Source organism: the organism of the source record quoted next, unplaced genomic scaffold (assembly GCF_019419815.1).
Source record: "Pyrus x bretschneideri cultivar Hongxiangsu unplaced genomic scaffold, Pyrus_bretschneideri_v1 Contig21, whole genome shotgun sequence".
Classification (NCBI taxonomy): domain Eukaryota; kingdom Viridiplantae; phylum Streptophyta; class Magnoliopsida; order Rosales; family Rosaceae; genus Pyrus; species Pyrus x bretschneideri.
The window spans coordinates 3,473,718-3,545,133 of record NW_025999513.1 but is presented as its reverse complement, the minus strand read 5'-3'; the positions used below and the strand labels follow the sequence as shown (position 1 = coordinate 3,545,133).

The following is a 71,416-nucleotide window of genomic DNA, read 5'->3' as shown; positions in this document are numbered from 1 at the left end:
GAGGTTCGACATCTATTTTGTGGGCGCTCAAAACTTCTGGGCAACTGATAAATACCAAATGCAAATTGTTTTTCAAAATGACACATAAAAGTGTAATCGAAGTCTTAAAACAGGTAAAAGATCCCTAAACTTAAGATAAAACTATTGAAGTTGAATGCATGCATTCTTCTTCAGGAAAGATGCAACTAAATTAACTAATGAAGAGAAAGTAGGGTAAGCATGATCACAATTACTGACCAACAGACTGCTGTAGCTATCAATTTAATTACTTCTTGGTTGATGAAGAGTACTTAATTAAAGTCGACAAAGTTTTTAGTGCAGTGAAATTGATTTATATTTCATGATTTTTAAATACGAAATAAATAACAAATATGCATGTTATAATATAATTCGTAAATGAATAAGCACCGTAAATTTTAAACTCTAAACTCTCATATGACCTTGTGATGATTACAATACCTAATAATGAATACTTGAAAGCTTTTTTGACACTCGTTCATGGAAATTTTTTTGTTAGAAATTTGTAAGATTAGAAAGGTCTATAGGCCATTGCCCTTATGTTGTGGGACCATGATTCAAGCATATATAAAGATAGGATTAATTATGGTTTAATGCTCATCGTGTTAAGCATGTACAAGTAATCGCCACTTGCCATTTGTTTGTAAATTCAGCTTTCAGTGAAACAAAAATGTAAAAGATGGAAAACGACCATACTAATAAACAAAACCAATCATGTAGTTCATCTTTTTCTTTTCTTGTAGTGAATTGGCAGACTTTTCTTTTTCTTTCCTAAGAAAATATCATTGAGATGTTATATTCTCTGCTAGTATTTGATTTGATTTATTCCTCTTGCATATATGGTTTTAGCTAACGCTACTTTGGCATCCTCTCGTTTCAAGTTTGTGTAAAAGTCTTCTACATTAGCTGTCCAAACAGGACAAGGAAGACACGAGCACAAACATGGCCACAAATTAAATTCCACGATCAAGATCAAGACCACGCGGTCTAACGACTCGTAGGTCATTGATCAAAAAATGTAACTCGTCAATGATCAAACCAGTTTGGTTCACATATAATATGACATATGATGGCAAATCACATTCCATATAAAGTTATTAAAGTCATAAAATAATTAGACAACTTTTTTCTTGTTAATCATTCACATTGATTAATAAAGTAATCTAGAACCATCTTGCATGTACATGACCGCTAAAAAGCGTCCATTAACCGACAAATCACATCAAACTAAAAAATGTTTTAACAAATTTACTATTTTAACCACCTTCAAGGGAATGTCACACGTAAATCAACGACTAGTGTGGAAGGTGTAGTTGAACTAAACGAACATACAATTAATTAGACCTGATAATTTTTTATTTGATTCGTTAATTTGACACAAAATGATACTAAACTAATAGATTTCAATATGTTAACAAATCGGATCATTATTGGGTAATTGTTAAACACATGTTAAGATAACAAGTTAAGAAATAGTTAAGAAGTTAAGAAATAGTTAATGTGGTAATTTCAAACTACTAAAAAAACTACTATAGTCACTTAGTACTATAATTTACTAGTATTCCTCTTTACTTGTAAGTGAAATATCTTAAGTTCAATTCTCATCAAAGATGAATTTGAACCATTTTATTAATAACGTAGTGTGAGGCTAAACCATCACTCTCATTTAGTGTAGATAATATCCTTTGTTAAAAAAAAAAAAAAAACTACTATAATAGCAATAGGATTTAATCCCCTTTTGTAAGATTAAATCCCTACTGTTAACTTCTATATTTATTATTTTATATGTGTTATGTGCGCGAATATGGATGGCGCCTGGAATGACAGATGAACCAAAACGTTTGTCTCTCTAAGAAAGTTTGCTTGAATAAAGGCTTTTTATATTATTAAGGATGAATTGTCAATTTAGCTTATGAATTATCACTTCGGTAAAAATTAGGTCCCTAAACTATTTTTTTTAGAAAAACCAATCGTTAAATTATAAAAATTTACCAATGACATCCCTAAGATTATATTCAAAGCAATTTTCCAGTCAATTTAAGTCACATTACTTGCATGTGATACACATTGGAGGGTAGATTATTAGTTTTTCATCAAGAAATAATGTATGGAGTTAATTTTATAGTGTAAGCTAACTTTGGAGGGTAAATTAGATATTAGTTTCACAACCTCAATGAAATATTAAGGGTTTATAAGCAATAAAATAATGGTATTATACTCTAAGAGCAAATCCGCCCCTAAAAAAATGCACCATCACCTAGCCTATTTAATCCACACAGTGAACAGTGATAGTGTCACATCTCGGCCCGAGGCGAATCACTTCTTGGGCCCGCTCCACCACCATAGCACGATATTGTCTGCTTTGGGCTCTGACCACGCCCTCACGGTTTTGTTTCTGGGAACATTGTCACATCACAGCCCGGGCGGGACCACTTCCTGGGCCCAATTCCACTTTAGCACGATATTGTCTGCTTTAGGCCCCAGCACACCCTCATGGCTTTGTTTTTGGGAACTCACACGAGAACTTCCCAGTGGGTCACCCATCATAGGAATGCTCTCGCGTGTTACTCGCTTAACTTCTGAGTTCCGATAGAACCCGAAGCCAGTAAGCTCCCAAAAAGCCTCGTGCTAGGTAGAGATGGGAATATACATATAAGAATCACTCCCCTAGACGATGTAGGATGTCACAGATAGATCCCAATAAACAGTAATAAGTCAAATGCATCTCCACCCCCAACAAAAAATAATCTAGTCAATTTTATTATTATTTATTATAAAATAATAAAAATAATAATAATTTTATTTTTAATTTTTGACTTTATAAAAAATATTATTAATTTTTTATATTTTTATAAAATATTATTATAAATTACACCGCAACGCCAAGCCCACTACCCTTGTCTAAGAGAAACTCGAAGAACCCGGAATCAACCTCCTCAAGTAGTTCATTAATGTTGACTGCTCCTCCAATCTCAGCCTCGAGGACCTCTACACCAAGATCTCCCTTTGTGACACATTGATCAAGCATAGTGGGACCAAGGTAACCCACGAGGTGTTCGAGTCCTTCGGCGGGAGGTTGAAGGTTATGGGAAAAGCTGGCATCGACATCGACAACGTGGATCTGGTTGCGATGATTGAGTTTGAGTGCTTGGTGGTGAATGCCCCCATGGCCAACACCGTTGCAACCGCTGAGCACGGGATTGCTCACGTCAAATGCCCCGGCTATTGGGTCTATCGATTCTAGGCCAGTCTCTTGTCTGGCTTGGGCTGAGTGCCAGCCTATTAGGTTGGGGGCCGGCCTGGTTTGGGTGCTGGGTGCCGGGCAATCCACTGCCGGTGGACTTGCTCTAAAGTGTATCAAGTGACTTAAGTTAACTAAAAATTGGATAAAATAACTTTGAATATAATAGTAGGGATGAAATTAGCAAATTTTAATAAATTTAGGGACATATTTTACCAAAAATAATAACTCAGTGACCTAATTTTCATTGATGTGATAGTTCAAAGACTAAATCGACACTTCATCCTATTATTATTAATATATAATTTATACTAATAAAGTTTAAATTATATATATATATTATATATTATATTTATATATATATATATTTATATATATTAATATATAAACATGTGCAAATTCCTAAGTTGAATTATATATTATTAATATATAAGTATAACATGCCCTTTAGGGATTCTTATTTTTTTTTCAAAAAAATGGGGATTAGATGTAGGGCCCACTTCACATCGAATTTCAACGATTCGAACCGTCTATTTTGTAAGTATCGATTCATAGATCATCCTTGCAAAAATTCATTTCAATCCGAAATCATTTGCCTATTTAATTATCAAGAATAAATTTCATTGTTTCATATATAACAAAGTATTCGTTAATTTTTTTAACCCAATTAGATGTCTTAAATATTTCTGATTTGACTAATATTTTGTAAGTATGATCTATGAGGTGCAACTTGAAAAATAGATGGTTTTGATCGTTAAAGTGCGATGTGGTGTGAACCCCACAACTAATCCCTATTTTTATAAATAAAAAAATGGAGATCGTTTCCCTTAAAGGTTTCCTATAAATAAATAAATGTATATATATATATATATATATATATAGGGAAGTGTTATTGGCACTACAAAAATCTCATTTTACACTCCACACAAGTGTATTTTTCTTTCCAAATATAGAAAATTTGAAGTGTAGAATGAGATTTTTAGAGTGCCAATAACAATTCTATATATATATATATATATATACACACACACACGAGATTAAATCTCATTTTGAAGTAATATAGTGGTATGTCCAAATTTTATAAAATGCGTTAACGGGTCTTCAATTTTTACACATGATAAAATGACCTGAGTTATTAAAAATTTGTTAAGATAACATATATTACACACACAAAAATACGAACACGACAAACACAATCCATTTACCAAGCCTACACTTAAATGCACATAATTGGTATAATATATTCTGAGTTTCGGACCATGAGGGGAATAGATAAATTATATTATTGCCAAAATGACTTCAACTAAAATATTATTTATGTATTGTAATAAACAAGGATAATAAAAGATTACTCCTTCCATGAGAACGTGACTGTAAGAACGCCATCATTTTTATTTTCTTTATCATTAAGCTGAAGCTCCTATAATCATTTAATTTAGAGATCATAAGTTATCTATATGTACAAGTAAATTTGATTATAGTAAGAAATATTATCATCATAATTAACCTTTTACATTTTTATGCTGTGAATAATTAAACAATCTTTAAATCTAATGAATTTTTAAAAAATATGATCTTCAAATAAGATAAAAAGAAAATGGACAGTTCGAATTATGACATGTGAACGATGACACACTATCTTGTCGTCATGTAACATATACAATTATATGTACCTTACTACATTAAAAAATAGCGATTGAGTTTGCCAAGATGGAATCCAGTCCTTTTTTTATCCACTAATAAAGAGGGAACACTAACTTAGGACCACATGAGTTGTCGTAAAAGTTAAAAAAAAAAAAAAAAACAAACAAACAAATTGATCTGATAAATCATTAATAAACCCTCCTCCATCAGGAGGAAAGAACCACCACTACAAAATTACATGATTTACATCTTACTCCAACACAGAGCTAGAACCTTTTCCACATTCTCTCATCCATCTTCCTGAGATTTTTGACCTTTTTTTCTAACGGGTGGGTTGTGCCAAGTTCAATAACAATGGTGAGTAGACTGATGGAAGCATGTTGTTTGAAGGACAAGGAGAAGGGAGATGACGATGAGAAGCCAGATTACATGGTGAGTGGGGGCAACAGAATCAGAGGAAAACTCGTGTTGATGAAGAAGAATGTGTTGGACTTCAACGACCTCAAAGCTTCGGTCGTTGATAGAATCCATGAGCTCTTGGGCAAAGGTGTTTCCATGCAGCTCATCAGTGCCACTCATCCTGAACCAGCAGGTCGGTCTCTCTTTCTCTTGCTAGGTTTCTTCAGTTGAATCGAATTAACAATCCACTAAAATTCTTTGAGCTTTTCACACGTAAGCTCTAGGTAACATTACATTTTCGAGAAAAATACATCAACCCCAATACGTCGGGGCAAAAAACCCAACTGACTTGGTAATGGAATAGATATGAGGCCTTTTTCTCTAATTGATCTGTTGATGTGTGTTTTTTTTTTGGGAATACTTATAGTTGTCGGAGTGTTTTTTCTAGTTTACTAAAATTCTTTTGTTAGGTGTTTGCAATTCATGAATTTAATCTTGGAACCTACATAACTGGACGCAAAAGCTATGTTGAAGAAGAGAAGTGTATTAGGATTTTGACAAAGCTGAAGATGACTCAAAATTCTTATTCATGTGCAGCAAATGGATTGAAATCGAGAGGGAAGCTTGGAGAGGTAGCTTACTTGGAGAAATGGGTTACAACGACTACGTCTTTGTCGGCAGGAGAAGCTAGTTTCTCCATTTCCTTGGATTGGGATGAGTCTCATGGTGTTCCTGGGGCATTGTTGATCAGAAACCACCACCATAGCCAATTCTACCTCAAGACAATAACATTAGAAGACGTTCCTGGGCACGGTCAACTCCATTTTGTCTGCAATTCTTGGGTATACCCAGCACATCGTTACAAGTACAACAGAATATTTTTCCCCAACAAGGTACTGGTTAATTAACATAATGCCAAGTATAACATCCATTAGGGAGAGACACTTTTCACTAATTTTTTTTTTCTTTTTATAATTTTTTATTTAAGAAGGAAGAAATCTGGAATCTTGTAGCTCATGCAGCATGCTTTGTTATTCTTTGATTAAAATAACAAGTAAATAAAGGTTTAGTGACTTGATTAATTGGTTTTAGCATCTGATCTTATCCGGACCATGTGGTCAGATTCTGTAAGGATCGATCCTTTTAATCTCAATAGTATGGAAAAATTATAATCCATTACTTTTCCAGCTGGATTAGCACAGTAGCACTCGCACAAAAAAATCATTTTATATTATGTTTGATTTAATTTTTTCTAGTTTCATTAAATCTTTTGGTGTTTTGACAAATATAAGATACAACATTAGTTACATTCAGTGGCTTTTTGTGGAACACAATTCAACAATTTTCAAAAGTTTCAATAAATTGGGTTTTCTCTAATTTATTGAAGGAGAGATGATTTTCGCATATTTTATTTATTTTTGTTCATTTTTCTCCTATGATTCACCAATCAAATAAGAGTGCACAAGAAAAAGAAAAAAGACGCTTGGCGGAATCACTTCCCCTACTGAAATGCTAGAATTTTTGTTAAGGTACTTACGAGACTGCACTGCCCTGACTGAAAACTTCATGTTTTTGTTTAGGCCTACCTGCCATCTAAAACACCTGAGCTACTACACCCTTACAGGGAAGATGAACTCGTTAATCTCCGAGGGAGTGGATCGGGCGAACTAAAGGAGTGGGACAGAGTCTATGACTATGCTTATTACAATGATTTAGGTAGTCCAGACAAGGGTCCAGAATATGTCCGCCCTGTACTTGGTGGGTCGAACGAGTATCCATATCCAAGAAGAGGAAGAACTGGTCGAGAACCAACTAAAACCGGTACGTAACCTAAATGGCTCATTTTGCTAATCAAGTCCTGACTAAGTTAAAATAGGGCGACAACACGTACAGCATGAAGCATTCCTTACGGTTCTATCTCTGACCAATTTTCTCTTATGCTTTGTACAGACCCCAATTTCGAGAGCAGACTGCCGCTTCTAAGTCTAGACATTTACGTTCCGAGAGATGAGCGGTTTGGCCACGTGAAGTTTTCAGATTTTCTTGCCTATGGCCTGAAATCCCTGGTTCAAATATTGCTTCCAGAACTAAAGTCTTTGTGCGATAAAACTATCAACGAGTTTGACACCTTTGAGGATGTACTTAATCTCTATGACGGAGGTATCAAGCTACCAAATGGACCTACTCTCAAGAAAATACGGGAGTGCATCCCTTGGGAGCTGCTTAAGGAACTGATTCGCTCAGATGGCGAGCGATTTCTCAAGTTTCCAATGCCTGATGTGATTAAAAGTACATAAAGATATTTTTTTCCCCTGTGACATGGTTTTAGATATGCTACATTCCTATATTGTTGAACATAAATCGTATTCAACTATGAATTTTTCCTGATATAATTGCAGAAGATAGGTCTGCATGGAGGACAGACGAAGAGTTTGCACGAGAAATGCTAGCAGGGGTGAACCCTGTTAACATCACCCGCCTCCAAGTAAAATATACCATTTTCCATGGTTCATATTACAATTATAGTGGCATGGATTTATTCTAAGTTGTCCATAATCACCGAAATTTTAACTACAGGAGTTTCCCCCAGTTAGCAAGCTAGACCCAAAATTGTACGGGAATCAACACAGTTCGATAAGAGAAGAGCACATTGCAAGCAACATGAATGGCCTCACGGTTAATGAGGTACAAATGATGCTTCATTTGTTTCCAGTATATATTTTATACGACTATAGTCCATGTTTTTAAATCTGTGAACTGAAATAATCATTTTTGTCCCGTTTTGCGCAGGCAATTGAAAGTAACAGACTGTTCATATTAGATCATCATGATCCATTAATGATATACCTAAGGCGAATAAACTCTACGCACACAAAGACGTATGCCACCAGAACTCTCCTCTTGCTCCAAGAAGACGGGACATTAAAGCCTTTGGCAATTGAGTTGAGCTTACCACATCCACAAGGGGACCATCATGGTTGTGTCAGTACAGTTTTCACTCCACCAGGACAAGGAAAAAAAGGCATCGAGGAGTCGGTGTGGCAGCTTGCGAAAGCTTATGCTGCTGTAAATGATTCTGGATATCATCAGCTTATCAGCCACTGGTACGATGTCTAACATAGAAAGCGCCATATTTTATCATCAGGTAGCAGTTTGGTTCTAGTTTACATGCTAATAATTGTTATTTGCAGGTTAAACACACATGCTGTGATAGAGCCATTTGTGATTGCAACACATAGACAGTTGAGTGTGCTTCACCCGATACATAAGCTTTTGCATCCGCACTTCCGGGACACAATGAACATAAATGCCCTGGCTAGGCAAATCCTCATCAATGCTGATGGGGTACTTGAGAAAACAGTCTTCCCAGGTCGATTCTCCATGGAAATGTCAGCCGTTATTTATAAGGGCTGGGTCTTCACCGACCAGGCATTACCTGCTGACTTATGCAAGAGGTAAGCCAGAAAGCCTAAATTGAAAATAATAAGATTTGAACTTCCATCAAACTGAATATCATTTCACTTCTGGTCTATTTCAGAGGAATGGCAGTTCTAGATGAGACCTGTCCTCATGGCCTCAGACTTCTGATTGAAGATTACCCATTTGCTGTTGATGGGTTAGAAATCTGGTCGGCGATTCAAACTTGGGTTGATGAATACTGCTGTTTGTACTATAAATCAGATGATGCCGTCCAAGGTGATTTTGAACTCCAGGACTGGTGGACAGAGCTCCGCAATGTAGGCCATGGTGACAAGAAGAATGAACCATGGTGGCCTCAGATGCAAACAAGAGATGAACTTATTGAATCATGTACCATAATTATATGGGTGGCTTCTGCCCTCCATGCAGCTGTCAATTTCGGGCAATACTCTTATGCTGGTTACCTCCCTAACCGCCCAACTGTAAGCCGACGCTTCATGCCTGAGGCAGGCACTGCTGAATATGCTGAGCTTGAGTCCAACCCTGACGCAGCTTTCCTCAAAACAATTACAGCTCAATTGCAAACTCTCCTTGGTGTATCTCTGATAGAGATTTTATCACGACATTCAACTGATGAGGTTTATCTTGGGCAAAACGATACTCCTGAGTGGACTTCAGATGCTGAAGCACTAGCAGCATTTGCAAGATTTGGAGAGAAGCTGATGGACATCGAAAAGAAAATCAATAAAAGGAACAAGGATATGAGATTGAAGAACAGAGTTGGGCCTGTAGACATGCCTTATACCTTGCTATATCCTAACACATCAGACAAGAGTAGAGAGGGTGGACTCACTGGAAAAGGAATTCCCAACAGTGTCTCAATCTGAACCTTTTGATCTGTATACTAGATGAATATTTTCGAAGTAATTCTAGGGTGACATCGTACAATGGGAGTGAAAGACTACCAAATAGGTTTTTTGTAATTCTCATGTTCTTTTCCATAATCTTGTACCTAAGTGATGGTGCAGACTGCACTATCTTAGTAATGTGCATGAGTTGTGCAGCTGTAAACATACGCTTCACTGAAATCAAGAACTCGTGAAACTTACTGGTTGTGCCTCGCTCGAACTCAAATTATTGTTTTTCCATCAATATCTATTATATAACTTTGAAGCCAAATGTAACTGTGAATCAAAGCTAGAAACAACCCAAAGATGAACACTATTAACCAGCTATGGCATTTACCAGACGCAAACACTGTCACTAATTTGCCAACAAAAGACTCAAAAAAGTAACTTATGAAAGTTCAGATGCAGGTCCAGCTTTTCAATAAAACAAGCAAATATTAGTGTGACAAGCAACTATGAGAAGATAAAAGACAATGTTGCTATCTTGAAAAGAAAAAATTCACCCACCATGTCATTGAAAATCCAATTACTTGCTCTAATAGTCATTTTTGAACTCCCCAATTCCCATCTTTTACATTACACTTATCTGTATATATGTCTTTTCTTTTTCACTCACTCACAGTTCCCTTTCTTCCGAGGTTTATGTCGAAAATCCCACAAGAAAAATTGACATCAATAAATTACAATATATAACATATATGGTTTCATTCCTAATCTTTTATGGTAAAACCTTACTCACGTTGGGCTAACAGGTGGTTAGTTTGAGCAGTATTGGTGTTCCACAGTTGGCCCATCTCTATGGAATTTGACAGTTTATACCAAGAAAACCTATCAAAACCCATATTCCATGTAACATGACAATAACAAATTCAGAACCACGAACCGGTACAAAATTCTGCATTAACATGGCTAAATAGAACATGGAAAATATATTTCAATGGAAAAAACGAAGGAAGAAGCAAACATGGGTTGTTTCTAATACACTTTCAAACGCATAGAGAAAAAAAGAAAAAAAGAGAGAGTGAGAGAGTGAGAGAGAAGACTTAGTCCATATACAATGGGAACTGGAAAAGATTGAAGCTGTTCATCGCTTGAGGGCTTGGACTTGGAGCAGAAAACCACAACCGGTCGCATTTGCAGTATTCTACTTCCAAATTAACAATGATTCTCCCCTGTTTCATGCCACTCATCCATTCGTTGCATGTGCAACGTGTAATGCTTGACTTATCATGGATTATTTTAGTTAACTATATTTCACACCTTTCATGTATGGGTGGTTTCCAAAATTGGCCACGAAGTTTCGATTTTATCATTTTAATCACAAGGTATTGAAGTTATATCAAGTTACGCTTTTGATTGAGATTGATTTTTCATCCTTCATTAAATTGATGAAATAGTGAGAATGAGACCTTTATATAGGCTAACAAGTAAGCTTCATTTGTACCATTAACAAAAAATAAAAAAATAAAAAAAACCTAATTAATTTAATGAAGGATTATATGTTAAAAAAATAGGTATATGTTATAAAAAAAAGGTATATGTTGAAACATTTTCAAAATGGTGCAATGTGACAAAACTTATATCTCATGGCCGATTTTGAAAATCAACTCGAACTTGAAGAGTATAAAATATAATCAGCTCTTGTTTTTTAATAGCACTATGAACGCATCTAGCTTAGTGTTAATAACAATTTGGGACGCGTATTCAAAATTAACACTTGTATTAAAAATGATAAATTAGGTTTTCATCCCTCATTTTCTTTTCTCATTAATTGAAACCTTATTCCACTTCCTTTTTTTTTTTTTTTTATCAAGGTCATTGACTTTTATCCACCTCGTTGAGTGTTTTAAGTACTTAAGTAGATGGCGTATCAGATCTTCATGGATGAAGTAGAAGTAGTTGATAGAGTCGTCTCCTCTAGTCGGCACAAGTAGCAAACATAGCCTTTAGTGGAGAATGCATACATGAGTAAGTCTCACCAAAACTTAGCTATGGTAAAACTGAAAGAGACAAAACCCATAGTTTAAGAAGAAAATGTGAGTAAATGCAACATGTCGGTACTTAACATCTTCAAGACGTAAGTAGAACATGAACAAGGATATGACCATCTTGATGTTGGTGCCTCATCAAGTTAGGAATTTAGTAGGGAAAATGCTCCTGAACTAAGCAAAAAACAAAAAAAGGTGTACATTACGTTTTTTTTTTTTTTTTAATTAAGCAATGATGTCAAATCCACTTTAACATTGCTATCCTAGAAAGACAATGTTGAGAATAAATTTATTAAACAAAGAAAAGAAAAATACAACAAAGAGCGGAAGGGCAAGAACCTTACCCCTCATAGAAAAATAAAGTTCTTTTTTCAATACCACTTAACGACGTAATTTATGTACGGAATGGAGATGCACGCAGACAATTACTATTTGCCCAATTGCCTAGATAGTTATTGCATTACTTGGGTGGACTTGCGCTTAAGGGATAAGGCGTTCTTAGGTCTAGGGGACAATGACACCATGTAGAAAGAGACTTAGTTCCCATGGAAGACAACAATAAAGTTGGAAATGATATCATATTACTGTGAAATCACCAAGGAATTCAATTCATATTCTTATAATAGCTGATTGAATCTGAAAGCAAATCTTTCTTGTATATAATAAATTGTTTCCATACCAGAGGGTTTGAAGTCACTGTTACTGCCCGTACCACTGCTAGACTCTACAAATAGTGAGGATTTCATGCATTTGCACACGGCAATTTTTAATGACAATTTTAAGAAAGTAGTGAAAGTATTTAGGCTTGCTCTTCACTCCACATCCCCAGTATTGCTGGCCTTGCATCCTTTGGTACAGGTAAACATTTGTTCAAGTGAAATAATGCACTTGCAAGGATTGATATTTTTATCTAGTAAAATAAAAATTAATAGAGAATGGAAGAGGAGATCATGTCATACTTCAGAAATAGTCTTCAAATTGCCCTGGGTTGTAACTTGAGCAATAATCTTGAGAGTACTCAAGCTTGGGCAAAAAGAAATCACCTACTTGTTGAACCACCTATGAAGGTTATAAATATGTAATTAATTGATCCACGAAAATTCACGGAGACATATAAACAAAGAAAAGTAATTGAATCTTATATTGCCTACAATGAACGGAGAAGCAATTTGGTATAAGAATCTCATTCCACAAAACTTCTTCAGTTTGGGCCTAAACAACTGAAAGCAAAACAATTCCCAAGATACATACTTTCATCTAAATCATCCACCGTCATTAACAAAACAACAACCTGTATCTTTCTTCAGTTACGATAAAGAAAAAACTCAGATGACCCGAAATCAAATGGCTGTTCAACGCCGGCTGGACTGTTTTTAAGAAAAATGTCAATTTGGAACATGTTGAAACCAAATTTGGTACCAAAAGATTTCAAACCTGAATTGTTTGTCAATAGTAGCTTTCATCGCCATGAACCTAAAGCATTATAATAAAACACAACTTATTAACTATTTGGTATTGGCTTGTAGAAAGTTAATAACTTTTCGCAACATTTCAAAACTGAAAATTGTAGTACCTTTCAGATATGGGAATCACGGATTTCTTCCCTCTTTCTTCTTCATACGCATCCAACACCATTGCAAACTCTTTAATTATTCTCTTATCCTTGCTTTCTGCAATCTAAACTCAATAAACTATTTCTTCTTCATACGTATCCAACACCATTGCATACGCTCTAATTATTCTCTTATCCTCGCTTTCTGCAATCTAAACTCGATAAATCCCAATGCTAAAAAAGCATGCCAAAATAACATGAAAAACGTCAGTAAAAAGGCTTCCACTGCAATGTATTGCCAATTAAATTTTACCAATTGGCTAAATATACATATAGGGTTCTAAGTTCTAATTGCCAAGGAAGTGCGAGGTCTGAAATAGGATTTACGGAAGTTACACTATTTGAGGGAAACTGTTTTGTATGAAATGTGGTGCAGTTTTCTAGGACCTTTTCCCATGTTTGAAGGTTTTTTTATTTACACAAATGCCCATGGAACATTTAGATTCATAATTTACTTTAGTTATAACTTTTGTTGTTTTAGGGGCTCTAATGTCTACTTCTTTTTTGTGAAGCTTTGAGACACCAAAAAACTTACTTCAGGCTTTCTAATATGTACTAGCCTTCCTGCACGCACTGCTGTGCATGCAAAAGGCTTTTTCTTTTTCTTTTTATTATGAGTGCTACGCATTCCTTAAATTGTTTTTATGTGTTTAAAAATAGAGAACATAATCTTTACTAAACAACTTATTGTATGATGATTGGATGCATTAATGGCAACATTACATAATAAGTGACACACCCTGACCCGGGATTTCCACTTGGACTCCGAATCGAGCTATGTTGGCGACACTATGAAGGTGACAAAGCCATAAAGTGTAGTGATGTGGAAAATGTGAATAAATTTAAACCTAAAATGCCTAAATGTAAAAGTGTGCATGTGAGCGGGAATAAACCCATTTCACACAGGATGTTAGAGCATAAGTAAAGTACAGTGAAGGTAAAAGAGGAATTATACCGTTAATAGTATTCCCACAATAACATTTTGCCAGATATCCTCTGCGACACGAAAGCTCAGCCACTAAAACCTGGAGGGACGAAAAATAGGGGTGAGTAGGCCTAAAAATAAAGTTTTGTAAAAACCTTTTCGAAAGCATAATAAACGCTCGCTGTAAAACAAGTATAGTTTCCAAAATATACATACTACGTATGATATAAAAATGCTTACCGTAGCCTGCAATATCTCAAGAATTCAATACGACACAATATTTCGTAAGTAAACACATGACGTTCGTAATCACATAATCTCGCATAAGCAAACATATCATATCGAGTGCTCATCAACACATGCTGACACACAAGTTTATGCAAAGATATTCTGACATGAACATGACTGGGTGTAACAATGATATACGTTCTACTACTAAAGTCACACGAAGACTGGCGCTATGGGTAGCACATACGAGTCCTAATTGCCTATAGCAATCTAGGACACGACTGGCACCTACAATGGATCCAAAGTGAGCGTACGGTGCCTTGTGCACATACACGTAAAAGATTGGCCTTGGACCGGTGAGTACTAACACCGGTGCAGCAAACGATGAGCAGATAACATAAATATAGTCATGCCACAATGATTCGATAATTCACATCGACCTAATAGTAATAGATAAAATATTAATCAAGGTCGTAATTAAAATCCCATAAAAGTATGCATATATGTGCATCCCGTAGGATTTATGATAATTTTGTAATCTCCGTTATTTCACTAATTCTTATAAACATTAGTCTAATCTAAGCATATGTAGGGAATCCTTTTTCAAATGTATAAATGAAAAGTAAATAAATATATAATATTTAAAGGCAAAGACCCAATCACAGTTACTTACGATTTCATATTCGTCCAAGCTAGGAAGCCGAAGTCTTTCATACTAATCACACCTAAACAGAATAATGGGACTCATTAGTAAAACTCCACTAAGACAATTAAATTTGGGAAAACAGGGTACGGATTTGAAATCAAGGCGTTGAAATACGCTACGAAGGGTTCCTCGATAAATTTTGTAAAAAGTCAACTGAGACACCTATGTGGTCCACCATGTTAAAACTTTAGAATTTCACTAAATGGATGTCAAAAGTGGACTCGAGACGTTGAAATTAGCCTAGAAGGGTTTCCGAGAAATTCTCGAAAATGTCAACATAAAGAATATTCCAGGAATATTCTGAGCCCATTTCAAAACTAGGTTGGCTAGAACAATGGCCCAAAGGTTTGGGCCGAGCTTGGATCAAGTTTTGGGCTTAAGGCTCTTTTTTTTGCATCGGGTTGGGTTGATCCGTGGGCTTGCGGGTTGACTGGTTTTCTAAGAAGGAGAACACCGGAATCGCAGGTGAGAATAGCCGGAAAACTTTAAAGGGCTATAACGGTTTCAATTCCAAACCAAATTCAAAAATTCAAAGGCCAAAGTAAAGCTTAGGAGTTAAGGAATCGAAATATACCAAAGTGAGGTCGAGCCGAGGTCGGGATCGGCTGGAAAAAGCCTGCAAATGGCCAGGTTTCTTGCCAAAAATCTGGGGAGTGTTTCCCCTAGTGGTTTCTATCCCCAAACCCTATAACAAAGGCCTAAAACCTTAAAATCTTTCACAAACGATGAAAATGACGAGAAATGGGGGTTCCCAAGGCCTACCTTGGTTAGAAAATAGTGAAGTATCGCCAGACGAGATGATGAACAGTGGGAAAAGCCACTGTGCAACCACATCTCGAACCAGGGTGCACTGAACTGACTAGATGACAGCGATGGTGATCTCTCTTCGAGGTTTGTGGTCTGGTTCCGATGGTTTCAACGAAAAATGGCGATGCTCCGTCGTTGTCTTGTCTGCATGATTGCAGAGATGAGGAGGACGACTGAGAGAGAGAGAGAGAGAGAGAGGTGAGGGTTAAGGGAGAGGAAATCATGACAGTTAGCGATGGTTCATGACTAGCCTAGGTTTGTGGTAGTGGTGTTCGCCGAAACGGCAAGGGTGGTATTTGCGGTTTCTTTGCACTTGCATAGAGAGACACGAGACAGAGCTGAGAGATGAGAGGGAGTGAAATGAGGGAAAGAGATGAGGTGGCAGCAAATGAGTGGAGAGTAGGAAAAAAAATGGGATTTCTGGTGATTGGGAGACACAGGAGAGAGGGAAAGAGTAGGGGTGTGGGCCCCATGTGGCTTACAGCTCAAAGTCACTATTGAACCATATATTTTCACAAAGTAAAAATAAATAAATAAAAATACATAAAGAACTACGAGTTACTTAATCCCTCAACGAGGATACGTAGGCAATCTAGGGCTTGACCTAGGTGCAGTCGCAAAATCAAACACCCAAATCCCCAAGTTACAATTTGTTCATATTGGAATTCATTCTTAACTAAGGATTGTAATTAATAGACGCATAGTCTAGAATGGGTCGAACTCAAATTAATAAAACCCTTTTTGGAAAAATGAGACGCATAGTCTAGAATGGTTGAACTCAAATTAATAAAACCCTCTTCGGAAAAATGAACGAGGGTGAAATCGTGTCGAGTGAATTATTTGTTTACATATTATTACAATTTTTGCTCAACAGTCATCAATGAAAATACAGAAAAATATCTCCCGTAACGTGAATTTATCAAAATGCCCATCATGCTCCATAATTTGTCTTCATCGTAACTCCAAATTTAGTTCCGCTTGCGCCTATGTATTTGTACTGTGACATCCCACATCGCCCAGGGAAGTGATCCTTAAATGTATATTCCCATCCCTACCTAGCACGAGGCCTTTTGGGAGCTCACTGGCTTCGGGTTCCATGGGAACTCCGAAGTAAAGCGAGTAGCGCACGAGAGCACTCCCATGATGGGTGACCCATCGGGAAGTTCTCGTGTGAGTTCCCAGAAACAAAACCTTGAGGGCGTGGTCAGGGTCCAAAGCGGACAATATCGTGCTACGGTGGTGGAGCGGGCCCGGGAAGTGGTGTCATCCGGGCCGGGATGTGACATGTACTGTTGAGTACTTCGAGAATACGATAAAATAATAGTCCATACGCGTCACGAAATGACGATTAACGAAAGTCAATGATCTCGCCTCTAGGGATATTTTCGTCAAATAACTTTTTTAAAATTTATAAAATAGTAAAATTAGGAACGGGTTGTCACAATAAGTCATGTAGGGAGGAGTTTTATGTTGGCCAGAGGTTAGAATGGAAGAGTAGATTTTGTTTCAAGCTGCAATGTGCAGTTGTAGACTTATAGTGGTGTTTGAATGGTGAGTTGCTATATTTCTGAGTCCTTTACTTCCTGCAAGCCCAAACAAAAGTGGACCAAAAAAAAAAAAACAGAAATACAAAACAATATTAAATTCTAATAAGATATTAGAATTTACCGAATAATGTTATGTTGAGAGAAGCTCTTAAATGAAATGTCGAATGCCCTCTTTATTTAAATTGTTTTCATCCTCACAATATATGAAATTAGAACTGCAAGAAAACAACCTACCCATATATTAGCCACCAATTTGGAGACGCGAAAAGAACAAAAATTTGATGTTAAAAACATAAATTAGAAGAAAAATGCGAATAAAAACATAAATCGGCACTAATATCCACCCTCCAAACCTTCATCTCTACAAATCAGACACCCCCAATTTCACCAGAAACCGCCAAGTCTCGGGTTTTGCAGTCGGTGGCCGGGACCTTATCAGAGACATTTTGCAATTATCGCCTGCTCCAATGGATAATGGCATTACAAACACCAGGTTATAGTTCATCTCCATGTCATCATAGTTCTTTAACCTTAATTTAGTTTTGAGTGAAAATATTACCATAAAAAAAAATTCTAAAAACAGTTAAATTAATAGTGCCCTATAAGTTATAGCGTTTACTTCATGAATCGTGCAATGCCACACCATCAAATTAACTATTTCATTTGGTAAAGTCTCCGGCTTCGCAACAAAACCCTACAAACACAAAAATTATAACTGTGATTCACATAGAAAGATGGGTGGGCGTATGGACGTGAGGGTGGTTCTTATAAATGCCCATTGATCAACAAACGACTTTTGCAATTGAGGTTGATCAATTACGTGGGTAGAACGTGGGATGAGAATGTGCATGTCTCTATTATTTATTTTCTTTATTTGTTTTGAAATTATTCGATCTCTTTTCCAATAATTTTATTTTTGTTTTAGTTTTTTTGTATCTATTTTTTTATGACAAAATTATCCCTACGAATTTTGTTCTATTATTTTCTGTAAGGTTTGAATTTTTTTGTTTTAGGGACTTTTATGTCCAATTTTTTTTTTGTGAAGCCTTGAACACCAAAACTCACTTCTGGCTTTCTAATATTAGAGATATGTATGTACATAGGTATGCTTATATTTGAGCATATTGGTCATATGATTTGGTCGTAAATATGTCAGACCGTGGAGCATTGATCTTTTTGGGTAAATTAATTAGAACTTTTATTCTTAATTTTTTTTTTTTTTGAACAACGATATAATCTACACTAAAGGGGGGTGGCCCAGTGGATTTTGCTTCACAATGAGGCTAGCAATAATTTGATTCAAATTTGTCTTTGACGAGAATTGAACCTAAAACCTCTCACTTACAAGTGAAGCGAAATACCACTACGCCGAGTACTAAATGCCCAATTCACGAATTTTTTGTTAGCGACAAAACTCCAATTTTTAGGGACTAATGCTCACTTATCTGGATGATTAATTTGTCAATTTTTACGGATAAAATCTATTAAACAGAAGTAATCCAGGTGTCCTTTTCTAAGTATAAATAATATGCAAGGTGTGGACGCAAGTGATAATAGTTCAGCTCTGGACTAGAGATATAGTGTTCGATTTCATTCTCCCCCAATATAACATGTTAGTTGGTTTAATTGTAGAACATAATTGAAACTTGATTGGCTGAGATAGCTTTCATCTTATGTTAAACCAATTACGCTAGTAACATGGATTGACAATTTGACGCACTCTAGCTTAGATTTTGTGTTACATGAGAATTTTTTTTTTTTTTTTTTTTCATCTGAAATCCTTTATTAGTTAAGGCGTCCCTAAAGCAAAAAGAAGGCAAAGAGTAGAGAAAAAGCGCTTTGGCCCTCAAATTCAAAGGCAGAAGAAGCTTGATTGCCTGCCTATAAAAACAGCAGTTTGAAAGATTAAACTATTGGAGAATCCACAAACTAATACTCACAACACGCAACAATATAACCTCATTTTAAACATGAAAATGATCACAGCTTAAATTGTTCTTATTTCATCAACTAACTCTTCATCTAACATCTTTTTATTTCCAATATTCTAACAGATTTTTTTCCCCACATAAGAGTAAAAAGAAGGTAAAAAAATACAAGTTGACCAAACTAATTAAAATATGCAAAAAGAAGAAACAAAAGCAAAGATGAGCCCTGAGTCACAGGTAGGGCAACGTATCAGAATCACATGTGCTGATTGGCCGAACCCATATCACCTTATCCAAACCCAAATCCTCACCACCCACATCAAATCCCTACAAACTCCCAATCAAAATCTCCATAACCCCGGAAAAAATTATACTACCGCACCACACAACACAAACCACCCACAACTATACCACTCTCTCTCTAGTCCCTCATGGCCATGGCAACACAAGCCAGCCTGTTCACCCCAACCCCCTCAGCCCCAAAGACCATCGCCGACCGTACAACCGCCCCATGGAAGCAATCAGTCTCCTCCTCCTTCATGGCCCCCAAGCCCCTCAAGCTTTCCACCACAAGAACAATGAGGATTAATGCCTCCGCTGAAGAGAAAACCGTGACCCCCACGAAAGAGGAGGCTCCGGTAGGCTTCACCCCACCTGAGCTGGACCCAACAACTCCCTCGCCGATCTTTGGCGGCAGCACCGGCGGGCTGTTGAGGAAAGCGCAGGAGGAAGAGTTTTACGTGATCACATGGGAGTCACCAAAGGAGCAGATTTTTGAGATGCCGACCGGCGGAGCAGCCATCATGAGGGAGGGTCCTAACTTGTTGAAACTGGCTAGGAAAGAGCAGTGCTTGGCTCTTGGGACAAGGCTGAGGTCAAAGTACAAGATTAAGTACCAGTTTTACAGGGTTTTCCCTAACGGGGAGGTCCAATACTTGCACCCCAAGGATGGTGTGTACCCTGAGAAGGTGAACCCTGGGCGCCAAGGGGTTGGCCAGAACTTTAGGTCGATTGGGAAGAATGTCAACCCAATTGAGGTCAAGTTCACCGGCAAGCAAGTCTATGACATATGATCATGATATTGATTTGTGTAATTTACAATGTATTTAAGATCATGATGATGACTATGTGAGTATAATTTGTGCTTCTTGTAATTTGATTTCATTAAAATGCAGCTTCAGTGACATGATTTGGGTCAATATGTTTTCCATTTTAATTTATATTTGTTAAATATTTCCATAGATTATTAGACTGTAGTTGAAGCAAAACGCGTGCCGATGACTGGGTTTCATCTTTTTTTTTGGTAAACTGGATTTATAACCAGGGCAAAGCCCAAAAAGGTACAAGGAAGTCCACAGCAAGGATTAACCAACAAACATAACCCAAAGAAACAACTTCATAGTGAAAGATGGAGCAAAGACCCGACACAAACCATAACATTGTGTCACCCTAAATCACTCGAACCAAATCAAGACTTAAGGTGGACACGGTAAACCATCCTTGTTCAAAATATGAACGATATGGAGGTCTCTCGACCCAAGTATAATCGCTCATCTCCGAGTTCTTGGAAGAAGCTAATCGATCAGCAACCATGTTGACTGATCTAGGCACCAAGGACCATCGCATCTGGAAAAAGTCCTTCACACACAAAATTTTTCGTAAGACTGGAACCGTGTCACATCTCTCATTGAATATGGAATTACTTAAACTTAAAATTACTTCCTTTGAATCTGATTCCATAACGATTTTATCTAACTCCATGTTCTTGGCAAGCATACACCCATCCAAGATCGCCTTTGCCTCCGCCACTCGAACGCTTAACACCGAGATACATGATTTCCTTGCAGCAACAAACTTATCATTTGAATCTTTTATTACCATTGCAATATTTCCTTTCTTTGTTGTAGCATTCCAGCTAGCATCCGCATTAACTTTAAACAATGACCGAAAAGGTGGAGACCAAGCAGAGGTGGGTTGAGAATTACCATGTAGATTTCCATGGTTGTTTGAGCTTGTCCGCCTCCCACTTGTAGCCCTTTGAGTTCTCCTAGTAGCCTCCATAAAATAGCATAGGCAGAACTAGGCTTGTGAATAACCTGAAAATGACACTTTTTTTATTGAAAATAGCATTGCATATCTCTTTCCAAATATTCCAACAAGTGAACGCCACTTGTGACAAAAGACAAGTTTTATCTTGCCTACTGCCCATATTATTCACAATTAGAGAATGTAATCAATTACTAAAAGTATCAATTTCATTTTTATTCACCTTATAGTTAAGTGGGCCTCTGAACCAGACAAGATCAACAAATGGGCATAGAAAAAACATATGCTCCATAGACTCATCCTGCTCATTACAAATGGGGCATATTGGTGAGGCAGCAACACGTCTCTTAAAGATATTCAACCTTGTGGCAAGAGCTCTATAAAGGACTCTCCACATAAAAGTTCAAATTTTAGGAGGGGTTTCCAACTTCCAAATGCTTTTCCAGACTTGGCTATTGATTGATGCCATTAAGGAGGAATTTCGGTTTCAATTAGAAGACTCCTTACCATGTAACCAATGATAACCCGATTTCACCGTATAAGCACCTCTTTTCTCCAAAGGCCAAATAAATCTATCATTACAAGAAGGGTCCCCAATTTGTATATCTTTTATTTCATCAAGCTCCCCCTGAGAGATGCAAGAACTAATGGGTTAAAGATCCCATTCCTGAGAGGAAGGCCGGATTATAGAGGCAACTTTTTGGTTCAGGTTTATATTAGAATCCAGACAAGGGTTGGGATGCCCATTTGGTAATGAAGGAATCCACCGATCCACCCATAACCTTATAGTTTCACCATTCATCACCTGCCATTGAGCACCACCCAATAAAATCTCTCTCCCTTCCAGTAAGCTTGCCTAAGCCCACGAAGACATGCTTCCTTTTTTAGCTTCCAGAAATGATGAATTTATAAAGTATCTTGCCTTCATAACTCTAACCCATAAGGATTCTGGTTCCATCACCATTCTCCAACATTGTTTAGCCAACACAGCCACATTAAACTCCTGCAAATTCCTGAAAACCCAAACCTCCCTCTTGTTTTGGCAAGCTAAGACATCTCAACTCACCCAATGGATCTTTTTATCATCAACATTTTGTCCCTACCAAAATATAGCCACAAGAGAGTCAAATTCCTTACAAATGCTTGCAGGAAATTTAAAAATATTCATTGGGTAAACTGGTACAGCTTGGGCAACAGCTTTAATAAGTACATCATTTCCCGCATGTAACAACAACTTCTATTTCCAACCCTAGATTTTCCTTAATAAACGATCTTTGATATACCCCAAAGCTTGGCGTTTAGACCTACCCCGAATTGTTGACAAACCAAGATAAGTACCAAGGTCATCAACAATTGGCATCCCCAAAATAGCACCCAACTCTTCCCTTACATTTCTTGGGGTACTAGCACTGAAGTACACACTTGATTTATTGAGACTAATATGCTAGCCTGAAGCAGCACATTAAGCATTTAAAATCTGAACAATGTTCCTACAATTTTGTTGATTGGCCTGGAGAAAAATCAAGGTATCATTCGCAAAGCACAGATACGATATACTTAGACTATTTGAGCTAATTTTAATTCCTTCAATATAATTCAAATCCATAGCTTTTTGAATGAGCAAAGAAAGAACATCACTTACAAACAAGAATGAATGAGCAAAGAAAGAACATCACTTACAAACAAGAAAAGGTAGGGTGAAAGAGGATCCCCTTGCCGAAGCCCACGTGAAGGAAGAAATTTCCTGCCAAGCCTACCATTGATTACAACAGAGAAGTCAACAGTGACCACACACTTTATAATTAAATCAATCCATCTTCGATCGAACCCCATCTTGACCATAAACTCCTCCAAGAAATCACACTCTACACGATCATAAGCTTTATTCATATCCAACTTTATACCTAATTCAAACTTTATTTTAGTTCTTCGTAATTTCATGAAATGGAAAATTTCATGGCCAATCAAAATATTATCTTCAATCTGCCGGCCAGCAACAAAAGCATTCTACATTGGAGAAATTAACGTCACTAAGAGTGGTTTAAGTCAATTGGCAAGAATTTTAGAGAGTATCTTATAAGAAAAGTTGCACAGGCTAATGGTTCTGAATTGAGCAACAGACTTCGGATTCGGAACCTTCGAGATCAAGACAAGCTGTGTAGAGTTTATTTTTTTGGGGCTAACCTCTCCATTCATAAAATTGTTGACTATTCCTTTAATCTCCTGCGAAATAACATCCCAGTAGCAATGGTAGAATATGCCTTGAAATCTGTCAGGCCCAGGTGCTTTCATACCCCCAATTTGAAATACTGCATCCTCAATCTCACTGTCAGTAATTAGACAAGCGAGAGTGAGATTCATCTCCATTGTCACCATCTGATCCACACAATCAAGAAGTGAACCCCAATCTCTCGGCCCATCTGAGGCAAACAAAGACTTATAGTGCTCCTTCAATCTTTTCCTTATTTGACTTGCAATCTTGACCCACTGCCCATTACCATCCTTAATCTTCATAATCTTATTTTGTCTTCTTTTCTGCACAGTGGACTAGTGAAAGAAAGAAGTGTTAGCATCATCGCATTGCAGCCATTTAATTCTTGACCGATGCTGCCAATAACTTTATTCTTGCTCCCTTAATCTATCAAGATTTAAAGAGACAACCTCAATTTGTTCAACATTTTCCCTTCCAATTCATTTGCAGCACACCCAACTGACCCGTTAATTCTTCAATTTGCACCCTCCTCCGTCTAAACTTTCTTTTGCTCCATTCCTTCAATCTACCACAACATAAGTTAAGTTTCTTTTGCCATTTCAATAGCCAGTCTCCTTCACACTCCTCATCCCAACACTTTTTTACAATATCTCTACAATCGTCTTCTTTCGTCCAAAAAGCCTCAAATCTAAACTGGCATTTACCTCTAGCAGTCTCAGGTTCACAATTGACAATACGTGGGCAGTGATCCGATCCCATTCCTAACCCGTGCATAACTGCTGTATTTGGCCACCATTCTTGCCACTTCCCATTAATCAAATGTCTATCAATTATTTCTTCCACGATCTGCCCTTCCCTTGTACCTCTCCAAGTGAACTTGGGTCCATTAAAACCCAAATCAATTAATTCCGTCTTGTTCATAAAACTCTGTAAATATGTTGGACGATTAATTCTGACTTCTCTTCCTCCAGATTATTCATCCTCCCATAAGAATTCATTAAAGTCTCCTCCACACATCCACGGTAAATCACAAGGCCCAAATGTAGTTATCATCCACTTCCAAAAATCCTCCTTTTCATCTCTATATGGGGTTCCATAGACCCACGTAACACGAAATTGGCATTGAGAGCCATTCAAGCAAATGTACGAATCAATAACAAAGTTGGAGGAAAAAGAGATTCTAACCTCCAGACCATCATCCCACCAAAGACTAATTCCCCCTGCAATACCAACCGGTGGAACATCAAAACCATTATTATATCCCATTTTCCGACGAAGAACTGCAATTCTATGATTTTTCATCTTAGTTTCAGATAGAAAAATCATAGCGGGTCTATGTTATGCAAGTAAGAATTTGTAAATTTTTTCCTAAAGGAAAAAGAATTTGTAAATTTCTATTTTTATCAGTCAACTTGGTTAATTAATTTTTTATTTGTATAGTTGTTACGTTCCTCAACTGAAAGTTCGAATCATTTAATTAGGGTCCCTTCGGTTCACTGATTTCCGCAAATATGACATGTTGAATTTAAATCAAATACCTTTTGAGAAAGAAGCCCTTGGGATTAGCTCAAGTGCAAAGAAAAAATGAAAAAACAAGTTAGAATTATGATAGATTTAAGTTCGATTGCATATATATGGTAGCGGTACAATTCGGACAGGTTAGATGGTCAACTCAATTCTAAATCAACATTCACAATTTGTGTTTGGGTTGGATTCAGGTTCATACAAGTTTATTCGGGTTCAAGTTTCAATTGGGATTGAGTTTGGGTTTACTTATGTTGGGTTTAGGTTTGTTTAATTTTATTGAGTTTAATCTTATAACAACTTATTTTGCAAGATTTTTTAAATTTTGAATCAACAACATCAATTCTAGTTAAAATTCAAATAATGTGGAGATCATTTCTAATTATTCAACCATGCGAAGTTGAAAAAAGATTACAAAAAGAATATCAAAGTTTCAACTTAAAGAAACATAAAAGCAACATCATCATTCGTTGTTCATGTCACATCCCGACCCGGGACGAACCACTTCCCGGGCCCGCTCCACCACCGTAGCACGATATTGTCCGTTTTGGGCTTACCATTTCCTCACGGTTTTGTTTTTGGGAACTCACAAGCAACTTCCCAGTGGGTCACCCATCATGGGATTGCTCTAGCCCCCTTCTCGCTTAACTTCGGAGTTCCTACGGAACCCGAAGCCAGTGAGCTCCCAAAAGGCCTCGTGCTAGGTAGGGATGAGAATATACATTTAAGGATCACTCCCCTGGGCAATGTGGGATGTCACAGTTCAAATAAAACTCAACAACAAACCTTAATTATAGTTATCTCAAAACTTGTACCTAGCTTATATAATATGAAGCTGGATAAGTAACATGTGCATGAGAGAATTTAGATTAGAAATCAGGTTGGTTTTGGGTTGACATGAGTGGATAAGACATCAACCCAACCTAACTCAGTAAATGATCTAGTTGATATCACATTGAGTTTGGGCAGGTTTTTACTTCCATTCTAATCTACCCGAACGAGTTTAAAATTGAATTGGGCATGGGCAGATTCTTCCTTATATCATTTAACAAATACGGAGATCCGCCCAACGTCACCGGTTTGAGTATCATGTGATGAAATTAGGGTTCCATCATAAAACTAATTGACAATATGGGGAGTAGCCTAAGATCATATAAGCACATAGCAAACCTTGTCCCTCACCGATGTGGGACAACTCTCAACATCATGTTGGGACTAAGTATATTGAAAGGCCCAAAGTGTGCAAACATTTACATAAATCTTTTAAGTGTATCGCTAAAATTGTGTTATATAAAAATGAGATAGTAAATATATCCATAAGAGGAATTTGATGTTGTCATGACGCTTTTGTTAGGGGAACCAAACATAAAATATGTGATAATAAAGGTGGTAACTTTCTCAAAGTTGATTGTGACAAAGTTAAATATTTGTTATATAAGCTAGTCAAATGATTAAGGGTTTGTTTGGATATGTTTTTAAAATAACTAAAAGTATTTTTGGTGAAAATATTTTTGGAATCAATTCTTAGTTAAAATGCAAGTAAATCCCAGAAAAGCACTTAAAGTACTTCCTGGAAGAAGCACATAATTTGTGCTTCTTGCAGAAATCACCTAAAGTACTTTTGGAACCAAAAACAATTTCTCTAAAAGCGTTTTCAACCATTTTAAAATACATCCAAACGAGCCCTAAAATATTTATTCAGCTAGCCACTACTTTCAACCATACTAACTATATTAACTTAAGTTAAAATATTTTAATATTATTTTTACTAAAACATCAACCCATACGAACAGAACAAAATAAACCTTATAAAATTGCCACTACAAAATTCTCGATCGAATCACAAACAATTTTTTTTTTTTTAATTTAACTAAACTAAACTAAACTAAGAGAATGTTAGGTCTCATTTGGCAGCTCGGACTGTACTGACTATTTCAATTGGATAGGATAAATAGTCGTCGGATAGTACTGACTAAATTAGTTAGACGTTTGGTATTGTATCGGATTAATTTATGTATCGGATAATACGTCGGACTATAAATTTTTTTTTTTAATTCACAATAATTGTTGTTAAAATTAAAATAAAAAATAAAAAATAAAAAAAGAAAGAAAAAACAGGACTCTTCTCAGTCATATCTTCCTTCTTCACCATTTTCCCAGCGCATCAATCCCACCCTCGGCGACCGATTGCAGAGGAGTAGCGGCCAGGGTCGAGAACTCGGAGCCTATATTCGAATTCCTGTCCCCCTCCTCGTTGGAGCCCAGCTCGCTTCCTCATCGGAGCCCAGATCCGAATTGATATACCCCTTCTCGTCGGAGCCTAGCTCCTTTCCTCATCGTCCGTCTCGTTGTCGGAGCCCAGATCGGAAGAATTTGAATCATCATCTTCCTTGGAAGAATTTGTTGTCAGAAATCAAAGGCAAACAGAGAGGTGGGAGGTGTGTGTGTAAAGGAGGGAGGAAGAGAGAGAGAGAGAGAGAGAGAGAGAGAGAGAGAAAAGATGGCGACGAAGACGAACCTGGAAGTAGACGAGAGATAGCAGGCGATGTTAGAGAGTTGAAGGAGAGTGCGTGAGAGAGGGACAGAGTGAGCCAGTGTGAGCGAGAGAGATACACCTGACTAAATAATACAGAGGTTTGGGACAGGATAAACAAGTGGGTGTGAAGGGGATAAAAAAAAGTGGGGCCAGATTAAATAATCCGATGCTTATTTAATACGAAGCTCACCAAACATCCACTCCGTATTATTAGCACTATCCGGTGGTCTTATACGGCGTGCCAAACGAGGCCTTAAAGATTTAGAATCCTAAACGCAATCATTGAAGAGGAAACTGACTCTATCTACTAGGTCAATCCACTGCTTACATAAACCTTTTTTCCTTAAATTAAAGGACTATTATTTACTGGTACATTGCATAGATACACTTTGGATTGGGAATATACACTTGAAGATATCCTCATACGCACAACCCATAATAATTGACATATTATGAACACATTTAGACATAATTGAGAAAAATATGTACAAAAGCACATCCCAAGCATAACAGGCTAACCCAAATCCAACCAAAGCCAGCAGCAAAAACATCTGGAAAGGTGGACGAGTGAGTGAACTCCGTCAAGCTCCGACAGCTGTGGCGGTGAGGACGGAATCGAGCTCGATGTCGCTTCGGGTGCGGCTGATCCTTTGGTTGCTACCATCCTTTGCGCCGCTTCCTCCCACCCATACTTCTGATATTGCTTGTGCCATGTTGTTCACATTCTCTAACACGTAATCTGCTTCCTTGCTTTTCACGGTTTTTCCAACCTTCATTTCAAAACAACAATACGCAATATAAATTAGTACCTAACCGACCATTTTAAGAAAACCTTACAATATTATTCTAAGAAGATACAATCTGACCAAACACAACATGATAACTTAGTACCAAATTGACCATTTTAAGAAAACCTTACAGTACACCAATTTAGGAGGATTCTTTCTCGCCAAACAATCCACATGTTATTTTATGAAATACAGCATTCTTAGCTTACGACGATGGCTTGGTAAGGGCATTGGTTTTATGAGTGTGTTTCAAAAAGTGCGAGTTGTCATGTTTTGAGTCGCAAATTAATTAAACTTGTGACATGTTCCAACATTAAAAAAAGAGACAGGTCAGTAGATTATGAGGCAATTAGGTCAAGCATATCATTTTACATAATTTTCTAATGAAAAATAAAAATTGGAATAAAAAAATTTCTTTGTATTAGTACAAATCTCAGTTGTTAAACGGTTCATAATATACTTGAACAAAGTCATTAAATATGCGACTTATCGATTTGATGTTGATGACATATTGAAAACTTATTATTTTGGCAATTAAGATAAAAAAAATAATCATTTTAGTAATTAAATTGAAAAATAATTATCTTGAGCAATTTTGTGGAGGTCGTGCTTTTATATGTGGAACAAAATTCTGGTCATAAAAACCAAAAATAATGAGCGGGGGATCAAAATTCCAAACTATTGTAACACTGTTTCACATATTATAAAATATTTATTTATACAACTACCAAAAGATAATCTAAAAACAGAAATTTTAAAAATTAGTTAATTACCAAAACGGTGCGTAGACCAACAGCTTTCCCCGCGGCGACGTTACGCACGTTGTCATCGAGAAACAGCTGTAAGACAACAAAAACGCGTTATCAAAATCTCCTAACAACTTCATCGTTCATATTATCACACAACAAACTGACCAACCAAACGAAATTATAATTAAATGTACATCTCGGCCGTACCGTGCGGCGAGGATCGACCTCCGCAGCCCGGAGCGCGATCTCCATGGCCTTTATGGACGGCTTCAGGACCACCGGGAACTCGTCCGGCTGAGTCGAACTTGGAAGGTTTGGGTTCATTGTCTCAAAGCATATGATCCGATCGAAGTACTCCTCCACTCCCAGACGTTCCAACACCTTCACCGCGTGCTTCCGATCCGAATTCGTAAATATCTGCAACATTGGTTCATGTTTCATCATTTACTTCTTTCCAACTTTTATAAATTTTACAGTTTTGTGGTTTTTTTTTTTTTTTTTTAAATTTTCACACACAATAAAATAATTATACTAAACTACGATTCTGTGAACTTTGAGCTTACGATTTTTCTTTGCGAGATGCTGCGGAGGAGGTCTCGGAGCTGAGGGTCGGGTTTGATCCGATCGTATGGCAGCCTTCCATGCACGACGTCGTGGTAATCTTTGGCGTCGATGTCGTACCCCAACGCCTACAAAAGAAAGCAACAAATTACAGAAAATTCTTTTATTTTTAATTGTGCGTAAAATTAAAAAGAAAATTAATGATGAATTTACTCGTAAGCCAGCGAGGGAGCTGCCGTATTTTTTGAAAAGCTCAACGCGAAGGCCGGACGCCTTGCTCTCTGGGAATCCGCATTTTTCAACGAGAAAATCTGCAATCAAGGATAAAAACTAAATTAAATATTAAATTACGAGTTTAATTAAATTTGAATTATTGATTTTGTTATTTTTGTTTTCGCACCATCGATGTTCTTCTTGCAAGCTTCACCGAGTCCAAGGTTGGAAGAGTACAGAGTGTCATCTAAATCTGTGGAAATTAAACAAATTAAGCGATAGTGATTATTGTCATCAAAGATTGATTACGAGCTTGAGAAACCAGATAATTATCAAGTAATGCATACCGAAAATGATGGAATCAAAAGGAGAAGAGGAACTGCGGGAATCCATGGGAAGCTTAGAGAGACGAGAGCTGAAATCGAATTTCAAAAAAGTAAAAAACTTGTAACTCAACCGGGTTAAGAAGGTCGTGAAAATTAAGGTTTATTTTGCTTCTACAATAGCTTGGACGAAGAGGATGGGAAAGGAATTATTTATAGGGGCAGAGTGGGAGGGAAAAGTGGGGCAAGGACAGGTGGGTTCTGCTCATAGGATAAATTTAATTTTTTTTTTACTTAAAAATGAATATTAATATGGATGTGGATAGAAAGGATGAGATGGATGAAAGACTGTTGCTGACTCAGGCCACCGCGTCTGGTCGAAGATTCCAAGGACAGTCGGGGAAACTTTTTTGACGAAATTGCCCCCGTGATCCATCACGTTGCAAAGAGACTAGTAATTTTTGTTTTTAATTTTTTTCTTTTTTTACAAGCAACAATAGATAGATAGATTTCATTAATACAAACTAAATTTACAAGAGTAGTTAAATGGCTACATATTTTCTAATGATCAATTTTTGATCTGGAGTGAAATTCGCATAATCAACAAATAATATAAAATCCTTACATGACTACCACACATAAGAACTAGTTGCAAACGATATAATCTGTCACAAAAAGACGATAAAATCGACAAATTAGACATTAGATGCACACATTAGTCATTGCTAAATAGCGAGGCCACATCGCACGATAGAGGGAATAGCGAGGCAACAACACTCGCCGAAGTGACACAACACAAAACATTAAACAAAACTTACTAATCTGAGAAGGCAACCACCAGCTAAATTGACTCCAAGACACCGGTAACACCGCTTCTAGGTATATCTATAGTATCCATCAGAGGGGCTCCCACAAATATGTTCAGGTAAGGCAACTCAATCGCGGGTCTCCACTCAGGAGAACAAATCGTAGAAGGTGGATCCAACCCACTACAACCCTAAATCTTGCCTAAAAGAAGCCCGTGCTTAGGAAGAACTTTGTCAAATAGAGGGCGTGTTACCTGCAGAACTGTGAGAGGGAGTGGGAGGCGCGAGGTAAGGGAAAATGAGGGGGAGAAGGGCAAAGCAGGAAGAAGGGAGGCAGGGCACCCGGGGTGGGGGGGTGGTGGTGGGTGAGAGGGGGTAAGTGATGCGAGAATTATACGCACACAAATTAAACCCTCTTTTTATCAATTGTAGTATAAGTATAAGTAGGGATCGTTCTTAACCGGGGATTAGGAGGGATTGCAAAATCACTTGGAAACTGACTCAAAAACGTAAAATAAAGTTTAAAACACTAAACTAGACTCAAAGAATGCAAAACTAAACACTTAAAACACTAAAACAAACCAAAAGACTCAAACAGCACCCAAAACACTCAAAACTGCCTTAAAAACACTTTCTGGGCAGTTTTGAGCACTTTGACTACTTTGGACGAAATTGGGTAATAAAATGAATCAAAACACTTAGAAACACAAACTAAGACACTTTCTAACTAAGTTGGACACTAAAGCAAAGGGGGATTGAGTTTTTGACGAATTTGAAAACAAAACTTAAAACTTTGTAAAACGAACAGATTTTAAAACGAATTTGGATTTAATGAATGGAATGGAAGCTAGCTAAGGGGTTCATCTCCACACATGTTACACTTGCATATAAAACGATTTCCAATTGCTTTTCAATAACTATGATGCTCAACACCCCAAGTTAACCGTGATGCACTAATTAACTCTCAAATTTTCCTTATGTTATTGAATTGGATGATGCATGCGACAATTCAAATCATTCTCCAATAGTTCTCAACATGAATGCATAGAAGAGATACAATGAGAGATCATTATGCTCTATGAAAATTATAAGTGTTGACGAGGCATTCGTTACTATGATTGCATGAAACTTATGCCAAGAATTCGTTTAACGCGATTGTTTATAAGCAACCTCCACTACTTGTGAATATAAGTTCGTAACTATTAGGTGAAACTCACTTATATTCTAGCGTCATATTCATGCATGAAAATTAAGCGTGTACTCTCAATAAACATACATAAATAAGTTATCAATCAAACAGTTAAACAAATTGAATCCACAACTTATGAAACGCAATTAGAAGTAATCAAATCAAAATGCAAGCATAAACATATATTTCGAATCCCCCCCTAGCCAAGGGGGGGTTTAGTTCCTCATACGTACAAAGCAAAGAGAATTGAAATTAAACATTGAATTCAAAGGAAAAGAAACACCTAAACATTCCAACAACTCAAACTTGAATTGTATGAACATTTAGGCCCGCTTCTCTTCCTCTTTGTCGTAGCACAAGGTCTAAGGTTAGTTTGATGGTGTGAATGGTTTGGGGAGTGGTGAAAATGGAAGTGGGAGGCCACGACAATAAGGAAATGGTTGGTGTTTGTAGATGATTTTCTGAAAATGGAAGAGTGTATGAGAATGAATGGGAATGAATCAATTGTGGTTGCAATGGATGCTTATTTATAGGTGAAAAGGAGGGAATATGACAGCTAGGAACTTGGTGGAAATCTGGAATGGTGATAGGAGATGCATGTGGCTGATTTATGCATGTGATTAAAGGGTGGGAGTGCATGTGCTTTGACAGAAATGAAAGGGAATGCACGGCAATGATGATTTCTGGTGGTGAATGGGTGTATGTTTGAATGGTGCATGTGGGTGAATGGTTTAATTAATGGGAGTGCATGTTTGAATGATTAAAGGGACATGTGGGGTGGCTTGTGCAGCTAGGTTATGATGAAGTGGGAAGTGCATGTGCTGAAATGATAAAGGGGGAAATGCATGTGGCTGCAATGGTAAAGGATGGGAGTGCATGAAAGCCACGACAATGATGGTGTTTTTTCTGCAATGGTTGCAATGATGAAATGGATGGGAGTGCATGTGGATTAAAGGGGGAAGGTATGGTTATGGTTATGATAAGTGATAAGTGAATGGTTATGATAAGTTATAAGTGAATGGTTATGATAAGTGATAAGTGAATGGTTTGATAAGTGATATGTGAATGGTTATGATAAGTGATAAGTGAATGGTTTGATAAGTGATAAGTGAATGGTTTGGTCTTCAATTTCGTCCATCCACTTGGCTTTAAGCATATGCAATCCATTCCAATCTCTAATTTGCTCCAAAAGGCTCCAAAAGGCATCATTTTGCATACTTTGCCCTTAGAACCTGAAAACACACAAAAGAAGCATAAAGGACTAAAATAACTAAAGAAACATAACGTAAATGCACGAGAACTAGCCATTTAAGTAGCATGAATATGCTCCTATCAGTAAGGGAAACGAAGGAGTAATGGTGGCGCAGTGTGTGGGAGGGGAAGGAATAGATGACAGTAAGGACTGGACTGAGGGGGTAAAGGGCTGACACGAACCCTAAGCCGGAGCAAGAGGCTTAGCAAAAGGCTTACTACTGTGGGTTTTCAGATCTAGGGTTTTTGGAGGGATATACTTAGAGAGATTAAGGAGGGTACGGTTTTTGCGGACCGAGAGTAAACTTTTTTTCTTGTGATTATGATACGTTCATCTAATTGAGTGTTAATTGAAATCCGGATATGCAAACTTTTGGTTATGTCACGAAATCGATTAGTTATGAGAAGAATAGTGACGAAATTCATTTTTTATTGAGAGGGGTTCTTTTGTATTTGATAAAGTTTATTCCTTTTCTTTGCAATTGTTGCCTATCTTGATTCGTATCATAGTCTTGAGAAACAAATCTAGGATCAAGTTAAATTACTTCTATTACTGTAAAGTTAAAAGAAACTTATAAGACCATGTCGTGCCAATGAATCGTTTGAGCATGTATATATTTTCGATGTCATCGAACTAGACTAATGAATTACTATAATTGTATCATCACTGAATAAATTTTGTATTAATACATTTACATTTGTCTGAATATATAGGTACAATTCTTTTCAACAATCTAGAAAGAGGGATGCTCAGAACTTTCTCGTTCTACTTTTCATCTCTTTTCTTGTCATCTTGCATTGTTGCTTGATGATCGAACAACCTACTTTCTAGATCACCAGTTTAAATTAAGGTGAGCACGGGCTGGGCCAGGCCTAAATTTCGAGGAGCCAGACCCTACCAGTTTTAGTTTGTAACGGGGCTGGTCGGGCCAAGTACAGGGATTTTGAGTTTTGAAATCGAGCCTAACCTGGCTCGTTTCAAATGCCCGATTCACGACGAGTCCACAATTCCTATTACATTTATTTTTTTTCATCAGCACAAAATAGACGACTTTGTTCAAGTTGTCTTCCTCAGTTGCCAAGCAACCATTTTCTATGTCACAACCAGATGGCGCCGAAAAACCCAGATGCAACAATAGCTAGATGGCACCAGAAAACCCAGATGCAACTCGGACTGTTCAAGTTGTCTTCCTTCATTGTCATCTTCATCGATCTAGAACCATAAAACCCATTCAACCAACACAAAATCAGAACCGTAAAACCCAACAACGCCCACAAAATCCCAAAACCCGAAAACGCAAACTGACCAGGCCAAATCGAGTCCCGTTATACTTAAACACCTTATACCACTGCATCGTCTTCTTCGTCACTATTTGTGCTGCTCATGCATATTTGATTCTTTGCAACTTTCAACTTTTGGATGGTTGGAGAAATCATAATCGATGGAGATGGGAGGGACCTCGATCAATAGAGATGGTGGTCAGGTGGTCAAGTGGGAGAGACCTCGATCGACGAAAACGTGACGAACTTGATCGACGAAGAACAGACATAGACGAGATTGGAGCAACGACGAATTGACTCACGACAAATGGACGAAGTCGTGAGGTCTGACAATCGAGAGTCGTGAAAGTTAGATTGGGAAAGAGAGATCGAGAAAATCTTAGTTCGAATAAAGTCTTAAAGTCTATGTGTTATGTTTGTGTGTGCTTGTGTCCTTAAATATTGGACCCGCCCCGCAATTTATAAGGACCTACCCCGCCTCGCCCCCGTTTTTTGTATAAATGACCCACCCCAAACCCATCCTGAATGCTTGTACTCGTCCCGACCTGCAGGTCCATGACCTATTTGCTCACCCTTACTTTAAATATCAACTTGCCAAACAAAAAATTGTTTAACCGTTTGATTATGCTGTTAAAATTTCAATATTTAAGTGAAAAATATAATTTATCTATTTATTAAATAATCATTAGATGACTAAACAATTTTGAATTTAGTTAATTTTTTGCAAACATATCTTAAATGTTGATCTAACATTTCCTCATCCAGAAATTAAGGATTTATACGCGTCTATGTACACCTCGCTCGGCAACTTCATCCAACCGCATGTGAAAAATGTGGCAGGTTTCTTATTGCAGAACCTAATGGCGAGGGTCAATCAGTCTTATCAAAAGCCAGTGTACGAGGCATCCTTGGGTAAGCACTTTTACACACAGTACTGTTTTGCCCAATTCCCATGTGATCCATGCATGTTTTTTTTTTTTCGTTAGTGTAAGCATCCAGTAATTGGGTGCAACTTTAGGTATAAGGTAGAATTGTTCAAATTCCTTGTGATCCATATGGATATTTTTTCTCTGTGTTTTTCTTGGTAAAGTTTAAAAGAGTTTTCCTAAACACATTCCTTTTCGTTATTCTTCATTTTACACTTACAGATAATAAACATGTAACGTTGTGAAATTGAAATTATTTAAAAAAATATATGTTGAAGGTAAACATATATGTGTGTAAAAAAGGCTTCTTTTTTTTTTCTTTCTCAAGACTCATTAGGGTCCTAAATGAGTTGTCTTTGCACAAGAATAACCCGTTTTTGTAAAAAAATAAAAAATTTTGAGTGCATAAATAAGTCGTCTTCCTTCGTTGTCATTCATTGATCTAGAACCATAAAACCCAACAACGCCCACAAAATCCCAAAACCCAAAAACGCAAACTGACCAGGTCAAATCGTATCCCGTCATTTTTAAACGCCTTGTACCACTGCATCGTCGTCTTCGTCACTATTTGTACTGCTCATGCATCTCTGATTCTTTGCAACTTTTGGATGGTTGGAGAAATCATAATCGATGGAGATGGGAGGGACCACGATCGACAGAGATGGTGGTCAGGTGGTAGGCGGGAGAGACCTCGATCAACGAAGACGTGATGAACTTGATCGATGAAGAACAGACAGAGACGAGAATGGAGCAACGACGAGCTAACTCACGACAAATGGACGAAGTCATGAGGTCTGACAGTCGAGAGTCATGAGAGTTAGATTGGGAAAGAGAGATCAAGAAACTCTCAGTTCAAATAAAGTCGTAAAGTCTGTGTGTTGTATTTGTGTGTGCTTGTGTCCTCAAATATTGGACTCGCCCTGCAATTTATAAGAACCTGCACCGCCATGCCCCGTTTTTTGTATAAAAGACCCACACCGAACCCATCCCAAATGCTTGTAATCACCCCAACCTGCAGGTCCATGACCTATTTGCTCACCCTTATTTTAAATATCAATTTGCCAAAAAAAAAAATTGTTTAACCGTTTGATTACGTTATTAAAATTTCAATATTTAAGTGAGAAATATAATTTATCTATTTGTTAAATAATCATTAGATGACTAAACAATTCCGAATTTAGTTAATTTTTTGCAAACATATCTTTAATGTTGATCTATCATTTCCTCATCTAGAAATTAAGAATTTTGTTAATTATATGAAAAGAAGGACATTATAGTAACTTTGAATAAGACTGTATACGCGTCTATGTACACCTCGCTTGGCAATTTCATCCAACTGCATGTGAAAAATGTGGCAGGTTTTTATTGCAGAACCTAAAGGCGAGTGTCAATCAATCTTTATCAAAAGCCAGTGTCCGAGGCATCCTTGGTAAGCAAGCACTTTTACACACAGTACTGTTTTTCCCAATTCCCATGTGATCCATGCATGTTTTTATTTATTTATTTTTTATTAGTGTAAGCATCCAGCAATTGGTGCAACTTTTTTTTTTTTGGGTAAACTGGATTTATAACCAGGACAAAGCCAAGAAACTACAAAGAGTTCCACATCAAGGAACAACGAACAAAACTTAATACAAATAAACTACTTCAGAGTGATATAGGGAACAAAGACCTGACACAACCATATTATTGTGTCATCTTAAATCATTGAATCCTAAATAAGACTTAAGGTGGACATGGTAAACCATCTTTATTCAATATATAAACTATCGAAGATGAAGGTCTGTCGACCTAAGTATAATCGCTCATATCCGAATTCTTGGAAGAAGCAAGTTGATCAACAACCATATTTGCCGATCTAGGCACCCAGGACCAACGACACATCTAGAAAAATTCCTTCACACGCAGAATTTTCCTTAAGACCGGAACCGTGTCCCACCTACCATTGAATATGGAATTACTTAAGTTAAAAATTACTTTCTTAGAATCTAATTCGATGATGATTTTGTCTAGCTCCAAGTTCTTGGCAAGCATACACCCCTCCAAAATTGCCTGATCCATATGCATATTTTTTTCTCTGTGTTTTTCTTGGTAAAGTTTAAAAGAGTTTTCCTAAACACATTCATTTTCGTTATTCTTCATTTTACACCTATAGATAATAAAAATTTAACGTCGTGAAATTGAAACTATTTAAAAAAAATATGTTGAAGGTAAACATATATGTGCGTAAAAAAGGCTTCCCTTTTTTTTTTATTTCTCAAGACTAATTAGGGTCCTAAATGAGTTGTCTTTGCACAAGAATAATCCGTTTTTGTATAAAATCTGGGTTAGGTTATTTTCACATCCTAAAATATTATTGTTGATTGTTGTACAAATAATTTTAAAAAGAGAAGCTGGCTATGTCTTCTTATTTAAGCTATCATAGTTCAAACTCTTTACGATAACTATCTTAAGAAAAATAACTTATAACAGAGTACTATAACTTTCCCTAACCAAAAAGCAGAGCAATTTAATTTTGTCATAATAAAAATTTAAATTTCGCGCTCTGCTTCCTAACTTCTAAGCCATTCACTATGGGTAGGGTTTGGTTTGCATGGCTATATAGAGATATTACGAAAATACAATATAAATTACTGACCCCAATTTAACATATAATTTATTTTCATTTAAAAGTTTATTTTGTTTACATCCATTAGTTTGTAGGGGGACTCAATGCAGACTTGATCAAATTATAGATTCTGCTAATGAATTAATTACTAGATATTGAAAACCTATATTCCAAAAATTTAAAGGCATAGATTTGATCTTATGCCTTTCAAGGTTCCTACACTAAGAGCAGTTCCACCCCTAAAGACTTTGCGCTAGCACCCAGCGCATTTATCCACTTAAGTGAACAGTAATAGACCATAGTGAACAGTAATAGGCCAAAGCATCTCCACCCCTAAATAAAATAGCCTAGTACATTTTATTAAAATATTATTATTTTTTATTATAAAATAATAATTTAATTTTTCTTCTTCTCTCTGGACTCCCTGCTTCTTCTTCTCTTTGGAACCCAACCCACACTGCGAAACGACGCAACCCACAGCTGAAACACCTCTCCATTTCGATTGAAGCTCCAAAGTTGAGTTACGAAGGTAAGTTTGTGGGAGTTACGAAGGTCCACAGCTAGAAGAAGATAGCTTCTCGATTGAAGCTCAGTTTTGATTGGAGTTTACTGGGGTGGTTCTGCTTTACAAACAGCCTCTCACCAACCTCACCAATAAATTCAGCGACTGCTTCCTCCTCCGGATGGGGCAGCCCAACCTCGTCGTCTCCTCGCCGGAGCTCACCAAGGAGGTGCTCCACACCTAGGGAGTCGAATTCAGGTCGAGGGAGGCGTGACGGTATTGCCTGGCGTCATGTAGGCCGGGCAAGCGCTCAGCACATTCTGAGCCGGCCTAGAGACCAGCTTGGGCTGGGTGCCAGCCTATCTGCTCGGCTGGAGTGGATTGGCTGGGTGCCAGGCCAATAATTTGGCTGGGTGCCGGCCTAAAGGTTCCCCGTTGGAAATGCTCTTAGATGCCATATTAAACAATAGACGGTAGAGACTTTTTCCTTGATTTCTTTATATTTAATTGATATGGACTAGTGAAAATTGTAAGATCTGTCAAATTAAATTAACTCGAATGATTAATTCTTTAATAATGTGAAGTGATTTTGTCGAAGATACGGTAGCAGTGTTCATACCATAATAAACTAGTGGTAGGGCTTCTAACTCGCATGATAAACTATTCATTGTCACGTATACAAAAGTTTTGATCCTCTCTCCCGAGGTTTGAATAGAAATTTAAAATAAGGGTTCTTGTCACAAAAGATTCTTGAAATTGATCCAATCCATCAAGATGGTTATTGAAATTGAAAATCGATCAATATAATTTCTGAAATTTGGTGTCGTAAATCAATGTGGTCATTCAGTTACAAATCTATCAAAAATTTTGTTATGTACTGATATGACATATAATTAGATTCCACAAATCTAATTAAAACATAAATGTCACCACCTCACCACTCGACCATCAGCACCATCACTCATTGAAACATAGTCGGCACCACCTCACCACTTAATCAAACCAAACCATCTTCTCTGACTCCAATTTACACCACCTTCTCCCACTGTATCCTCCGATCTACCGCCACACCCGGGGCCTAGATCAACAGCCCCACACCAATAAATTATTTTATTATTATTTAAATATTGTTAATCAACATGGCAATAATTAATTAGATTCGCGGGCCTAATTATGTGTGCATAACAGAATTGTAACGGAAGGACAATATTAATTTGCGATGACCATTTTCAGGGACTACATTAATCGATTTTCAATTTTAGAGACTATCTTGATGACGTTGGTCAATTTCAAGGACCATTTGTGATAATAACCCTTAAAAGAATGGATGATACCTCAAAAACTTTGCACTTTTCCTTTCTTAAAAAGACTAATGTACAACGCTATCAAAGAAAGCTTAAGAAAGTTGAGGTTTCATTGTTAAATTAACTAATATAAAAAGTATACTAGTTCAAATTACTTTAAATACTTGCATGGTTTTTTTTTTTTTTTTTTCCGATGTGAGATTAATACTCTCAACATAAGCAAACTCATATTTTTATTTTGACATGCTACTTTTGAAGGAAAGAATTGAACACATCTCTTTGAGTGCGTAAATAAGTGTTCTTAATCATTTGAGGTGCAAATTCACACTGAAAACTCTAGTAGTTGAGTATGTTCTGCGATTCACATCTTTGAATCAAGAAAATGAAAATTATGAGTTGACAAAAAACGATCGTAATCAGGGAAAAAAATAAAAAAAATTAGAAGTGTCTGATATTTGCTCACCAAACACAAATAATTGACAACTAAACAAGAAGACAATTAATTAGTTTAATAGGGAAACGACAAGGCGGTTTGTGTCACAAGTCATGAACCTTGTGATTCATGAGGGTGATGAGTTGTGGAAGCGACCACAGTGCATGATGCAACAGGATGATCATTTCATCTAAATTCCATTATTGCGTTCATAATTTCCATAAATTAACACAACACAAAAGATAAACAAAGACTCAGCTCAACGTTTAATTCGATCATTGGTTGGAGAAAAGGGAAAATGACATCTGACTCCTCACAGGCCAACAAAATGCAAACATGATGATGATGCTTTTCACATCGTCTCTCTCTTGAGTTGTAACAAGACGAGAGACTATGTATGTTGAGTTTTACGTTTCGTCTAGATCATCCAATTGAATCACAAGGATGTGCAAAAGCTGATTCGGATTGTTAATGAGACCTGATTGTGAGCGTTAATGCATTGAGCAACGCTCGTTGGGGTACTATCAAAGATTCTTTTTCTGCTCTTCTAAGTTTTTCATTTTGAAGGTCTATAGATCATTTTTTATATGAGTCATCAAATTAATTAAGTATTCGATTTAAATAATCTCTGTTACATCAAAACACAATAATTTTGAAAAAAGTTATTAATAAAAAAATGTTTCTCACGTGAAACCTTTCATCTTCTTCCACTACCGTCTCTCTCCTCCTGAGTAAGATTCTCTCCTTTTTTTTTCCCTCTTCTTTCCTCCTCTCCTATTTGAACCGTCACAATTGAGTCACGTCAACATCTTATATCAATTTTTTATAGAAAGAAAAAGACAAAATAGAGAATGTGAGAAGAGGGGATGAAAGGAGATGGAAAGAGGAGGGGAGAGAATTCTAATCCTTCTCCTCCACATCCCATTCCTCTCTCCATCTCTCCCGATCGTTCACTCCTCTTATCTGCTCCTGAATTTTTTTTTTTCGCATGTGAAAAAGGGAGGAGGACAAATGGGCTTCAGACCCAAAACAAAAATGGGCTTGACACCCAATTTGAATAAAGTCTAATTTGAGCAGAAATAAGGGTAAGATTTCTCACTTTTATTTCCTAGGTAAAATTTGAAATTATCTCGGTACAATAACGTTTCAAATTGTATAAAATGGTCCCATGGCAGACTATAAACTACATAAGAAGTTATCATGTCAAATTGTGAATCTAAAAATATTTATATAAATTAGTCTGTATCTATTGTATTCACGGTCTGACAAGAGAATATTACTCTTCAAACTGATAAAACTTAAAGCTCAAAAGAACTATTTATCCTATGGGGTTTTAACGGTCTTAAAAAGTAGTATTGCATCACCATTTCATACTCCTATAATTCCCATATTCCATATCTTAAGAGAGGCACAAATAAAGATTTATATCATAGTTTTTATAAGTTACTACACCAAAAAAAAAAAAAAAGAAAAAAGAAAAGAAAAAGGAAATACAGCTGAAAAAAAAAGGAAGACCCAAAGATTGTTTTCCACTTTCTCTCATGTTTCTAAGTGCTAGCTTTTGGTCGTGGTTCTTCACTCTTCCATTTCTTGAAGCTTACTCGAGTTTGTAGGCAGTGCCATGGCCATGGCCATATATGAACCTTGCCGTTCCTTCTGTATACACATGAGTCTCATTGACCATCCTGCCAACAACCCATAATCCTAGCTTAAATCAGTAGCTGCTTAATTAATTATTATTAAGAGGAAAATCAACATATTAGGCACCCGACTTACGATTTCCGAACAGCTTTGCTCAAGGTAGAGGCTGATGAAAATGTTTTTCCATCTAGGTATCTGTTCTCCCCTGTGATCCTCTGTTTAATTCTGAGGTCTAATTCATCAGCACTCAGCTCAATAGGGGTATCTGAAGCCTGTCATTTTAAACAATTACTTAGGGTCCTTAATGTCACTTAAAATACAAAATGGTGTCGCTTAAAGAAGTAAATAAGAAGATTGGTTTTATAGTGAAGGTGCTAGTTTTTGTACCATGATCCATCCCCATATATCGGCATAAGAAGGAATATGAGCTGAATAAGGCACAACATCTGCAGACAGATGAGTTATAAGAAAAGAGAAGAGATAAAATTGATTTTAAAAAAAAAAGAAAAAAAGAAAAGAGAGAGATAGAGGGAACTCATTTTCTTAGTCAGTATAACTTACATCTGAAGACCTGCCTCAAAGTATTGTAAATGCAGGAGAAAACTTCTGTATGGCTGAAAATTCCAGCAGGACCTGCCTGCATATGAAAAAGAAAAGTGGTTAATTCTGTGATTAGGGTTATGTTTCTGTGGGTGATAATTTTTTTGTTTGTTGACAAGACAGTACATACAGGCGGACACGCTGCCCTTACTAACTAGGATATCGCATGCATGAGTGTGTTTAAGTTACCTGTGTGACAAAAATGCCTTCCTTGCTGAGTCTAGGCTTGACAATTAATTCATAGAAGGATTTGGTGTAGAGTTTATAACATGGACCTCCTTCTATTGGGTCTGCAAGGTCACCAATGATCACATCATACTGCTCTTCTCTGTGTTCTAGCTCAGCCCTGCAACACCCCCAATAATATTAATTGTGACACATAAGCTCTCCGTGTACGACGTTTTTCCTTTAACAGTAGTTAAGTGTTGTATCGATAAAGTTATAAAGCCGGCATCATTGATATAAATGTATATGCTGAGAATAAACCTGGCATCATTGATGATGAGCTCCAATCTTGGATCACAGAAAGCTTCACTGTTTACAATCAAATATGACTTGCAGAACCCTACCACCTCCTGCATTAGTATTGCAGCTTATGGTGAATAATTTTGTCCTATCATATACAATATGTTGTCACTTGTAAGTTGTAAGTCAGACAAATCCCAAAACAGTATTTTCGAAAAATTAAAATTCTTTTTTGTGCTTCCACAGCTAATCCTTCTTTTTGTTTTTTTCAAACAACGGGACAAATGAAAAGCAGCTCAAAACCGGACACAGTGCGACTTATAGAGGGAAGTTTTATTTTACCTCATCAATGTCACACATGACAACCTTCTCCACAGTCCTGTGTCTCAGAAGTTCTCTTGCAGTGGAGCCTTCACCTCCTCCCATGATGAAGATGCTCTTTGGACTGAAGTTGACATCAATTACGGGGATATTAGCATTGTTGCTCTTAACATCCATTTTATATATATATAAACCTCGGCAAAACGACATAAATTTTATTGATATGGAACAGAGAATTTAGGTACTTGGGATGATGAAGAAGTGACGGGTGCACAAGACATTCATGGTAGATAAATTCATCCGTCTCAGCACTTTGAAGCTTTCCATCAATCACTAAAGCCTGCAAATACAGAAGAGAAAATGGAATGAGTAATTTGCTGCAATTTAATTTGTTATCATTGATCATTTTACTTAATTAAGAGTAGGATTGATCAAAACCTTTCCAAAGGGCTTCGTGTCCAGCAATGCAATGTCTTGGAATGGAGTAGCTCCTGTATGCAATATACTGCAAACAAAAAAATAATTAATTAACTAAACAAAGTTTGGTTAAATATATTAATGAGGAAACCAAACTTTGTGGTTAGAACACTCACACTATTCTAACATTATTATGTCTTGTCTAACCTTTTCATGACCTTGATATTTGGATTGGGGGTAGAAAGAGTGTTTCAATTTTAAGAATTCTTTCATTTTTCTAAAGTAGGAGTTTTGACACTAAGATTGTAAAATGTCAGAAAAGGTATTATCTACATAATAATTTTGTCTATGGAAGACATGGTGAAAAATTCCTAATGATTTTGACTATGGGCATCTCATAAATTTACAATCAAAATAAAAGACCACTAAGTGGAGCTTGATGGCATGAGAAACCACTAAATAAAAGAACCAAAAAAACATAGGTAGTAAAAAAGGTTAAGCAACAAAAATTGAAAACATTTTTTTAAAATTGAGTGAACTGCAGGTAGTAAAAGATGGTGACAGTTAATGTACCTATTAAGAGCAAAGCTCCATCTCAAATTTTCTTCAATTTCTTCCTCATACCAACAGCTCTTCCTGTATCCATTCAGCACTGAATGTCCCCTGCCATTCACTCCATTTCCATTCGCATTCGCATTCCCATTCCCGTCGTTGGTTTCATTGGAATAAGGAATATGGCTCATTTTTCTAACTTAGATATCCCAAAAAATACTTCGCAAAACAGGATGAGTCTGTGTGTGTGTGTGAGAGAGATATAGAGAGAGAGGTAAGTGATGGAGAAGTCAGGAGGGGTTTCACAATATAAGAAGGAAAAAGGTGGCAGCCAAATCGAAAGGTACCATGATTTAGGGTTGGATTAAAAACCGGAGAAAAGAAGTAAAGGAAATCTGTTGAAGTGGTTGTGCTTGAGAACGACACAAAGCATGCAGCCCCAACATATCTTCATTGGAATTCGTAAAGTAAGGGAAAACTGGGACTATTTTTAGGATTTGGTTGCGTAGATTTAATATCTTGTTTTTTATTCGTAAAACAGTATCACGTGATTGAAATTGTAGGGATGCAAGTAGTTCCCTTAGAAATACGCAAACATGTACAGCACGGGATTTTTTGTAATTGAGGGATGGTTTGATTTTGGCGTCAACTAGGGGTTTTCACAATGTTATTTTCAAAAACGACTCGCTTCGAATTATTTCAGCTTTGCGGGATTCTGCCATTAACATATCGTATGTTGGTCATGTTATTGAGGACTCTAAAATCCTGTTGAAATCAATCACTGCGGCTTCTTATACCCACGTTCGTCGTCAAGCCAACGATACTGCTCATCGAAGCCCGCTACGCACTTAGAAATGCTGGTCCTTTTGTTTGGTTAGATTCCCCTCTGGGTTTTTTAGCCGATGTCCTTCTCGAGGATGTCCTCTGTATAATGGACTGTGCATTTGCTTCTTTTTGTATTTCTTTCTCTTTCATCCATGAAATGAAAATCTATCGTTTTTATCCAACAATTAAAAAAAAAAAAAAAAGAAAAGAAAAGAAAAGAAATACGCAAACATATCGATGCTATTATATATGCACGTGTCATGGTCATACTATGTATGCATGTTTGGTAATTTTTATTTCTTTACCCAGTGATATTCAAAATAGTGCAATCTACAATCAGAAAACTTAAACTCATGTGAAACAGGATGGACGCACTGTTCTAACTAATTGGTTTTATTGGTATACATTTGATGATATTAATTTTAGAAGTTAAAAATAGGGTATTGGAGGATGGAGAAAAGGGAGAAAAGGGGAGAAAGGATAAAGATGATGATGAGGGGGTGACAACAATCGAAAATTCTGGTTATACTCTTTTTCTTCGAGAATGTGTGCAAATCTTGGTTGAAGAAGAGAGAGAGGAGCGTGCACTGGAAACCATCATAACATTCTCTTTGCTTCAAAAGATTTGGAGGGCGTGCTATGGCAGGCGCACTCATCATAATCCTCACCATTTACGCATCAATTCTCTCCCCCAAACAGGAAGCGTTAAAAGTTCAACTCCATACCCTTCGTAAAACATATACGTAAGAAATAAAAGATTATAGAGTTTTTATCACAAATGGTCCTTGAATTTGACATACATCATTAAGATGATCCTTGAAATTGAAAATTGTAGTTCCTGAAAATAGGTTTTCAAATTAATGTTGTTCTTATGTCATAATTCTGTAAAAAAAATATATTATATGCTGGTGTGGCACATAAATGAATCCCATAAAATTTACGAGTTTTTATCACAGATGGTCATTGAAACTGAAAATCGATCAATGTAGTCCTTAAAAATAAGTGTCATAAATCAATATGGTCTTTCCATCACAATTCTGTCAAAATTTTATTATGTGCTCATGTGAGATTAATAATTTAATGATCAATTAAAAAAAGTTGCCAAAATACCTTTTTGCACAATGGAATTATGTCAATGTAGAGCTCGCCGTTCTCCGCATCACTAAGACCACTGGGGAAGCGCCCAGTAAGCTCTCCAAGATTAAGGTTATGAGGATGTCGATCGTCAAAATGTTACGGTAATTTCATAGAAGTCGTCGCCAATCCAAGTAGTCACTAAATGTGGTCTCGATCCTGGTCAAATTTGGTGAAGAGTGTTGAAGGTCATTAAGATGGATGTCCTAAGAATTTTTTTATTTTTATTTTCTTTAGAGAAGATACTACTGAAGGCTACCATAGATGGAGGTAGAAGAGTGTGGGATGGGATCGGAGGTGATTACGGGCTTGAGTTTTTGGATTGACAATTTTTTAAATTAATTATTAAACTATTAAACCTATTTCTAATTTAATTAGACTTGTGGATTCCATTTATGTACTGCATCAGCACATAACAATTTTTTTTGACAAAGCTATGATAGAAAGACCACATTGATTCGAGACACCTATTTCTAGATCGACATTGATCGATTTTCAATCTCAAGGACCATCTTCATAGTGTGAGTCAATTTCAGGGGTCATTTGTGATATTTTTTTTAAAAAAAGACTTATGGGCCCACTTATGTGCCACATCAAAACATAATAGAATTTTTGACAAAATTGTGAGGGAATGACCACATTGATTTGTAACACCTATTTTTAGGGACTACATTGTTCCACTTTCAATTTTAGGGACCATCTTGATGGTGTGTGTTAAATTCAGGGACCATTTGTGATAAAAACCTAAAATTTGAATGGAAGAAGTTTTGGCCCTAGCTACCTACCAACTTGCTATTTAGTTTTTACTTTGGATAATGTTAGGGAGACCTAATTTTTAAATCAAATTTTGTAAACCAAATGATGTGGCTGTTGATGATTGGATTATTACTTAAGTGTTGATTAACGTACTTATTTCCTATAAGTAATGCTATGGAAACTAAACTTATAGACTAAAATTACAAACTAAATGATGTGTCACCAATAAGAAATGAGCATGTTTATCAACGTTTAAGTAATAATCCAATCATCAACTTCCATGTCATTTAGTTTACAAAACTTAGTCTATAAATTTAGTCTTCCTAACATTACTCATTTCCTACTGGTGACACATCATTTGATTTGTGAGTTTAAAATTTTGGCTTACCTAGCATTACCCTTTACTTTTTGACATGTTATTTGAATATTAGAAGATGTCTGTAAGTTATCTGGAAATTATTTATTGGGTTATATTATTTTAAGAGTTGTTTGTAAGACCATGGCAATATGAGCTACGACATGTTTACAAAAGAAAAAAAAATTGTGGTAATAGTTTGCCAAAACTACAGTCTTGTTATAGAATGAGGAAGTAATTATTTTGATAATCCTTCTTCTTGTTGCAAGTAGTTTATTTGAGATTTCCAAGCTTAGTGAAAATGGTACGTCACATCTACACACAAAATCACTCTGATCCAAATGTCATATGCTTTGTTTTGCTATAGCATGTCAACAAACTATTCAATCTTATGCAACAATTTGTGGGTATCATTAACAAGATCAAATCTTTTGTACTCAAAATTCTTTGTGATCTTTCTGCAACCTATTTCATTGTTGACTCTTGACCATTCATTTAAACTTTATTTTAATAGTTAAATCGGTCACTGAAAGGTTACACAGAGTTTTAAGTGCAAACGATTTGAACTCTTAGTTAAGGGGGTCCCAGAGAGTCCACCAATGTCGTAAGGTTGGCAATAGAATGATGTGTGAAAGACCAAATAAAAAGTAACAAAAGAAGATGTGTGAAAGACCAAATAAAAAGTAACAAAAGAAAAAGAAGAACAAGATAAAAACTTATGTGCCCACATAATTACTATGGTGGAGGAGAGCATAGGAGAGAGGCTCTATATTGAGAAGTGGTGGCGTTCTATTTGATGCAGGCCAGCTATGAATACTAAGGAAATCATTCTTGTTACTTGCAGTGTGTTTTGGTTTGGGGGTGATGATGGATTCGGCCAAACTCTTGTTTTAGAAAGGTTATGATGACCTCAAAGGCCTCAAGCTCCAACTCTGAGGTCCCCGGGATAATATTGTGTTCCCCTAATCTTTTACTTGCTTCCTTCTCCCTCTTCAAGACCTGTAAAAATCATTGCACTGGCCTAAGCTTTGTTACCCAACAAATCATATGACATGATTTTATAGATTTCTTATTTGCTTGCCTTGCTGCACATAAAATGATGTCTCATCTTCATTTCCCATAATGATTCATGTCATGACTTTGCTTTGTTATATTATGTGTATCTTCTTCGTTTCTAGTCAAGTTTGAACTTAAATGTTGACGATTGGATCAAATTTGCATTGGAAAGTTAAAACTCATATATAACTTTTGAGTTAAACTAAATGTTATATATCTGTTTTTTTTAAGTAATTAGAGTTATATTTAAAATTTCCAAAAATTATTTGAGCGTAAAGGTGAATGTCATGCAAAGAGAAAAACTTCATTCCAACATAAAAAATTTAACATTTGAGTCACATGTAAAATTTAAAATTTATAATCAAGTGCATGATTTATAATCAAGTGCATGAGGAGAAAATAAGAAACTCAAACCCATGTACCACCAGATTTGAACTCAAATATAAAAAATATAGTGTAATAATTTCAACTATTGCATTTGATCATTTCATTGAGGAGAAATATAAAACAAGAAAGATGAACTTTGTGAAATATTTATGATTTTTTTTTTTTAATCAATGAAGATCTCAGGAACGGTTCGATACGCATGACTACATTTTTCTAACAATTCAGAGTTAAACCAGGTATCGTTTAGTAATTTCAAAAATCTAATATTGATTCGTTTGTTATTGCTTAAAATGAGGTTGGGGTTTTTGAAGAACTTGTTCTTTAGGGAGTTGTAAAGTCTGGGAATTGATTTAGAAGTATGTTTCTACTACTCATCAGATTCGTAGCTAGATGAAGATAGGAGAGAAATTTGGGAACCATAAAGCTAGATGGGTCTCTTTCCCATGCAAATCATAAATCTACAAAGCCACCTCGTGTTATTGATAAATCTACGCAACTTCCTAATGCATTCATAGTTATATGTGTCTGTCATCATTAGGTTAATTAATTAGAAGTAGAATATATACCCTATAACTCTTCCAAATGGGAATGGAAGAGAAGAGCAAGTCAAACGTCGCAGTGAGTATATAAACTTAGGAATTATCCTTTTAGGAAAACCAAGAAGAGCAAGATGAAGGAACCTACGCTACCAAATATTTTAGGAGAACCAAGAAGAGCAAGATGATTTTTTTTATAGTTACTTACTCAAATTTATGTATTTTCCAGTATTTTATTGTTAATTTTAGATATATTTGTTTATTATTTTTAGGGTAATTTTTTTTAGACCCAAAAATACTCTTTCTTCACCTAGCTAAAAAAAAAAAACTCTCTGTAATTTCTATATTACCCCTTATACTAAATAAAATAAGAAAATGAAAATTAGATATCTTTCTACACCCATTCAACCGAGATAGCACCCACATGCAGCACCACCACTCAACCACCACTTCAGACCTCCCTCTTCTTTCTCCTGCATATGGAAGTTAGGCGGGATTGCTAAATCAACCACATCGCCTTCAACAACCCGACCCAACACAAAATCCATTTGACTCCATTTTGGACTTCTGCAACAAGTCGCTTATGGAGTCGACGATGCAACTTAGTTTTGCCTCTTAACAGCAAGGCTCTATCACGCGCAAGAGAAGAAGGAAAGATTCACTGGACGTTTGGTGGAGTATCCACCGCAAAGAATTGGTGGGTGTGGGAGAGGTGGGGGGAACACACTGAGAATATCAGGAAACAAATAGTCGGTAGGAAGACAGACCCAACAAATACAGGAGGAGCCAGCGGAAGGCGAGAGAACAGTCGGGAAATGGGTATGATGAGCTCTTCTTTTTCCAGTTTATTTACGTTTATAATTTATGAGGGTAAACTAAAGAGTTTAGGTAACAAAATATTAAAGTTGGGTTTAGAGAGAGGAAAACTTGTCCAAATAAAATTTCTCTTATTTTTAATATACCACAAAATTAAGAGTGTTATTAGACCCATCACTTCAGTGTCTTATTTTTTCATCCACATGATAATCTCACTTCCTATAAAAAAAATAAAAAAGTAAAATATTATTTTCCCACACACCGTTATTTCCAAAATAACCGTAATATATATTTTTTAAATAACTCTAATACATCTTTGAATAATATTTATAAATAAATATATAAAAACAAAAAAGATGAAAGAAAATGCAAGACCTAAGACCTTTACATTCATCATATTCTTCAAACCACGCGTGTCCTTCAAATCATGGCATCCATTTCATAATATCTTTTCCTACTAATCCCAAATCTGCCACCTCAATCTCTCTCCAGATCCCCACCCTCTATTTTCACTGAGTTCCATATCTATGGCAGAATATTCCCGATAAACCCTAGTACTTAGACCTATCGCCGCCCCACAAAGACCCGTTTTTCCAAATCACTCTTCTTCCTCCTTTTCTGTCAAAGCCCCATATCTCACCCTCAAGTCTCTTTTGCCTCCATTCAAGTTTCTCGCCCTTGTCTAGCACACACCCATTCCTTTCTCCAACCTTTTCGTCAATTCTAGCCCAAATCTTTCCTGGCCTCTCTCCACCGAAGGTACCACACCCAACGCACCATTATTTATTTATTATTTTAAATTATTGTTTTTTTTTCAAAATTTTTAGTACTTAATTAAATAAGAGTTTAAGAATATTAATATGGAAGTCTTAACGAAACACTTCCGGTACTGTTTACTTTTAATGTTAAGAACATTTTTACTCTAAAAAGTCACTCCTAATACTATTCACTTACAACCCATTTTTGTCATTTTGATTAAAACTCAAAGTTTTCAAGCAATTTTCATCAGTTTTCCTTAGTAACATTTCATTAAATGGTGGGGAGGGAAATAAGACATAGGGGTGGGAATATCAATGCTCAAAATTAATTGAATGTATACATGAGTTTATAATATATATTATGAAAGAACAATAAACTTTATGTATGAAAAAGTTTAAGAATATTAAAAAAATCTATAAAATATATAGAATTTCATAATTACGTTCCAAAATTTTCGAAATTACTCAAATTTAAAGTTTATAATTTGAAAATTGTGATCCAATTTGATTTGATTTCTAAATTTTAAAATCAAAATTAGAAACATCATTTTCAATCCAATCCTTCAAAAAATCACCTCTAGACCAGATTCATGTACGTTTATGTTGGAAAAGGGGTTCCTCGCCGGATCCTTTTCCTAGGGATCCCGTGGTATGAATCGTCTATCATACATTGTACAGTTAGAAATCATTTTAAAATTTAAAATTTAAAATTAAATATAAATAGTACCTAACGAAAACTGAATGCACGGTATACGATAAACTGTGCCAATCACATAATCCCGAATCTTCAGGATTGAAAATGTTAATGCTTTCATTCATATTGGTGATTCTAACAGCTTAAATAGAGCTTAAATAGAGCTTAAAACATTGTTTGACCCGAATAAAACAGAGCCCAATAGGCCCAGGTTGCAGCTCAAGCTTCCACCCCTGTAAAACCCCAGGCGGCATTCTCTAAAGCCTCTACTGTATTCTGAATCTCAACTTCTCTTCTCCTTGTAAAATCTGCACTTGCGCTTCTTCTTCTCACCCAGGTACTCCTTCTTCCTTTAATTTCTTTTTCTATTTTTATTTTACTACTTGGGATTTAACTAAGCTTATAATATTGAGAAATTTCTCCTTTTTTTAATGGAAAATCGCTCTTTTTTTTTTTTTCTGAAACCCATTGCAGTTTCTCTTACCCTCTTTACTGTCTGCCTAAACTCGCTTAATTTTTTTTGTAAATTATACTAATTTCTAGCTTTAATTTTTTAAGGAAGTCTAAAACCTTGTTTCATCTGTTGATTTTTCTTTAGGGGTTTTGGGGTATTTGTGTATGTCTTTGAGGCCGACGTAGTAAAATGTTGAGTTAAGTTCAGAGGAATCGGAGTTGTGGGTTTTGAGTAGGGTTTAGATCAACTATACCGGAAGTGAAGGTTATTGATTGATTTTATCTGGATTTTTAAATTTTTAATATTTGCATTGAAGGTTGGTAGGCAAGTATGTGTCACAGGCTTGAGACAATGGAGATAAGCCTCGAATGGAAATTCCCGTAACAGATTAACATTATTGTGGGATATATTCTGCATTTGAGAGTCATTAGGAAGTGGGTTCCAATGATTTGGTTATTCCACCGTACCTGTTCATTGTAATCTTCATGGAGGAAGGTTTATTATGCTGTAATGGGTTTTCGTGATTAAAACAAAGATAAAAGATGATCCTTTCGTACAAGTGTAATAGTTGTTGATGGTGTTGATTGGTCGGTGAAAACAAACTTAGCTTCTTCTCCATGAGTTAACGTTCTTTATTTGAATTACTTCCTTTTGGTTAGTGAAGTGTTTTTTATTTATTTATATTTTTTAAATTTACTTCCGTTTGGTTAGTGAAGTGTACGCATGAACAATGATATAGAATAGCCATTTTGTTGCTGAAGCAAAGCTATTATGGAATAATTATGGAACTTTGCAGTTTGGTTGTTATGACGTTTAAATTTTAGACAGTGATTGCTTTAGCTACCATTTGTTTCTTGTTATCTATGGCATTTCCTAAGTTGGTTATTATGAAGTTCTAACAGATGGAGTACGTGAGCCCAGAAGGTCTTCGCTTAGATGGTCGGCGGCCCATGGAAGTATTTTTCCATCTCTCAATTTTCCATTGTGTTGAATCATCACCAGTATAAAGTTTCAATTATTTTTATAAAATATATTTTTTTTCTGTGATCCCAGATGAGACAAATTCGAGGAGAGATTGGTGTTGTGGGAAAAGCCGATGGGTTGTAATTACTAAAATCTTGATTCTTCTTTTCTAATCTTTGTAATTTTTTTTTTTAAAGTTGATCTTTCCTATCAAATTTCAGTTCTGCCGTGTTTGAGATGGGAAACACCAAGGTCATTGCTGCAGTGTATGGCCCTCGAGAGGTTAGCTAATTCTTTTTTCTTCATTCTATAATTTTGAGCTAAAATTTTAATGAACTTGTGCGTGGTACTCATTATTATTTAAAATGTCCCGTCATATTTTCAATTTAAATTCATTTAAGCTGTTAATATACTTTTGTTTTCTAGGTCCAAAATAGGAGCCAGCAGATGAATGACAAGGCACTGGTAATAGTTCATCTAATTCTCTGTGTATTAAATTTATCTTTGTTGTGGTGAATAGGATAAACGGAACAGGCATGTATTATATTCGTAAATGTAATGTCGTTAGCCATTGTTAATAAGTTTAGGTGCGGTGTGAGTACACCATGGCAAATTTTAGTACCGGAGATCGCATGAGGAAACCAAAGGGTGATAGGTGATATATTCTATTCTCTTTCATTTTCATACATACATGTTGGATCATCTTCAATTTACAATTTAACATCAGAGTGTTGTATCCATAACTAAATTAAACTATATAACTAAAATGTACATTTTTATGCTCTCAGACGATCCACAGAGATTTCTCTTGTTATTCGGCAAACCATGGAAGCATGCATTATGACACATTTAATGCCTCGGACTCAGGTTCCACTGATGCATCTTGGGAACTTTTCTTCCATGAATGTCTAGTTTGTTCTTTATTGAGCCTTGTATCCGTTTGTTGCAGATTGATATTTTTGTGCAAGTTCTCCAAGCAGATGGAGGTAAATCCCGGTGCCTCGTTAAATTCATAGGTCCTATATGATAATGTACTTTCAGATTATGTAATAAATCAATGCTGCCCTGTTTCCTTCTATGTGTGTGTGCAATGTGCATATTTGGTCCTGTTTCATTCAATATATTTGTAGATCCAGGCTTATTTTCTGAAAATCCAAAGCCTCCTCTATTCATTTCATGTACGGGTACTATGAACCACTTGTATTTGAATTTAAAGTTGTTAGTTTGTGTTTTTTAACTACTATTGAGGTAAGTCATGTTTGAGGGTCAAACTGCGCTGCAGGCAGTTCGTTAATAGTTATTGCTTTTGTTGCATCTTATTTAAATAGAATATATGATCGATAGTGTTCACAAAGTACCATGGTTGCCCCTGTTATCTGTGTTTTGGTTATAATGTTTAACTATTTTGCAAATACTACCGGATTTCAACAGGTTACTTCACTGTTTTACTTAAAGAATTGAAAGATCTATCCGTGTGTTTGATTTTTATTTTATTTTTGGCAGGAACTAGATCAGCATGTATCAATGCTGCAACCGTGGCCCTTTCAGATGCTGGAATTCCAATGCGTGATCTTGTTACTTCTTGTAGTGCCGGTTACCTTAATAGCACACCTCTACTTGGTAAATTTTTACGTTACTTTATGCTTGTGCAGTTCCTATAATGCCATTGTACTAGTATGATATTGTAATTCTCACGTGAGCTTATTGTCGCTGGCTTGTCAGATTTAAACTATGTAGAAGATAGTGCTGGAGGTGCTGATGTCACTTTAGGTATTATGCCGAAGTTGGACAAAGTTACTCTTCTTCAGGTAATCTGTCGTATGTGTTTCGCAATATATTCTCACAAGCTTAAGTTACAATTATAGTGTTAGTTGGCATCTACAGTGTCTTCTCAAGCACCTTTTGTAAACCACTTATTCATGATGATCTTTGATGCAGATGGATGCTAAATTACCATTGGATATTTTTGAAATGTAATGCAACTTGCAATTGAAGGCTGCAAGGCAGTTGCAACATATATTCGAGAAGTAAGCACCTTCTTGCTTTAGTTTCCGCCCGTCCAGTGATAAGTTCTGCCTTGTCATGTGGCCTCTGTTTGAATGACAGGTATTACTAGAGAATACAAAGCAATTGGAGTATCGACGAGGCACTTAGTTTCAAATCATGGTAAGGCCATTTACATCGTTTGCTAATTGTTTTGGAAATTTGATACGTTTTAACAGTCACGGACAGTTACCCACTTACTCCGGTTTCGAAGTTTTATTTTCTATCCGCCTGTAGATTAATGGTTGTTCGTATGAAGTTGGAGGCGGCTGTAACATGAAGACGGTGTTTGATGGAGGAACTAGGCTTAAAAAATTAAGCACACTCGGTTGAAGTAACGAGAGAGCTGTTTTTAGATTCTGAAAGTTGTATTTGTAACAACTACAACATGGGCTCTTCTTGTAAATGAACATCCTGACAACAAGATTTTATATCAAAGCAGATCCGTTTATTTCAAAGACGATACATGTAACCAAGGAAGTCCATAACTAGGCTGACCCTCATTCGGAAAATTTTCTAGTGGTCACTCACAATCAGATTGGATATTAAAGTGAGGAATGAATATATATGATTTTTAATATTTTAATTTCAACGATTTATTATGCTACTTTTTTATTTATTTATTCAAAAATTTAGGAATTTTTATTTCAACTCATTTAACCTCTTTCTACCTCTAGCTTACTCTTTACGGTTATCGTACATTGTACGGTCAGTTTTCGTCAGATACTATTTGTGTTTAATTTTAAATAAAAAAAGTCAAATGATTTCTAACCGCATGATACACGATGAATGATTAAGATGTAATGATCCTTAAGATCCCTATAAAGTGGATCCAGATAGGATCTAATTCCACTCTTTACACCAATATTATTTTTAATTAATTTGTTAATATCTATATAAATCCAAATTTACTACCTAACCACTCTTACAAATCCAATTCAAAAATGTTAAATTTATTTTTACACCTATTTAAAATATAAAAGATCAAAATCAAATGAAAAGAGCTGGCATGCGAAAACAATGACACAAAGTATGTAGCTGTTGTTGGTTTGGCTAATTAGAATTTAGATTGCAGAGCAAAGACCAATATTATCAATATGATATCAGACAAATGCATACATGAAAAACATAATTAATCAATATTGTCTATTATCTAACTATTAGAATCTTCAACTCTCATTAGGTAGTAGCAGTTGGATATGTAATCCAATGAAAATAAAGCACGATGTTACGATCGTGTTATGTAATTAAGAAGTAGAAGACTTGCTAATGGTGTCCAAAAAGAACGAGACAAGACTTGGTAAACTTATACAACTAACAGTTATAACGCTGGTATATGTCATATAAATCAATAATTCAACTCTTGCATAAATAGATTTATACTTTAATTGGTGGATTCAAAATTTCAAAATTACCATCTATCTGTAAAAAAGAGCTTGTTTTCTATATGAAATTGTCTTAGGGTTTTTGCCAGAACAGAACGTGGGAGAAAAATTACGTAACGGTTATTTTTTTTGTAATTTTATCCTGTACTTGATGGTAATTATGTAATAGGGTAATAAAGACATTTCACATTTAAAGTAAGTTGAGTGTAAAAAGAGGTTATTTGGATTCAAATAAAAATTTTGCAAAAATCTGAGGGGAAGGGATGCTACCTCAACCCAGTGCCAGAGCATACTGCAAATTTCTTTGAGGATTTATAGAGGAGTTCTACAAATTGCCCACCAAAATGGATCATCAACACAGGACTCGAACCTAGACCTTTTCCTAGTGAAGAGAACAACAATCTTTAGTAACTCAACTAACTTTCGTTGGCAATGATATTGCTACGTTTAACCTAATTAAGAGGAGAAAAAGATTTGAACTTGGAATGTAATAAGTTGAAAATGAAATCTTTATCCACTAATAATTCACCACTTGCCACCCTATAAAGATGTTAATTACTGTAACTAAGTATGTAAACGGTGTTTTTTTAAACGCTTTGGGCATCCTGTGTCCTCAAGTTGATTGATGAGCCCAAAAAAAAAAAAAAAAAAAACGAGATTAAACTTCTATTATTTCAAAATTTAAATCCTAATAAAGGGACCAAACATAGGAATCCAACTGGCTATCGTTTGATTCCACGGTCAATTGCAGGATCCCTTTTGTTAGTACCCACAAATTCGTGGTGCTTTTACCAAGTACAAGCAGTTTGGACCCTCAGGTATGGTATTTTGGGCTTGCTTGAAATTATTTTTAGAAAGATACGTAATTTGGTCACAAACACTTACAACGAAAACGCTTCATGTCAAATATTTAGAAGGTAAATTTCAAGTACTTTCTGGAAAAATATTTAGAAATGCTTCCTCAAGAACTTAAAAGAGCTTCGTGAAATAATAAAAACCTTGCAGATGATAACCTTTAACAATTCTACCTTTTCTTCCAAAAGTTGTCAAAAATGCTTTTGAATATTTCAAATCATTTAAAAAAGACCATATACATTGTGGAAGGGATCAAGATATTTTTGTTTTTAGGGAACACCATAGTTAATCATATTAATTTGGCTGACCAATATTATGTGTAAGGTAGCGAGTAAATTGTATATTTGTATTTGATCCATGATTTTGTCAACTTATGTGCTTAAACAAACGTGATCATTCTAACATTATTACGTCGACAAGCGGATATAGAAATTTGTAATGAATTTTTTTAATCGCTGTCAGTGTGCATGAATAGAGAGAATGAAAACAAAGACATAGTCATGTGGTACGCTATTGAGTAGTGGATTTGAGCTCCGGCCTACCAATTCTTTGAGAACAGTCCGGTTCTTAAAGTTGGAACAATTCCTCCTTACCATCTCAACAGTGGACATGCCTAAACGCAGACCAAAAACTAGCTAGTTGTAGTACAATAAAACAAAAACTTGGACGGTCAATGTGATGTTTTTCCTTTATGATTCCTTATTTGCATTTTAGTTGTTTTATTCATTAGGCAATATGATTAACGAATGCAACAATTGAAAACGCAAGCAGATTGTGTTTAGCATAACTTATAATCCGTGAATAATTGCATTGCAATTTACAAATGAGTACCTAAATATTATCATATTTACAATTACGAAAAGCAACTTTAACATTAATTAATCCACAAATTATAATCCATGAAACATGTGCCATATCAATCAATTACTAAAGCTATTGACTAATATCTACTTTCCGACCAAAAGTTATGGGATAAGGATTATCCTTCCATTTTCGGTGCCCTTTCGTGCTTTCCTATCTACTTTCCGACCAAAAGTTATGGGATAAGGATTATCTTTCCATTTTCGGTGCCCTTTCGTGCTTTCCTATTTGTGTGGTTACGGTTAAGCCACGTCAATATTTTATATTACTATTCATTTTTTTCTTATTATCTCTATAAAAAAACAATATAAAATGTTGACGTGGCTTAACCGTGACCACACAAAACAGAAGGACACGGGAGGGTATCGAAGTGAGAGGGCAGACAATCATTGTCCAAAGTTATGCCACAAGTTTTCTTCAGGTCGATGATCAAACTTAAAATACAGCTAGGGACCTAGGGTCACCAATTTCATTGGTTAGATTTGCCCATCAAATAGTAAAAAAAGTTGAGATTTCAGTTCCACCATAAAATCAATTGGCAATATAGAGAGTAGTCCAACCTCTTATAAAGAAATGCAATGTCCATTTTCCCATCAATGTAGGACTCATTTTATGAAAAGTAGTCAAACCTTTTATTAACTCATGCAAGATCCATTTTTCCATTAATGTAAGACTCATTCTCAACACGCCCCCTTACGTGTAACGAAATTTTAAGCTTAACACATGACCAACACAATGGGATGACGTAGAGCGCGTTTGGCTTCACACGTGAGACAATCTGCTTTGATACCATAAAGAAAGTTGAGGTTTCACCATAAAACCAATTAACAATATAGGAAGTAGTCCAATCTCTTATAAGCTTATACAAGATCTCTTATCTCATCAATGTGAAACTCATTCATTACAAATAGTATGCTAGGGCACATGTTGGTGTTTATATATTACTAAAAAATGAAGTTAGATCGACATTTGAATAATCACTACGATCGGAGTATTTCATCCATTAAAAAAAAGACTGAAAGAAATACATTTAAGAATGCGACTTCGTGACCTTGCAGAAATATTCAAACAAGATTGGGTGCTTCAACAGTACAAAAACAAAACCCTTGGAGTATATCAAGTTAAAGATACCGTCAAAGTCCAGCATATGCTTCGATTGTCACTGTTAGAACAGGGTTGAGAATTAGACAATAAAAAGACTTTGAAACACGTTAATACTTTTATCTTAAAGCGATATTTGGTCCCACTTTAACTTGAGTTTGGTAACAAGGTTAAAGCAAATCACTTCGAGAAAGATAAAAGATAATGTTAATTGGCTCTTAGTTACTCTTAAGTCTTATCTAGTGCGCCTAGGACTAATTCCACTCACAGCATTAGAGGTCTTACCCGTTACCTATTCAAAAGGTGAAACACCTCATTCCGGCTGTTAAAAAGGACACCAAGATCGAGGCATGATGACTGACACCTGGAAAGTAACGAAATCAAAACATGTATATGATGTGTAAAAAGTACGAGTAAATTATAATCAAAATCTAAAACTAAATTAAATTAGTGTGAGAGTACGTAGTGTGATGAACTCTTATTAAAATGCATACAATGTCATAGAATAGATAAAAGTGTAACAGAAAAAAGAACATTCTCATACTAGGTATGAAGAATATTTTACACTTAACAGGAAATAAATTTCCTGTATTAATTGAAGCGGATGTCAGAACCACCAGTGATCAATAGCTAGCCATATAATTCACTTACTAAGTCCTGGAGGGATGCAAAACATAAAGTGTGACCAGGCAAAAATAAGAATGTACTAAAACATTTTCTTTTCTCAAAATAGTAACCTCCTATTATAAACGCATATAGTTTTCAAAATCATACTTTGTAAGTATGAAAACCAAAGTGAATAGTTTAAAAGCAATTATACTAAGGGTACAGATAAATCACAAGTATCTCAACAATGCACCACAATATGCTCATTAAAATGCAAAGACACAAATCTATGCAAAAAGTAGGTACATGAAGAGGTTGTGTGTAATAATTTATGCTTGAGCTAGTACTACATAACATGAAGCCGACGATAAGCACATCACATATGAGTTTTAGATGTAAGAGCAACTAATACTGGCTTACACCAACAATGAATCAAAAGCGAGCGTAATGGTGCAATGTGAACATACACGTAAAATTGGTCTTGACCCAAGCAAGTACTACAGTCACTAGTGCAATGTAAAATAATTCATAATAATATTCTCCATACCTGGGTTTGTCGTCATGCCAATCTCCATTTTCGTCGAATAGGCCATGTAAACCATTTCTTTGTTGCCTTCAATTTGCCTTTTGGTGAAAATATTTATTGTTTTGATCACCTAAATGTAATCAATTCTCTCGGGATCGTTACCTCCAAAAGGCTTCCTCTTGAGCAAGTAAATAGTGGAGTTGCTTCTATAATTCTTTCCGTCGGGCAATGGTGGTATCGTTGAAAGGCTGGCCAAAGAGACTATTCAACTTATCCTCACTTGCTACAATATTGCCAAGGAGTCTTCGATGTCCACGGTTCACCCAATTGATCAATTGAACTCGAGTGGCCTTTATTTTTTCCGTAACTTGAAACATCGGCAAGCCTTCAAATTCAGCAGCTTACCCCAATTTTACAGCCTTTGTACATCCTTCCCTTGCCGTCTAAGCTTCCTCATAACAGAAAGATTTTTTGTACTTTAATTGCACTTTGCCTCCCAATTAAGTAACAGCGGGATATGATCTGAGGAGTTTGGCTTGAGATGAAAAACCGAAGCATTTGGAAATAAATATATCCACTCCTAGTTGACAAGAACTCGATTAAGTCTAACCCTTATGCCTCATCCACATGTTCTTTCCCATGTAAACTTGTTTCCTTTATACCCTAAATCAATCAATTGACACACATTCATTGCATTGAAGAAACCCTGCATTTGTCGCTCATTACGCAGGTCTCCCCCTTCTTGCTTGTCGGCTTTTAGAATTCATTAAAATCCCCGAAACAACACCACGGCAAGTTTGCATTTGCCTTGAGTTGTTCGAGCAAAGTCCATGACTTGTGTCTTTTCACTTCCTTAGGATATTCATAAAAACAAGTAATCCTTCAATGTCTTGCATCCCTCAAACCACCAACCTCCAAATTGATATGGTTAGAAGAATAGGTTTGTAAGGACATGCTAACCTCATTTTTCCACATCACACAGAGTCTTCCAAACCTTCCTCTACTCGGGACCGTAAAAAGAAAATCATATTGCAGCTGTATTTTCAACCTCTCCATGTATTGAACTGAGCTTTTCATTTCGCATAGGAAAAGCACAGGGGGAATTTTAGCGAGAACAAGTATCTTCAGAGAATGAATTGTCTGGAGGTTCCTAAGCCCTCGACAATTCCAACTAATGCAACTCATTGTTGTTGGCAGGGCCGATACTCGTCAGCCTTCACCATTGTTGAATTTTCTGAAGCGTGAAAACATGTATGCCTTTTCGGCTCTGGTCTATCCCAACCTCCTTCGTTGTCTCAAATCCTTCTCTTCCCCAATTCCAGTCCCAAACTTTATCGTTAACGGTCCTCTTCCTTTGGTTAAATGACTTACCAAAGCTGGATTTTCAACTTTGGCATCCCATAGCAGAGAGTTTAATTCACGCCAAATCGAATGAATGAGTATTAGGAATAAAGCCAGCTGACTAGTAGGAAAGGAAGAAACGCATGAAGACACCCAATCACACACAGAGGAATGCACCAGAGGCCTTGGACCCAAATTCAAATGGGAGGAGAAATATACCGCTTGGGCAAATGGGCAATTACTAAACACATGTAGTGCTGACTCAAAAGACGAGCTACAAGGAATACAAATATTGTCCACCGCCACCTCTTTTTTCTCCAAATTAGCGCGAGTAGGTAGAATGTTGAGGCAAACCCTCCAAATTCACATTTTCACCCTAGCTACCAGGGAGATTAGCTTTCCATCGTAATTCTAGCTAGCTCAGTTTTTCAAAATATATAATGTTCTTAAAAAAGTGGGAATTCAGAACTTAATGTGGTGAGAATTCAAGACTAAAGCAAACAATTTTACATCTTGAAATCTTCCAAAAATTTCCAATAAAGATGACACTAGAGTTTCTAACATTATATCTTCAGTTTACATCCTTGCACTGAAGTTGAACCAATCGATTGCAATTAGTCATTTAACGAGAAATAAGATGTCTTATTCATAATTAATCAACTATTTGTTTACTTGTAAGACATTAAATCCATGGACTATAAACAAGAGAGACCACATTGTTTGACCTTATTCATGTACCCGTAAAATGACAATTCACACATGTAACCAACATTTAATGATTATTTGTTTACTTGTAAGACATTATATCCATGGACTATAAACAGGAGAGACCACATTGTTTGACCATATTCATGTACCCGTAAAATGACAATTGACACATGTAACCAACATTTAATGAGATAAATTTATTAATAGAATGATTTTCATACACTTTTTCTTTCTAGTCATTGGTTTAAATAAGACAAATAGATTAATGGTCAAGATAAAATATAAGTGGGTACTAATATGCTAAAAAGGGTGTGCGTTTATCATTTCTCACTTATTAATTGACATGTACATATTATTTGTCACATCATATAATTGTTAAAAAAATGTGATACCACTAGCAATTTCCTTTTAAAATATGACCAGAAACGGACTATTTATGGAGGCTTGATACGTTCGCTTATTTGATATGCACAAGGAAAGCCATGGCGGCTTCAACTATGAAACTAACGCTCTTCTTACTCCCTTTGTTCTTCACCTTCTCCCTAATAATCTCAAGCCACCACCCACTAGATCCCTTAACCCCATCTGAATTCAAAAAGGTTCGAACCATAGTGAAAAAATCATACCCATCTGGCCTCAAACACAACCTAACCTTTCAATACATAGGTTTAGACGAGCCAGACAAACCAGTCCTCCAATCATGGCTTTCATCAAAAACCAAATCAAATCCCCCTCCTCGACGAGCCTTTGTCATCGCACGCCTCCACAAAGAAACCCACGAGCTCGTGGTCGATTTATCCAATCGTTACATAATTTCGATAAAGTTTACGGTGAAAATGATGGTTACCCTATGCTCACCAACGACGAACAAACAGCGGCAAGTGCACTTCCGTTTTCCTATCAACCATTTCTCGATTCGGTTAAGAAGAGGGAACTTAACTTGTCCGACGTTGTTTGTGCCACGTTTACAGTTGGGTGGTTTGGGGAGGAGCATAGTAGAAGAGCTATTAAAATTCTGTCTTTTTATAAAGAGGGCACGGCTAATCTGTACATGAGGCCCTTGGAGGGAGTATCTTTGTTGGTTGATCTTGATGAAATGAAAATAGTGGAGTATTATGACAGGTCTAGGCTTCCGATGCCGAAGGCTGAAGGAACGGAGTATCGGCTGTCAAAGCAGAAGCCGCCATTCGGTCCGCCGCTGAATGGTTTCGTTATCGAGCAACCGAACGGACCCGGGTTCAAAATCGACGGGCACAAAATAAGGTTAGCTTTACGTGAATTTACTTTAAGAGAAAAAAGAAATTTCGCACAGAGGTTGATTATCTTCATTTCAACAAACCATTTTTATGTTTAACAGTTCCTCTTAATTCTGTTAGTACTTGTTCAATTCAGACTTGTGGCTGCAAAGAAACCCCAACTTATAAAGACGCAAAAAAGGTATATAAAAGAGAAAAACCTTGCATAAATTATTTTCATAAAAATAAAATAAAACACCCCAACTTATGATAATGAAGGTGGACCGGAAAATGAATATGAAAAATTAGTATTCGGTCTTTAGTATTTAATGTTCATTGATTAAGACCTTATTAGTTTTTAGATTTTGATCAAAGTTCCTATCATTAATATATTAATGAATTACATGTAAGTTACATAATTTTTATAATAAAAATTAGTAATTGATTTAGAGTTTTAATATTCACACCCTTATTAAACTACTAATTAATTTTCAATTCAAACATTTCTAAAATATAAAAAATAAAATTAGAGTAAGTTTGTACCCATTAAATTTTTATAAAAAAAAATTGATTTGTACCCATATTTAAATATACCAATTTGTTATATGAAAAATGTACCTCTTTTTAATATAAAATGTACCCATTTTTTTTTATTTTTATATAAAATGCATTTAATCTTTTCTCTAATCCATTTGTGAACTTATATGGGTACATTCTATTTCGTTGATTTGAGAATGTTTCTATGTCAAGTTTAATAAAAGAAATTTAATAATGTTATTAAGCCTAATATCTCTTTCTTTTTCTTTTTTTTTTTGAAAAATGTACCAATGATTTGGTACAATAATTTTTTAGTTAGTTTTTATGAATGTACCCATGTGTATATATGTGACATCCCACATCGCCCAGGGGGTGATCCTTATATGTATATCCCATCCCTACTTAGCACGAGGCCTTTTGGGAGCTCACTCGCTTCGGGTTCTATGGGAACTCCGAAGTTAAGCGAGTAGCGCGCGAGAGCACTCCCAGGATGGGTGACCTATCGGGAAGTTCTCGTGTGAGTTCCCAGAAACAAAACCGTGAGGGTGTGGTCGAAGCCCAAAGCGGACAATATCGTGCTACGGTGGTGGAGTGGGCCCGGGAAGTGATCCGGCCTAGGGGTGGTTCGGTATGGGATACCATACCAAAACTAATATCCCGAATCCCAAACCAAAATTTTTCGGGACGGAAATTTGAAGACCAATCCCAAACCAAATTTTCGGGAATCCCGAAATATTTTCGGGATTTTGGGACAAATCGGGAATCTCAAATTGAAATATGAAATTATGAATTGTTCTTCAAATATATAATTCAAGAACACATTCATGAACTAGGAATTTCATTTCATTCACACTACCATTTAATTGAACAATGGCATGCCTGACTGTTTTTATCATAGTCAAAATTCAAATTAATTAAACCCTTTTTCCAATCTGTTGAGAGACAAAAGAATCAAGCCTTCTGAAATCATCACCATGGCAGCATCAATAATAAAATCCGCATGAATATCAAACAGAACAAGAAAAATATGCAAGGTGTAGGGCATTCCAGGTTGCAGAGCATGAATTAGAAACTACTAGCATCAATTATAAAAGAATAATATATATATATGTATAAATATATATATATATATAATAATAATTAATATTATATATTTTCGGTTCGGTATGGGATTCCCGAAATATCGAGAAGCGAATCCCGAATCCCATACCGAAATTTTGGGATCGGTTTGGGATAGCATCCCGAAAATTTCGGGAATTTCGGTTTGAGAAATTTTTGGTTTGGGATCGGGATTTTTTCGGTTCGGTTCGGGATTTTCTGGAATTTTTTCTACCCCTAATCCGGCCCGGGCCGGGATGTGACAATATATATACACACACAAAATATATTGGAAAGTATAATTTATTTTTAATCCCATAAATTATGAGGTTTTATTTTAAATCTCATTAATATAAATAACTACAAATTTCATTTTTAAGTTAAGAATATAATAACCTATATAGAAATACATTATTACATTACTATTCGGAATTTTGATAAAAAACTAAAGACCAGGAAGATTTGAATCAAAGAACATTGATAATTAAGGACCACATTCAAAGTGTCCTAAATATATAGGCCAGTTAGCCTCAATTAATTAAGTGTTGGGTTTGCTTTTAGAAAACCGACAAAAAGAACAATCTCTCTGGACAATGTAGAAGCGACATGTCATTCGAAATAAACAATGACTCTAAGAATTTATTTGAAAGTATTTTTAAAATAACTAAAAATGTTTTTAGATAAAATATTTTTGGGTTTTAAAACTTGGCAAAATGCACTTCAAGCGTTTTTGCAATATTCACTTGCATTTTTGTTAATTGATACAAAAAATATTTTCATCAAAAACACTTTCAATTATTTTAAAATCATTATTCTTGACTTTAGTTGACTAGTTGGTTTGTCCCCCAGAATTTTCATATGACAACAAACTTGAACGATAAATATTCCACAAATTAGGCGTAGAATTGTAATTAGACATTACAAATTCATATTTGCAACCTTGAGTCTTGACTATGTAATCACAGGACAAATGTCGGCAATGACCTGGCTAATGTACAATAGTGGAGCCATGAATTATTTGGTGGGTGGGCTAAACTAAAATTATTACGAGGAGATCAAATGGTTAAATTTTTTTATTACTTACATAAAGTAACACAATAACAAGCCTGAAAGTAATAATTTAAAGTAAGAAATTTAACTATGAATAAAACAAGTTTCAACTAGATTTAACAAAGAAAACATTTAAAGTTGCAACTTATAGTAGAAAGATACATACATCATCAATCTTGTCATAACAATTTAACAAATAAATGAAAAAGTACCTATTCAAGTTAATGGAATTGAAATCCTTTGTTATTTATTCTGAATCAATCTTTTCGGCAAACTCTTTTTCAATGTACACAACCATTGAATATGCTAAAAATTCATTCTCTATCTTGTTGCGAAGTCTTGTTTTAAAGTACCATTGTACGAACTCTTAAAACTCTTAAAATTAAAGCAATAAACAAATAAAATCATCAAGACATAAGAATAAAATGGTCATAAACTTACCTATTGATGAGAAAAATCAATAAACTTTCTCATCGGGATAAAGGCTTTCTGAAAAGTGAAAAATTGTCAATGTTGTACCCCAAAAGTCAAAAAATAAAAAATAAACTATTCCTATGAAACCTAAAATAATAAAATATTAAATCTATTTTTTAAAATCGGATGACTACTCCTCCTAGGAAACCTAAACTAATCACTATAGACTACTCCCTATAGACTAATAAAATAAAAAGACTTATTGAGACCTGTGTGTCATCGTGTGTGGTATTTGAAATATAATAATAATAAATATTGATTGAAGTAAATAATTTATGTAATATTTTTTAATTCTTACTTTTTCTATAAGTAATCATATTTTGCAAAACTTTTACTTATTGGATGGACTATAACAATTAAAAATAATATAATAGTCTAAATTATCAGTATTTTTTACTTTAAACGACTAAAATTCTCCCTACGCTAGAACCCACCCTTAACTGTTACTGCCTCCGCCTTTGCTAGTGTATACGTGTATTGTACATCTTTGTCAACTGGTGACTCCTTGTCCTAATGGACTTAAAGATTGAAGCTCATTGTCTTGTTATGGTGCCGCATGGTATTGAATTGTTGATTTAAAAATATGGAATTATTGACTCGAAAATAAGGAAAACGATGGATCCATCTGGATCACTATGGTTATATATTAATGAGTAATATTAGGGAGATTAAATTTTTTAAACCAAATTTATAAATTAAATGATGTGGTTGGAGATGGTTGGATTATTAATTAAGTATCGATTAACGTGCTTGTTCTTATTTGTGACACATCATTTAGTTTGCAAGTTGATTTAAAAAATTTAGTCTTCTTAATATTACTCTATATTAATGCATAAAGGATGGGACATGGATCCTCTCCAGATCCATGCATCCTAATCCTAGGGATCCACCAATCCGGGCCATTGAAATTTGATCCAACGGCTAAAGTTATTATAACTTTTAAAATGAACCCCTGTTTATAGCCGTTGGGTCAAATTTAAATGACCTAAATTAGTAGATCCCTAAGATTAGGATGCATAGATCCGGAGAGGATCCATGTCCTAAAGATGGATCCATCTGGACCATTATGGTGCCTCTAGGTTAAGCTTCACCAGTGCTTGATTTTCCCCCCTTCCTACGCAAGGCTTAAAATTTAGAAATTGGAGTATTGATCTGAACTTGACCCAACTGAAATTTTGGTTCATAATTTAAAAATTTATAAGTATTTGTCTCTAAATTTGTCACAATGTGGAGTTTTAGTTCTTTTGCATAACACTGTTCAAAATTTTGTCTACAATAAAGGATTACAAGGGGGAAAAAAAAGAGATGAAAATTTTAACGGAGTTATAAAAAAAAAACAAATCATTGATCTATATTGTGACAAGCTTAGAGACCATGACTCAAAAATTTTTAGTTTATACACCAAACTCTAATTGAATCAAAATTCAGAAGCCAATACTCTATTTTTCTCATCAGAATGTAATCGCAACAGCCAACACTAACAATAATTTTTTTGCATTTTAAAACATAAAAAGTAAAACAAAAAGCAAAGAACATGGAGGTGGAGACTATACTATTAATTTTTAGTTGTGGAGCCAAAATTCATGTTGGTTTAAGGCTTAGCTTTAACTTACCTTCTATTCATTATGTTGTTTGTCTACAATCACTCATTAATTTTCTGATTTATAAGTCCAATATTCATACAGCTGGGCTAATTGGGATTTCCATTTGGGATTTAATGTTCGAGCTGGTCCAATAATTTCGTTGGCATCAATCTACGATCTAGAAAACGCTACATATCGTCAAGTATTATACAGAGCGTTCGTATCCGAGCTTTTTGTGCCGTACATGGACCCAACTGAAGAATGGTACTACAAGACCTTCTTTGATGCCGGTGAATATGGTTTTGGTCAACTGGCTATGCCACTTGAGCCCTTGACTGATTGCCCTGCCAATGCTGAGTTCTTGGATGCATACTATGCTGGGGAGGATGGTACTCCTGTTAAAATATCTAATGCTTTTTGCATATTTGAGCAACAGTTTGGAAGTGTCATGTGGCGTCACACTGAATATGCAATTCATGGAGAACTGGTAGGGCATCAAATTGATTTTTAACTACAAGTTGAACAAGTCCTTTTTTGTATTTCTTATAGTTGTTCATTTATTATGGTTGATTGTTAATTAAACATATCAATTGTCGCGTTACGTCATGCCATTAGCCGATGCAACATGCATGGTTTGAATGTGTGGTCCATTCTAGCATTTTCTTAACATGTGGAGAAAAAATTTGAGTCAAAACTTTTCCTACCACGTTGCAGGTTGGGTGACACACACTATCTAGTTAAAATATAATATTTGTTACAAGTTCTTAATTCTGATTCAAATTATATTACACATTTTATGCCTGAATTTTCAACCGACGTTGTTTGCCACTGTGTTGTATTCTAACATGACAGATCTTGGTTTTACAGATAACGGAGGTTAGGCCAGAACTGAGCTTGATAGTGAGGATGGTCGCAACTGTTGGCAACTACGATTACATACTCGACTGGGAATTTAAGCCAAGCGGCTCCATCAAAATTGGGGTATGATAATTGATAAAGATGGATAGTATTTTAATTTGTTTGCCATCGATCGGCATAAGATTTTACATTCATTTTTTGTAATAATTCAGAGAAAAAGTAGACATGGAGGAGTGAATAAATTGTCATTAGGTGTTTCTGCGTTGCAGCTAAACCATTTTCTTTTTCAAACAGGTAGGCTTAACAGGAATACTAGAAGTGAAGGCTGCGGATTACACTCACACTAGTCAAATAAAGGAGGATGCTTATGGTACATTGCTAGCAGATTATACAATTGGGGTGTACCACGACCATTTCTTGACCTATTACCTTGATCTTGATGTGGATGGTGAAGCCAACTCCTTTGTCAAAAACAATTTGGTGACCAAAAGAGTGACAGACAAGAACTCACCTAGAAAGAGCTATTGGACAGTTGAAAGTGAGACAGCTAAAACCGAATCGGATGCAAAAATTCAGTTGGGTTTGAAGGCATCGGAGCTGGTTGTGGTAAACCCTAACAAGAAGACCAAACCTGGAAACAGCATCGGTTAGCGTCTAATTCCAGGGTCAATATCAAAAGCACTTTTAAACGACGATGATTACCCACAAATCCGAGGTGCATTTACCAATTACAATGTATGGGTCACACCTTATAACAAGTCTGAAAAATGGGCTGGAGGACTATATGCTGATCGGAGCCATGGAGAAGAAACACTGGCTACTTGGAGCCTCAGGTATATTTAAACAATTAATATTATTTAATTATAGATACTGTTAAGCATATAAAAAATTTAAATCAAATTCGTAAACCAAATGAGGTGTATGTGTGAGTAACAATTTTAGACATATGTTTGTGTAAATTTCTTTTGTTCTAAATTATGTGAAAATGTGCAGAAACCGAGAGATTGAAAATAAGGACATAGTGTTATGGTACACCGTGGGGTTTCATCATGTTCCTTGCCAAGAAGATTTTCCAATTATGCCAACATTAAGCGGTGGATTTGAGCTTCGGCCTACAAATTTCTTTGAGAGCAATCCTGTGCTTAAAACGAAACCTCCAAGTTCTAAGCATGTTAACTCCACAAAACAACCCTAATTTCAGTAGTTTTCGTTTTCTTTTTCCCCTACTAAGACTTTTGTAATGTGTCAGTACCCAACAAAGATGTTAAATTTACTGTAATTTACCCCTTTTTTTATTTTGTATAACTAAGGGAAATATTATTTTAATATATCCTCAAGTGGATTCATGATCTTTTGTTTGGATAGCTTCTAGGATGTCAAACAATACAAGGACAACAGATTCAAAGCATACAACTATTGAGAATGGTAAAAAGAGATGGGCTTCAAAACTTGCGTATCACTAGCTTGCAGCTTATAGAGAAATGGTTGATCAGACCCTATATAATTTGCATCTAATTTGGTACCCTAGATTCAAGGATTGTTCTCGAGTGTGAATCATATTCTAATTATGGAATTTCAAACTTCTATAATTGAGATGCCATAAAAAAAGTAAGAGTAAAATTCAATATCATAATAAAAGTCTAAAACCCATAATACACTCAGTAGTAAAAATAAACCCTTGCTCGATAAAATACGATTTGTGGCGCAAAAGGTATTTGAGCAACGAAATTTTAATACTCGTTGCGCAAAGTATATAAAGAAATAAATAGAATAAAAATTTTGCACAACAAAAGCTATATATT

At 35.8% G+C, this 71,416-nt stretch overlaps 6 protein-coding genes and 1 long non-coding RNA gene across 17 annotated transcripts; 4 read left to right on the top strand and 3 right to left on the bottom strand.

The window, feature by feature from the left end:
* The first annotated feature begins 4,866 nt into the window (after positions 1 to 4,866).
* Positions 4,867 to 9,830, top strand: LOC103956622 (probable linoleate 9S-lipoxygenase 5). Its single transcript, XM_009368648.3, has 9 exons — positions 4,867 to 5,495; positions 5,900 to 6,195; positions 6,883 to 7,123; positions 7,253 to 7,591; positions 7,702 to 7,787; positions 7,880 to 7,987; positions 8,093 to 8,406; positions 8,494 to 8,757; positions 8,841 to 9,830. The coding sequence occupies exons 1-9, from the start codon at positions 5,258 to 5,260 to the stop codon at positions 9,607 to 9,609; spliced, it is 2,655 nt and encodes an 884-aa protein (XP_009366923.2). The 5' UTR covers positions 4,867 to 5,257; the 3' UTR covers positions 9,610 to 9,830.
* A 2,240-nt stretch (positions 9,831 to 12,070) lies between these two features.
* Positions 12,071 to 13,999, bottom strand: LOC125477476. 2 transcript variants are annotated; one of them, XR_007258530.1, is made up of 4 exons: positions 13,192 to 13,999; positions 13,053 to 13,091; positions 12,770 to 12,838; positions 12,071 to 12,677 (listed from the first exon to the last, which is right to left on the bottom strand). It is a non-coding gene; the product is annotated as an uncharacterized LOC125477476 (long non-coding RNA). The 2 variants fall into 2 exon arrangements; XR_007258529.1 differs by having other exon boundaries at positions 12,770 to 13,091.
* A 5,727-nt stretch (positions 14,000 to 19,726) lies between these two features.
* Positions 19,727 to 20,570, top strand: LOC103956623 (photosystem I reaction center subunit II, chloroplastic). Its single transcript, XM_009368649.3, has one exon. It carries the CDS (start codon positions 19,803 to 19,805, stop codon positions 20,442 to 20,444), a length of 642 nt encoding a protein of 213 aa, XP_009366924.2. The 5' UTR covers positions 19,727 to 19,802; the 3' UTR covers positions 20,445 to 20,570.
* A 7,401-nt stretch (positions 20,571 to 27,971) lies between these two features.
* Positions 27,972 to 30,519, bottom strand: LOC103956624. Its single transcript, XM_009368650.3, has 7 exons — positions 30,348 to 30,519; positions 30,188 to 30,253; positions 30,001 to 30,098; positions 29,790 to 29,915; positions 29,434 to 29,643; positions 29,251 to 29,316; positions 27,972 to 28,459 (listed from the first exon to the last, which is right to left on the bottom strand). The coding sequence occupies exons 1-7, from the start codon at positions 30,391 to 30,393 to the stop codon at positions 28,271 to 28,273; spliced, it is 801 nt and encodes a 266-aa protein (XP_009366925.2). The 5' UTR covers positions 30,394 to 30,519; the 3' UTR covers positions 27,972 to 28,270.
* Positions 30,520 to 41,829: 11,310 nt separating this feature from the next.
* Positions 41,830 to 45,040, bottom strand: LOC103956625 (thermospermine synthase ACAULIS5-like). The gene is made up of 10 exons (XM_009368651.3): positions 44,641 to 45,040; positions 44,089 to 44,155; positions 43,896 to 43,990; positions 43,672 to 43,774; positions 43,351 to 43,439; positions 43,054 to 43,210; positions 42,826 to 42,901; positions 42,652 to 42,710; positions 42,400 to 42,536; positions 41,830 to 42,308 (listed from the first exon to the last, which is right to left on the bottom strand). The coding sequence occupies exons 1-10, from the start codon at positions 44,808 to 44,810 to the stop codon at positions 42,221 to 42,223; spliced, it is 1,041 nt and encodes a 346-aa protein (XP_009366926.2). The 5' UTR covers positions 44,811 to 45,040; the 3' UTR covers positions 41,830 to 42,220.
* Positions 45,041 to 50,371: 5,331 nt separating this feature from the next.
* On the top strand, positions 50,372 to 56,002 carry LOC103956626 (exosome complex component RRP41 homolog). 10 transcript variants are annotated; one of them, XM_048584436.1, is made up of 14 exons: positions 50,372 to 50,487; positions 52,132 to 52,273; positions 53,293 to 53,346; positions 53,444 to 53,490; positions 53,575 to 53,635; positions 53,780 to 53,818; positions 53,941 to 54,008; positions 54,142 to 54,220; positions 54,303 to 54,339; positions 54,857 to 54,973; positions 55,076 to 55,161; positions 55,292 to 55,380; positions 55,460 to 55,519; positions 55,634 to 55,854. In XM_048584436.1, the coding sequence occupies exons 3-12, from the start codon at positions 53,293 to 53,295 to the stop codon at positions 55,328 to 55,330; spliced, it is 627 nt and encodes a 208-aa protein (XP_048440393.1). In that variant the 5' UTR covers positions 50,372 to 50,487; positions 52,132 to 52,273; the 3' UTR covers positions 55,331 to 55,380; positions 55,460 to 55,519; positions 55,634 to 55,854. The 10 variants fall into 10 exon arrangements, with proteins under 10 accessions (XP_048440393.1, XP_048440394.1, XP_048440397.1 ...); XM_048584437.1 differs by lacking the exon at positions 50,372 to 50,487 and adding an exon at positions 51,033 to 51,243 and having other exon boundaries at positions 53,284 to 53,346; XM_048584440.1 differs by lacking the exon at positions 50,372 to 50,487 and adding an exon at positions 51,035 to 51,243 and having other exon boundaries at positions 55,695 to 56,002.
* A 7,212-nt stretch (positions 56,003 to 63,214) lies between these two features.
* LOC103956666 (primary amine oxidase 2) lies at positions 63,215 to 70,963 on the top strand. The gene is given in 6 exon segments (XM_048584435.1): positions 63,215 to 63,612; positions 63,615 to 64,042; positions 68,859 to 69,243; positions 69,624 to 69,737; positions 69,909 to 70,447; positions 70,608 to 70,963. Coding segments are annotated over 6 exon segments (2,019 nt in total). The 5' UTR covers positions 63,215 to 63,261; the 3' UTR covers positions 70,810 to 70,963.
* The last annotated feature ends 453 nt before the right edge of the window (positions 70,964 to 71,416 follow it).

Coding starts and splice junctions, on each gene's coding strand:
- LOC103956622 (XM_009368648.3), top strand. CDS start 5,258: ATGGTGAGTAGACTGATGGAAGCATGTTGTTTGAAGGACAAGGAGAAG. Junction 7,788..7,879: donor TTAACATCACCCGCCTCCAA/GTAAAATATACC, acceptor TTTTAACTACAG/GAGTTTCCCCCAGTTAGCAA. Junction 7,988..8,092: donor ATGGCCTCACGGTTAATGAG/GTACAAATGATG, acceptor CGTTTTGCGCAG/GCAATTGAAAGTAACAGACT.
- LOC103956625 (XM_009368651.3), bottom strand. CDS start 44,810: ATGAGCCATATTCCTTATTCCAATGAAACCAACGACGGGAATGGGAAT. Junction 43,440..43,671: donor TCATGTGTGACATTGATGAG/GTAAAATAAAAC, acceptor ATACTAATGCAG/GAGGTGGTAGGGTTCTGCAA. Junction 43,211..43,350: donor CTCATCATCAATGATGCCAG/GTTTATTCTCAG, acceptor GGGGTGTTGCAG/GGCTGAGCTAGAACACAGAG.
- LOC103956624 (XM_009368650.3), bottom strand. CDS start 30,393: ATGGATTCCCGCAGTTCCTCTTCTCCTTTTGATTCCATCATTTTCG. Junction 29,644..29,789: donor GCATCTCGCAAAGAAAAATC/GTAAGCTCAAAG, acceptor CCAATGTTGCAG/ATATTTACGAATTCGGATCG. Junction 29,317..29,433: donor AGGTCGATCCTCGCCGCACG/GTACGGCCGAGA, acceptor GTTGTCTTACAG/CTGTTTCTCGATGACAACGT.
- LOC103956626 (XM_048584440.1), top strand. CDS start 53,293: ATGGAGTACGTGAGCCCAGAAGGTCTTCGCTTAGATGGTCGGCGGCCC. Junction 53,491..53,574: donor GTTGTGGGAAAAGCCGATGG/GTTGTAATTACT, acceptor ATCAAATTTCAG/TTCTGCCGTGTTTGAGATGG. Junction 55,162..55,291: donor ACAAAGTTACTCTTCTTCAG/GTAATCTGTCGT, acceptor TCTTTGATGCAG/ATGGATGCTAAATTACCATT.
- LOC103956623 (XM_009368649.3), top strand. CDS start 19,803: ATGGCCATGGCAACACAAGCCAGCCTGTTCACCCCAACCCCCTCAGCC.